Raw genomic sequence first — 53,702 nt, 5'->3', positions numbered from 1 at the left:
TCTTTCCCTTTTTAGTGCAATTCTATCGATTATGCTATTAATGACTTGTCAATTTTGCAGTGAATCAACAACTGCCAGCACCCTGGTTGCTTAGAGGATGCGCTGATTTTCATGTGATGCTACTTTGTAGTACCATCTGTAGTTTTTTTGGTTGTCTAGATAGTTTATGTGGTACCTGTTTTGCTAAGAATCTATTGTGAGATTGCGAAAGGCACTTGAACTAGTTAATTTATTTATCAATGTCTCGTCCATTTTTTTTTAATATACTATTGGAGAACTAGCTGTTGTCGTTGGAAGACGTGGCTGACTTCAGTTTTTGGTTTGACTTTTAATTACATGTTCCATATCTGAAATCTTTAGAGAAAACTCATTTTGCTGCAGTTGAATTGAAGGATACATTTATCGTCTAGCAATGTTATATTGGTGTTGGGCTAAATTCAGATGTATTTCAAATGAAATGAAACTTGATTAAAGAGATACACACTTAAAAGCATCTTTTTACAAAATTTTTGAATGCTTTAATTTTATCCTACAAGAAATTATTTGTTGAATGAATTTGCGAATTCTTGCTTGGCCAATGTAGCACAGATCCTTCGGGTTATTGCTGACACTTGTATTGTTTGTCAATTTGTATCCAGCACGTTTTAATTGACACTTTGAGTTACCATCTCATGTTCATATGAGATTATATTTATGTTGAGTTGTTGTACCAATGAAAATATTGGATCCGAGTATGAAAAGTTTTATTACACCTGTTAAAGTAGTTTGCTTAAATATTATTACGACGAACCCAAAAAAGTTTATGGTAATCTATTATAAGTTGCCAGCATAATAATAACTTGAGACAAAAAATTAAAAAGTCGATTTATGTTGCGAGTTTAGAGATACATTGAACTATGGAAGGACTTAAGATTAGGGAAAAAATCGATCTAAAAACTAGATCAAGTTGTGTGATATATGACAAATATAATCTATTATACCAACTTGGTAGAGTATTGATATTCTACTCGTCTGTTCTTTACAATGGGTAGTTTGTCCTAGAAGTTAGATCCTTTACACATTTGAAATTACAACTTAAGAATCCGTTTTAATGGTCCATTATTGTCTGAGTGAATTGAATAGACAATTTGGTTTTAGAATATGCAGATGTTGGTCAAAATAGTCTTATTGAATACAATATCTATGCCAACTTCTGTAATGACAGACTATGACGTGAATGATAATTTTGAGCAAATGACGTCTTTTTCAATAATTTGTCCTTTGTGTTTTCAGTAATAACAGTCATTTATTTTTGTTAGAAAAATAACCACATTCATTATAAATAAAAACTAAAAAGTGGGAGTTTAAACTCCCAAGTCCAAGCTTGAGAGAAAGCATGGAATTTTACAATCACCTCCAGCTCAAGTGTAAGTAAAAGCTCAAAACATGAAATTGACGGTTTAATTGCTCACATCCAACCTTCAAATTTTGAAGAATCAACATAACCAAAAAAAATTCAGAAATCCAGTCCACAATAAGGTCGATCTTAGCAACTTTCTTTCACACACTCGGTTCTCATGATACATAGTATATTCAAAAGACTTCCAACTTACATAACTTGCCTAAATGCAAAAGAATAATTCCAGATAATAATGTACAGTGAACTGATGTAGTGAAGAACATGAAATAGAACAATATATTCCCACATGAAATGTACAGGTGTTTCTGAAGTCACATCATGCTTCTCAGCAGTGAATCCAGCAGGAAAGGCAAACAAGGCAACTTCATGATTCAAGTGGCAACATTCTGAACTTTCAACTGGTTGGTCGTCTATATTATGGGATTCTGAACTTTCTGGGGCAGGATGTATTTCACTTTCAGTAGATGGATTTTCTGATCCTCCCCTATCATCCTTATCCCTATCATCTTTATGTGATTTGTCAGAGTCATCATCATTTTCTTTGCTAGGACTTCCACCAATATCACCTTTAGGAATACTGTGAACCAAATCCGGGTGTGGTTCCACACCAACTCGCCTAAGGTGCAACTACCATGATAATAGACAAGTTAAAACTTATAAATCCATGAGCACAACAAATTCCAAATACGAAAAATGGGACCCCTGCATATACCTGAAGATGTAAGTTGACTTCATCCGGTCGTGAAAGAAAAGGAAAATCTCCACCTGTTTTCAAATAAGCACGCCTTGCCTCGGGATATCTTTCGCTGAGTTGATCTTTAAGTTGTTGAGGAATTGCACAGTAGTCATTAGTCTTCAAGAAACATGCAAGACAAGTGGATTTATAAAAATCTCACATGATACTATTTGTTGTTTCATAATTGAATGGCAACCAGAAAATTTTATACAACATTAGATATCTTCCTCGCGAAATTACAGGCAAAAACAATATAATTATGGCGAACTTTAGAAATAACAGCCAGCAGAATTTTATATATTAGCTTGAGAGAGGTATTGCAGAACAAAGAGCTTGTACTAGGCTCACCAATGCAATAAGGTAACAAATCAAACTAGAAACTGAATAACTAAGATTGAAATGGTACAGTCCAAAAAAGAAATTCTTTTCAGAACTAAGTGATCTGCATGATACAGAAATAAGCGAATTTAGATTAAGATGACATACATCCATTATAGTGATAAATGAATCTGAAAGGAGAAGCGGTCCCACTGAAGCATCATCTGTTGTCAGTGACATTCTGGAAGCCAAGTCTTCTCTAGAGAGGGTTTCCACCTGAATAAGTCACATATTAGAGAATGAAGTAAAACAATCAGGTTATTTAGGACAAGTAATACATAAATATACAAGTTTATCATATACAGGATACAGAAAATGCACAAGTTTATCAGATGTGAACTCTTTTTGTTGTCTTAAAGCAAGAAAACTTCTAGCATACGCCAGAAAAAAAGGCAATAGTGTCAGGCTATTAACAAGCATCAGATTATGCAAGACAAAGAGTACCTGAGAAACAACAAAGTCAACTGAATCCGCAATAAATGGTTCATGGGGACCATTACGAATTCCTGTTAAGACATACCGCTTCAACAAAAATGAAGGAGTCCAACTAACACTGTAAATGAAACAGTAAAATAGGACTAATTAATAGTTGGAGGACACAATAGATCTAATGAAAAACCATCAGGACAAAAAGTGTTCACTCTCAAGCAAAATGGATTATGCAGATCTGTTTTTGTACAAAAAAGTTCAACTTGATGCATACTGCCTCATTCCAAGGTAAAACCGGCCATATACATCATGGGTTCACGACAACAATTATGGATGTGCCGAGTCAACGGAATATTTGAGTGATTTGTCTTCTGCCACAAAAATAAATCCATCATTTAAATACATGATCGTATTTTCCTTGTGATTAATGTGATTGTACCTAAAATGATTTCTTTACAATGCATACAATCTTATTTGTTTTGGAAATGTAATCATTGAAGCATTCGTTCGTAAGATATTACACTGGGTTAACAGACATCTTATTTTATTATGTTTGATAATTGAAAAGGACACAACACCAGACAATTTTCTCATTTCTAGTCTATATATCTATAAATACTATCTACAACAAAATCTTAGACAAGTACATGGGTGCCCATGGCATTGCAGCAGAGAAACTCCGTGTCTCCAAAAATGAATTTGATAAAACCAATGATCGAACTCTTCTTGGACGATGCTGAGCAAAGAGTTGTGCTAGAAATCCACCAAGTGATGTTCCATAAAGATGTATCTGTGACCGAGATTAAACCAGTTTAGTAAATATGCACATAGACAAATATTTGGACTTAGTGGGCACATCCAGAAGAGAAGTTTGTTGTTAAAGCTATTAAAATCAGGTATCAAATAGAGCACATTTTCTACTCAACAGTCATATGAACAAAACATTCGGATGTATGGCTAGCTAACTTTCATTCTGTAAGAAATTTTTCGAATCATTCATAGAATTAACTGGCAGAAGAGATTAGCCAACCATACAAGAGATATTAGTAATGAAATATGAAATTAAAGGACCGCAACTCGAGTCTTAACCAAATAAAACACATTTACAGTACAAATTAACTTGGTCTAATGCTTCAAGACTGTTACTTGATTAAGGTTAGACTTTCATTTGAGCTATTTGGCCAATTCAAACTCTATAGCATGTTATTAAAAATGTCCAGGAGTCATTACCAACATAAGTTGAAGGTATATAGACACCCCACACAATTTCCAACTTTATAACATGTTAAAACTACTAACAAAATCATAGAAGTGATGTATAAAACTGAAAAATTGTAAGAAGCTCAAGAGAAGTTTGAATAACTCTTTAAACTAGCTGTAAACTATCAATACTGAGCTTTTCCATTATTTGAAATGCTAAACTTCTCCAACAAAGAATACAGGTAAGAAAGTGTTGGAAACAAATGAAGCACAATGGCTCCAAAAGCAAACAATTTATATATTTTGCGTCTCTGTGAGATAATAGTTTGTAAAAGTCCACAGATGAAAAGACTCTATCAACCTACTAAAATAAAAAATCAATAGAGAATGCTAAATACCAGTTTGATAAGTAAAAAGTTGGTAGAACAAAGCACAGTGGAAGTTTGAGGAGATCATACATGGTGTACATCAATAGCATCCAAGAACTTTTCAAATGCCTGAATCCACTCGCTATGATGCCATACACGAGGTATATCTACAGATATGACACGGTAGCCCTGGATAAAATGAACATTTTAGTAACTTCTTCTATAATCGTAATACATGCGAATTATTGAAAGTCTACACAGGTATACAACCAACAAATAAACTGAAATCTACTAAACTCTTCTTAGCCGGCAATATATGACAAATATTTTTCCACATTGTGGTATTTAGTACAAAGGGTGTTATACATAATGTATTACTAATGCACCATCACTGTTTTCAACAAGAGTAGGATATATCAGTTATGAAGATGGGCTGCACAATAACTGTCTTTCATATATGCACTTGTAATAATGTAAAGAGATACCTAGCAGACCATTTAATTAGAATAGCCAAAACAATCTTAATAATTAACTAAACATCAAGTGAGAGAACTATTTTTGTAAAAGAGTAAAGGGAGTAAAGCTTGACTACAAAATCATACATGGATAGTCAAGTTTTTTAATGATCACATCACCACTTCAAAAAATCACATACTAGGTTTTAATTCTTGATCATTTACTCAAATCTAATATTAACCATTCATTTATGTTGTATGGTCAATAATCATCTTTCATGGGACAACACACTCTCACTCAATATACCCATAAAGTATGTTTAATTTGAGAAAACTTTTGTTTTTGTTTTAATTTCTTGTTTCCGCAAATACGTACAAAAAGTATCACCGAAATTTCATTATTTTTGCAGTTTTCAAATATGTATAAGAAAGTAGTTATCAGTTTTTCTTTACAAATTTTTGAAAACACATAACATTAGTCAACAACAAAAACAAGGAGACTTTGCCAAACTCTCTAAGTTTATTTTCAAAATGAATCTTCATCTCTATGATCTTGTGATTTTTAAGAGGGAGCAAAATGAATAAATCTCAACCATTGAATTGAATCATGCGCATAGTCAAAATTAGAAGATAAAGTCATATAACTTATTTAAGCAACAAATAGTCTCTAGATAACCTGTAAGATGGCAGGTTAAATATTACACCAATCTCAAATTCGAAAAACAATAAGGTAGTACTGTAATTTCAGTTGATGGAAATAAAATTGAATTAAATATGATAAAGTGTGTAATAAGATGCAAAGTACCTTCATGGACAATGACATAATCTGTTTGTAGTATACATCTGCAGTTCCAGCAGTTCCAGGAAGACATATAAGTGGAGGTACAGCTTTTGGACCGAAGTCATAATAACGCCACTGCTTCGTTCCAATCTATAAGAGTGATAATAATCAAGGATGAAATTAAGTAAGGCTAATGAAAATCGAAAACCCCTTTTCCCCTTTCCCCAATCCCCAAGCCAATAAAATGAATAAATGATCAATCAATAGCATACGGAAGTTGTAGAAATAGGAAGAATCCATCGGAATCGGAACATACGGGGATTTTGTGAAGAGGAACTTGGGACTTGAAGTGAACGTAATCACCAGGCGCCGAGAACACGCCTTTCATCGCTAAGATACTTCGATTTCAACTATCTTCTCATCGCTGGATCCTTCAATTATCAATTCCACCGATTTAACCCACAGGCACTCACAAAATATGTATTTTTAATTACAATTAAAATTGTAATATACACATGCAATTTGATCTGATTCAGTCCTATGCGATTTGTTGTTTCCAGTTATTATTGCGCCAGACAAAACTATTTTTTTTTTTTACATTCACTTTTGTTTTTTTGTTGCTAGTGGGTAACCCGTAAGTTATACAGAAATTCTCATAATAAATAAATTGTTATATTAATTTATATATATATATATATATATATCAATTTTTATAAATTTTATTGATATTAAATTAATAAACAATTTACACTAAAAAAATTTAATCCTAATCTAATTTAAAAATTATTTTTTTACATGGTCAATATTAGTGATGAAAAATACGACTTCAACGCCTTTAATTTTATTTTTGAATTCTCCAAAAAATATTTTTTTTTTCTAAAAAAACTTATTATAAAACAATACTTTTAATTTTAAATAAATAAAAACAATAATTATTAAAAAATTAAATAATTAAATTAGATAAAATAAGAATTTTTAAAATAATGGACATAACATATATAAATTAAGTAAATTAGTAAATATAAAGATGAGTAAGTAACTTAATAATGAATTTTTATTTTTATTATTCAGCATAGTATGTTATTTATATGAAATACATGACATTTAAAAATTCATATAAATCTTGATGTATCAAATGACAAAATATTTTTCATTTCGGTACTACTCATAAAATACTAAAGAAAAATAATCTTCCTATGACAAAAAAAAATTAAATTACATATAAAAACTATGATTATTTTTTATCTTTGAATTTGCATGTTAGTATTCATTAATCTTTCATGATATTTTTTGGAGAAATCGAAGTAACAAAATCTGATTTTTTGTCAAACATCGGATAACAATAAACAAAAAAATAAATAACGAATTTTTAAAATAGAAAAAATTAAGAGAAAATTGTGTACATATGAGATAATACGAATGATATTTATAAAAGACACACGGAAAATGAGAGATTATTGAGGATAGACGATTAACGGATTTTATTTTTAATTCATTCTTCCTAATTTTTTAATTGGCTATTAACTTTAGACGCATGAGATATTATTTCTATTAACAGAAATTTGATATATTTCTAACACTCTATTTGACTGACATGTGACAAACTTGTCAAATTATCATTTTTGCTTAATTATAATGTATAGATGTACTGGCGTTTAAGTTATTAATTGAGTTGGACATTGCATATTTATTTTATTAAGAGAATAATTTTGATGTATTTGTCAACCAATCTCAAACTACATGATTTTTACAAAAATTAAAATTATTTATTGCTTTGAATCGAGTAGGACTATAAGAAAAATTCTTTATCAAAAGATTGATTTATACATTAAAAAAAAGCCTATGCATAGAGTGTTTTTCTTTTTTTACTTAATGTCTTGTTAATAAGTTACGTCGTTTGTCAAAGGTTTATGGTCTGATCTACTTATATTGTTGGCTATAAAAATCTATTAGATATGACATAGTAGTCTATATATATTTTATTATTTATTAATAATAATAATAATTATTATTATTATTTATTAATAATATTATTTTTTATTTTAAAATCTATCAATTAGACAATCACTCAATAGTCGTTTCATATTTGGTAGTCATTTCATATTCAGTAGCATTATATATTCAGTAATAGTTTCATATTCGGCAACCGGTCAATTAAACAATCACTCACTTGACTCGGTAGTCGTTTCATATTTGTTTGAAATGTAATAATAAATGTATTTGTTTCATAAAAAATATAATTTTTGAAACCAAAAATCATTTTTAGAATTTAAAGGGTGTTTGTTTCAAATTTTTTTAAAATTATTTTATTAGAAAAATCATTTGAACATGAATAAGACTTTTAAATAAATGGTCATGTTAAATCATACTTAAAAAAGTCAAATCAGACCGAAAAAAAATCAATCACAGACCATAAACCATATTTAAATTTAAAAAATTAATCGTATTTCAATCTCAAACTTTTTAAAGCCTGACTTATTCCTACTTCTAAGCCCCTCTTAAGACAATCACAAACCAATTAGACAATTATTGCTTCTGTGAAATTTTATGATGTGATTGGGAGTGGAATAGGCGACATAGATCTATAAAGGTTTATGACTTATCTTAGATCAAACTAGATCATACATTTTCTTAAATATATAAGACCGATACTTTTTAAATATAATGGTTAAATAGACCAAACTATATACTCTATTGAAAAATCGGTTTATATTTACTGGACGGACTTATTAAAATAAATATAAATAATTTTTTATAACTATTATAAATATATTAAATTATATACCATGTATTGAATAATAAATTTGTTAAATCTTTCTATAATTTAAATATTATTGACTAACATTAATTTTTATTAAAATAAATTGTTATAAAATGGAATTTCAATAAAATATTATATATACAAATATATTTTTAAAGACCATATTAAATATTAAAATAAAATAAAATTTTATTAATTTATTTACGAAAATCTACACCATTCAATATAAATTTTGGAGTAGAACATTAAACTCTTATAAAACTTTAAAATTGTTATATTAGATTTTAAAAATAAGTCAAATTGAGAAATTGCAAAATCTAACCAAACAAAGGCTATTCCTACCTCTTAAAAAAATCCATATACTTGTATTATAAATTTATTAGCCAAACAAAGCCTATTCCTACGTCTTATAAAAACCCATATACTTCCATCGAATATTCTCTATGTTCAAATGTTTGTTAGCAATATAAAACTATTCCGTCTTGACTCTTTATAACTTTAAATCTTTCAATCAAATTCATAGATTCATATTTTAAATTTGAATTTTAAATTTTAAAAAATAAAATAAAATCTAACTTTAAAACTCAAATGGGCCAGATATATGTAGTGTAAGAAATTGTATCCTATATCTCTTAATTATATTTATACCCCCCAATTAGAAATAAAATGACGTTTTTGTCCTCGTTTAAATAACAAAAGTTCAAAAAATTTACCATTTCTCATTCCAAGGTTTCTGGAACTCAAGAGTAAATTTTTTTTCTAAATTTTCAGAGAACTTGAATACAAGTTTTCCGATACACAAGATATACTCCGAAAAACTTGAAGTTATCCAGTAGAGATGCCACTACCGGAAAATATTTTTTGAAGTTCTCCGGTACAGAAGACTTTTTCAGAAAACTTTTTTTAACCTCTCCAGTACAGAGGTTTGTTCCGGGAAACTTGATGCTCAACATTTCCGGTAGTTATCGGAGAACTTGAACCTCAAGTTCTCCGAAAGTTATATATATAATATATTAATTATAATTTTATAAGTAATTGTGAATTATTTCTTTTAAATTTTTAATTTTTCAGTGGGCGCACGAGGAAGATACGTCAAAATTATACGAGTTACACGCGACACTGATACTTCTACATCGTCCGCGATGAATCCCTTAGAGAGGATTCGACCGACAACTTCAAGGAGAAGAAGACATATGATAATTGAAGATGATGATGAGGGACATTATGATCATGGATTTATCCCAGATATGACTATGTATCAGCAGAATGTGGCACATGAGTAGGTGGATGTACATGAGCAGGAGGAGGCTGCACCTGCTCATGAGGGAGAGCATATGGAGGAGGGGCATGATGGAGCTGAGGGACCTGGTGAGCTCACACGGTATCCTGGAAGACCTTATGATTTGTCTGGTCCTTACACGATACTGTCATCATGTTTCAACTAGACTATGGTTTGGTGAGGTATATTAAATTAATTATTACTTATAGTGCATTAAAAATATTTAAATTAATTATTATTTTTGTCTATATTTTATTTTAATGTCATATATTTTCTTTGTATACATGAGCGACTGTTGCTGAAAATTATTGCGCATGGAAAGAAAATGCAACAATTTACCCTACCGGTACTTCCGCGATCCATAGAGAACTGGGTGAATTTGTCAAGTTTGAAGCCATTACAATGAGGTAGTTTGAAGATGATCGACAACAACCTAATATCTGCGTCTGTGGAAATATGGTTTTCTGAGACATCGTCATTTCACAAATGTTTTGAAGATTGAGATGACTCAAAGGATTGTTTCTTTGATTGAGAGGTTTGTCTCTTCTTTGACTGAGATGGTTGGGAACCAAGATCTTCACAATATGTTGCATTAACATGCTCAAAGTAAGAAGGGTCTCGATATACATCATATCCATTCGACTTCTTACCATTACTCTTCTTCACTCTTCCTTTAGTTTTGACTTTTTCAGGTGGTGGACACATTGAACTTGTACTTGAAAAAGCAAGTTCACACACTTTACTCTTCAACACTCGTTTCCCTATAACATCAAGTGATCGAAAGCGTTTCCATAAGACATTAATCTTAGTAGATATATCCAACTCTGATCCATCTTCTGTGTCTTGGGTGAGTTCACATTTCATGCTTAATTTTCTCCATTGAATATGCATATAATCCAGAGGAATTGGTTCACCTATCAATTTATATTGTCCAAATTCACAAGCATAAGGTAACCCGTACGTCTTTCTGAAAGAGCACCCACATACATATTTGTTAGTATCCACCCACTCAACTTTGTCGTATTCTTCAGCAATACGTCTTTGAGCTTCTCTTTATATAAATGTATTCAATCTTTGATAAAATAGATTTTTGTGCTCATGCTCTTCATCATAAATTTTTTTTTGAAAGGAGGCCCTGATTTTTTTATATTGCAACCTTATCATGTTCATAGCCTCCCAACATTTACACATATCACTCATGCTGTTTTCCAACATTAACTTCAGTTTCCAGTGAGCTGACTCAATCCTATAATAAAATTTTACAGTCACATTAGAAAATATAATAAAATTCAACAATATATAATAAAATTACATTACATATATGTTAGTCGTTGTGTTCCCCAAATGCATCACTTGATTTGTCCATGCTTCAACAAATCTTTCCTTATGTGGAGTCAACAAGTTTCTTTCACATAATCAACAAACACTTTAGTATCAACACATGATTGCTCAAACATGTACAAGCGCATAATATACCCTTTTTCATCACTACAATACATAATGTCTTTCCACATATTCAATACTGACTCTTGTTTATCCTTTAAGACATATTGCTTGCATTTTGCTCTAACATTTTTGTCGATATGAAATCGACAAAGTAAATTAATAGCATGTGGAAATACAATATCAACTGCATTCATTAACGCAAGATCTATGTCTGTCACAATTACTTAAAAAATTTATTTTGTGTAACAAACAAATCTCTTAGTCTCTCTAATGCCCAACAAAAGTTTTCTTCCCGCTCACATTCCAAATAAGCAAATCCAACCACAAATGTCTTTTCTGTGGATGTGATACCAACAGTTTCAAGTAATGACATTATGTATTTATTAGTTTTGTAGGTACTGTCCATAGTCAACACAATCGGAAACAAATTCAACAACTTTACTGAATCTGGATGCGCCCAAAAAATATATCTCATAACATCGGAGTCTTCATGCTTTCTATTCCAACCACATATTTTGCATCTTCAATTAACTTGAATAAATGTTGCATCTCTGTTCTATTACCTCTCACGTGAAATCGAATCATACTCCTCTGTTTATATATTTATAAGATCTTAGTAACATTACTCTTATCTCAATCTTGCAATGAGAGTAATATGTGTCTTGGTGCAACATTATATTTTGGTAAGTCATGAACATGTTTTTTTCTTCTTCATCTAAGCGTCCAACATATGCATGTCCCTCCAAAGTATCAGATAATTCATGGTTGTGAATTCCACAAATTACTTTAACTATCCATCTTGAACCATCTTTTAATGGTTTTGATCGAAGCTTGAAATGACAATCACATTTTTTTGTTGAACTTCGAGTTAAACTAGCAACACAATTGTATTTTCCTCTTTTGTCACAACCTAATATTAATTTATTTATCCTTTTTTTCTCTCCCGTCTCTATATATGATCTTTGGATAATAACAGTAACTTTATTTTTTATACCGATTTATTTTGCCCAATTCACAACAGCGTCCCTTGTATCAAATATCTGAAATAAAATAAATTATAATTAATCACAATAATATATTTTTACAATATTAATATTAATTATAATTATTCATATCTGATATGTGTCAAAAATATTTGTAGTATCGACGCATATTTTATCTATTAATAGTAGCGGTTTGTCCATATCTGTTAACATTAAAAAAAAAAACTAATAAAATTCAAAAAACTTAAAAAATAAATTTTAAAAAATTGTTTTGCACCGAAAAATTTGTATATGAAGTTTTTCAGAAGCCAATTCTGTACCAGAATTAAGTTTTCTGGTACACAACTTTTCCCTTCTGTACCAGAAAACTTTGTTTTAAGTTTTCCGGAATATACCTTCTGTGCTGAAAAACTTAAAAAAAGTTTTCCGAAAGTTACCGGAAAACTGTGACCTATGTAATTTTTTTTTACAGTTTCGGAAATGAAAAAATGGTAAAAAGAAATTAAAAAATTTGAGGGTATTTTTGAAATTTTTTGAAGGTACATGACAAATTTTGGGGATACTGGATAATTTTTTTTTAGTGTAATCAAATGCAACAAATTTTAATGATGAGTAAAAGTTAATTATATGATGTCACTTGGATTCATACAGGTCTCCCCTACCTTCCGACCTTCCGAACGGTTTCACTTGGATTTTATAGTTTAGCCTCGTATGCAGGTTCGGCATATTTTGGAATTAAACGGCATCTCATTTGGATTGTCTCATTTGGATTTTTTGGAGTTGATATATTATAATTTTATATAGAAATCATATACAAAGTAGAAGAAGCGAGCCATTTCATGATGCAAGCTTATGGTTTTCAAAATATGACTGCCGTAAAAACTTTCATACAACAGAAGGATTTATGTTACCAAAATTCAAACCATTTTTGTTTTACAATATGCAATTAACTAGAAAATGACATTAAATAGTATCCATTCTGGTATTTTTTATAAGAGTCCCAAAAGTTAAACCATCTAACTTTATATTATAAATCAAATATATCAATTTTGTTCACTAAATCATCTCTTATAAAAAAAACCCGGACGAATTATAACAAAATTTGAACAATTGAGATCAACACATGAGAGCACACAACACAGCAGTGTCACCAAGATCAAGCTAATTTATGCTTATAAGAAATATTACCGGGGGAGGATGACCTTCTAGGAAGTAACGAGTGAATGGGGTAGCTAATAAGTGAACAATCTTGAGGTACAAATTTCACCTGATTTCTTAAATTAATTAAATTTCAGGTTTCACAAGTTTGATTCATTAACAGGTGACATTTTACATATTTGGCTTACTACATCTTTCAACAATAAGCCATTTGACCTTATGAAGAACAAAAATCAGTTAAGCCATTACTGAGTTTGGTATGAAGCTTCTTCCGTCCCTGTCTGACAACGATGTAAGAGTTGCAACAAGATCATCTGTCACCAATCAATCTGTACCAGACAAATGAAGTGGTACTAACTGTGAACTACAGAAACATTTTCAAAATTAGCACTGCAGTTAATATATAACCAAATGCTTCTTCAGTGACTTTGAATATGAATGCAACAGTTGTCTACCTGATGTGAAATTTCCAGTAACCATAACCAAACTTCAATTTTCACCACTAAGTATATGTTTGGATTTACGATGCATTTGACAGAATCACATTGCGTTACAGTAATTTCAGCCAAATCGTCAAACTCACCATCAATCTAAAGATACACTTATTCTAGTAATTCATCTATATATAGGCTGCAGCAGTTTCCCTGTCAAGTTTCTCTCACATGCACTTGACAAAAGCTTTGTGCCCACATTGAAGTATACTTTGGAAATCTGCGAGCAGCACTTTATGGCTACTTCAAATTGATATCTGCATATAAATATCTTTTCATGACAAAGGATGAGGATGAAATGAGCGGCTCTAATTCACACAGTATATGATCTAACTGCATTCATGGTTTAGGCCACTCTTGATAGTTCAGATCAAGACTAAACAACCAATGAAATGTGGAAAAAAAAACATGTAGATTTCTAGGATGTATTTGATTCAAGTTAATATTCATTGAAATTCCTGGAATGTTAATCATAACAGTCCACATAATCAAATCCATATTTATCAGTTTGGTTCTGTTCAAATACAACTTCATAACAATGAGCACATGTTAAGTACTTGATCATCATACTAAACTTGATGACATCAAACAACATTAACATATGCAAAACCAAATAGGTGATATGCTACTATGAACTGACATTATAAAACTAAACAGTTATAACATAAACTTATTTACAACAAGTGACATCACTAGCATGATTTATAGGTAACTTGCATATACCTGCACATTGTCATGATTTAGTTATAACAAGTTGCTAGTTTGCTATTGCTTGCCAATGTGCGGGTATAAATCACACTAGTGATTACATTTATTGTAAATAAATTTATGTTATAATGAATGCTTTAATTTTAACTAGCAATCTCATTTAACAACATCAGAATCTAAGAATAACAAAATCATCTTTGAATAACAAAATTACCTTAGCAACAATACCAACATTATATCCACGAAGCAGATATTAATCTGTCACCAACTGACAAGCTAGTTTAAACCAAAGCAAAACAACTCCATAAACATTAAAAGGGTGTTTGGAAGAGTACATCATGACATAAGCACTTAAATTAATAGTATTTGAATACTAGTACAATAAAAAACCATTAAATTCATATTCATAAGTTGATGCTGACTTATTTCAATAAGTTCCAGCAATAATTTCTGAAGACGTGCTTAATTAAATACTCTAAAATATTATTTTAGTCCATTTACGTTACGAAGGTAAGACACCATGATCTCTCAAGATATTTTCATTCTGTTTTAGTCCCTAAAGTTATAAACAGAACATTTTAATCTCTTAAGTTACAAAAAATTAAACAAACATTTTAGTGTCTTAAGTTACAAAAATTAAACATTTTGATCCTTTAACTTACAATGTTAGACACAAAAAGGAGGTGTATAATATTTGTAACTCAAGATACTAAAGTTTTGGAACCTAATAGACTAACATGAAACAACAAAACTTAAAAGACTAAAGTGAAACCTAAATGGACTAAAATTACAATTTAACCTATCTAATGAATAATGAATTAAATTGTTTATTCAATTGGATTCGAAATACAGGGTTAGATTCCTAGGCAATGACTTGAATTCAAAACAAAGAAGAAAAGAGAGCATGAAGCCATGAATAGATAAGTAGTAGTATCAAATCGATCTCTCAAATCAGAATTGAAGAATGTACATGGACTAACCTACAAAGCAAGCATACAATCGAATACGAAAACAAAACAAAATTACAAAAAAAGAGAAAAGAGAAACTAAAATGTCCAATGTAAAATTTAAAGCAAGCAATGACAAGTGCAGCAAGAAAATAAAAAAAAATCACCAAGCAACCTTCTTGTAATTAGACCCAGAAGAATAAAACTCAAGATACCACTTAACAAACTTCCTCAACCCTGTCTCCAAGTCAATGGTAGGTCTATAACCAAGATCCTTATGAGCCAAACTAATATTAGCATGAGTAAACTTAACATCTCCATTTCTTGGCATAGGAAGCACTTTCTTCTTTGCTGTAACCTTCAAAAGCCTCTCCAATATTGCAACAAGATCACTCACAGGCACAGGTGAAGTATTCCCCAAATTGAAAACCCTAAATTGAGCAGAACCCTTTTTCTTTCCACCACTACCAGTACTCTTCTTTGCTGTATCCAATGCACCCAAACACCCCTTAACAATATCATCAATGTAAGTGAAATCCCTAGACACTGTTCCACCGTCTGGTGATTCAAACACCGTTATCGTTTTCCCCTTTAAAATATCCTTCGTGAAGAAGAAATACGCCATGTCAGGTCTACCCCAAGGTCCATAAACCGTGAAGAAACGTAATGCCGTGATTGAAAGACCGTAGATATGGTTATAACTGTGTGCGATTTCTTCTCCGGCTTTCTTTGTCGCCGCGTAAAGACTCGCCGGTTGGTCGGTTCTGTCTTTCTCCGAGAACGGAACTTTTGAATTGAGACCGTAAACGGAGCTCGACGAAGCCCAAACGATGGCGGGTTGAGGGTTTGCCGACTTACAAGCTTCTAGAAGATTCACGAAACCAGCGACGTTGCTGTGAACGTAGGAGCCAGGGTTTTGCATAGCGTACCGAACACCGGCTTGTGCGGCGAGGTGCATGACGTGTGTGAACGGGACCACGTCGAAGAGCTTCTTGAGAAGCGCGGCGTCGTTGATGTCGCCGTCGACGACGAAAACGCCGGCGCGTTCGAGGAGTTTCTGGCGTGCGCGTTTTAGGTTAGGGTCGTAGTAGCGATTGAAGTTGTCTAACCCGAGGACGCCGTCGCCGCGGCGCTTTAAAGCGAGGGAGACGTGAGTTCCGACGAATCCGGCGGCGCCTGTCACGAGGACGGTGTGACCGGAGGCGGAGCTCCGGCGTGCTGATTTTGAGACGAGACGTTCCCATTGAGAGCCACCCCAGGAATCGCCGAGGACACGGCGGGGAGCGGTGGTTGGCGGCGGCGGAGGAGTGAAAGTTAGAAAGAAAAGGAGGAGAATAAATGCGAGGAATAGAGAGGAGAAGAGTGTGAGTCTTGAATGTGAAGAGTGGATTCTGAAACGGTGGTGAATGTGATGAGATTTATCTGGTTTCAATTTTCCTGGTGTTGAAGGTGATGTAGGTTCATTCAACTGCTGCACCATTGTTTCATTCACTCTCTTTTTTGCTTTTCTAAACCCCTTTCTTGTTCCTCTCTTCCGCTATCCACTGCCACTACTAAATTAAACTCCCTATTGTAGAGGACGCGTTTTATTCATTTATATACCAAATTTATGCGGTGGGGTAATTCATTACTTGAGTAAATACTTTTTCAATTTTACTCAAATGCTTTGGTTAAAAAGATATCTATTCATTGTGGCTTTCATTCGTTAGGATATTCAATCAAGGTTGATTTCAGTTGATAAAAAATTTATTACTTTTTTTGTAGATGATAAATACTTTTATAAAGATTCTGACTCTGCTGAGTCTATTTAACTCGTCTAATTCTTTTTTAATAAAAATTAATTATTTTTTATTTATTTATTTATAAAAAGCTTGGTTAAATAATAAATAGTACACACGGTATAAAGTTTTGTTAAAGTAAGTTGAGATCTGAGTCATTCAATACTTTGCTTAAAATGGGCCTAAATTACTATATTTGCCAATGAATGAAGGTATTTATTTACTGTTTCCTACCTTGCATTAACAAGAATTAAAAGAATTGGATTTATGTGTTGTTTTAGGAAATTGCTTGCCTGCAAGGGCTACTTTGGACTAAATCTTTTCCCATTTAAATCCTTTCCTTTTATCATATTGCACAACCGATGCTTTGTTATAACGGTGGGTGAGCATTTATCTCGTTTGAGTAACTAGTGGGTGTGTATCTCGTAACAATAGCTGTATATTAGCGAACGGTTGATGTATACCCGTTTTTCTACCGTGTACCACTACTATAAGTGTACTGCACACCATTTTCCGAATTTATTTATCTAAACCTAACAATTTTGAGAACAAAATAAATGATATTAATTATTGATAATTAAATAATTTACTATCTATGTATATGATTAATTATAAATAATTATATTATTAATATTCATTTAATCACTTTATCAATTTCTATATTTAGAAAAGTTAAATTCTATGTTTTTCATGTGTATTTTCCAAATTTGGCAATATAACACTACTCTCAACTTTTTTCAACTTGCAATTATTGCCACTAGAGGAGAATGGATTCTGTCGTATCCAATTTTGATTAGGTTGAATCTCAATTATTGATAAAAAGAAATGTTGAATTAAAGAGAATATGAATTAAAAATAATAATAAAAAAATAAAAGATTGAATGATAGAGATTAGAAATAAGACCCTGCATAATTTTTTTAATAAGAGATGATCCATTTTCCCACAACAAAAACGTCTTAAGAAAATAAACCAATTAAAAATTTCTTTATAATATCTATAGTGAAGGAAGAAATCTCTCATTTATATTAAATTCGGTCATTGAATAATTTTTTTTATGACGATGCGAGAGATACACTAAAAAAACTTAAAGTCAATGCCTAATAATTGTAAGTAATAATCACACTCATTATCATCATTACAAACAATCAAGTTAAATATTAGATATAATATCAACTCCTAATCAAGTTAGATATTAGATATAATATCAACTCCTAATTGAGACAACTACTCATTATTAAAGATCTGTTACTTAGACATTATAAAAAAATTATTTTAATATTCAATACCTCTAAATACAAATATTTTATTTTTATCTATCTTTTTGAGTGAAATATCTTCACCCATAATTGTTCAATAAAATGGATCTCCAAGAAATTTTGTATTTATCTTCCTCTTCTATTAATAAATATAGAAATATTCTCTTCAAAACTAACCAAAATACCTATTTCAGTTTCAGTATATAAATATGTTTTTAACAAAATAATTTTTAAAAATAACTTACACACAAGCATAACCAAATCAAATGAAGTTTGTAGAGTCTTATAGTTAATCTCTAAAATAAAAAAGAAATGAAGCATAACAAAATAATTATAAACATGCTGGTGGACGCAAATTATATATATATATATATATATATATATATATATATATATATTAATTATGTAGATTGACCGAATATTTTTGTAACATTCGTTCATAAAAAATATCATAGATTGATTAGAGTTATATGTAATATTTATACAATATTTTTGAGTATGACCAATTAACTTATTTTGAAAAATACGGACTATGTCGATTAACTGAAATCAATCTATGTAATTTTTTATAAAATTTGTGATGTAAAAAGTCCCTCTTAAAAAATAACTTCTTTAATTAATAAAAGAAAAAAAAATTTAAAGTAGTAATTTTAAAATTTGACTTCCTTTAAAAATTGTCTTTTACAAAGACCACTTGTAATTAAGTAAAAAATTGGTAATTTAGTATATAGTTTTTAAAATAAAGTATATTGATAATTTTTTAAAAAAACTTGAGCTATTGAAAAAAATAATCCTTTATTCCTCATACAATGTATTTAGATAAATATAAATTTATTTATAAATAATTAATAAATCTTAATATATTCTCTAGTTTAAATCGGGTATTATCTTTTCACCTTAAATTTATTTATATAAAAAAATTAATTGGTTTTACTAAGTGTTCTGAGATGAAATGTAAGTGATGTCTCCCTACGAGGTTTTGTATATAAGGTTAGGTGTTTCAATGTATATAATACAGATAACTTTGGGGTTTTCCTTGATCCCTTCTCCCTTTATATTGTTCATTTCAAGTAATATGAGAGTGAGTTGAAAGGACTTGTCATAGATCCATAATTTTTTTGTTGAGGAAATAAATCGAGGATTTTGATAAGGTTATAACTCGATCAAACTTAAACCCGTTATGTCTAATACCAGAAAAAATTTCCACAATTAATTTATAGTTACATATTATATCCTTAATTTTCATATAGCCAATATATCAGATCTAAAGTATTGAAGGGTGATGGATGTAAAAATCATTTTCCATAATTTTAAACATTTTATATTAAGATGTACTTAGATATAATTTTAATATTTTAGCACATTAGAAGTGTCTTAAAAAATAAAATAAGAAGAAAATAAATTTGAAACTCTCATTGAGATTGCCACTGTGATAGGTATATTGTGTTTATGGGTGATACCCCATAGATAAATGCTTACAGGTCAATTAAAATTTTAATAACATTCGAGTACATTTCTCAAAAATATAAATTAATAATTTTTTTTCATTTTTAGAATTAAAATGACGACTCAATAAATGTCAATTTGGTCAATTGAGTTTTAAATCGTCCTGTTTATTTTTCTTTATTGTTACTAAATACCATTAATAGAATTATTGTTTTAGTCATAAAAATTGAATCAGTGAAGAGAAATGATAAGGTGATCAGTTGAGAGGATGAAGGTACAAGACTTGGAAAGAAGGAAATGTTTCCAGCTTCCTCAAAGCAAGAGGATAGATTGTTGTTTTCAAAGTAAGATTGAGTACTTATATTTATGGACTTTAAATGGTAAATCAGAAAGAAGGTCCCCAATTTTCTTCTCTCAAAATTTAGATCGGTGGTAGTGTTGACTTTTACCTCATCAAAGTTTCATTCGGTTATATTAATACTCCTTTCTAGAAGGTTATAGCGCATTTCAGATTATGCATAGTTTGCATTTTAAATTGTAATTGACTCATCTTCAAAATTTTCAGACTAATCAAAACACGTATCTCTTCCATTTTCCTTTCATTTTCATAGTGTAGCTAAACAAAGGATTTAAGACTAAACGTCAAGTAACCCATAACTAAATGCGTGTTTCCTTTCCAGTTTTATCAGCCAATGTTTTTGCAGATTTTAATCTATGGTTAGCTCAAACTCAATGCTTTATACACAACTGAAATAAATACTTAATTTTATTGAAAACAATTAAAAGAAAAAATATACATATTCAGAAAAATACTTATACATAAATTATAAATGTACTTGCATTGAGCGGTGAACCGACACTCTATATATAATAAATGATTTTTAAGGTGAAGAAGTGTCTCATGTAATTTACTGTGAATCGATGCTTGAAACACATTTTAAATTCTAATAATAATCAGCTCTTCTTAAGTATTAGTGCCCCAACTGAGATAGTGATCCAATTAACGTTTGTTCAACAAAAAATTAAGAAAATGAATTTTAGTGTCCAAACCTTGACTTATACTACATGTTTTCACTTGTTTTTATTGAATTAATATCAATCAGATTACTGTCTCAGTCGTAATGACGAAGAAAACCTTAAACTCCTACACAAAGGTGGCGATTTCTGTCATTTTTTTAAAAACTATTTTCAAGCATCGATCTACCATAGACTATAACAATTCTTCACCCTAATAAATGACTGTATCGTAATCTAAATATTGAATAAGGGCTACATTTGGTATAGTAGTAGATTTACCATAATCACAATGGTTCGCGATTTTGGTAAAGTTATTGTGATACCAACAACATGGACATAGTATTCAATTCTATTTATAAAGATCTGGATTGGACTGTCGTGGGGTAGGGATGGCAAGCAAAGGTGTCTTCTTTTTGAGAACAAGACTAAATTTCTCCAATACCTCAACATTTTCTCCTTGGGGTATTGACCAATGAAACAAGTGCACAAGAGTAGCTATGAAGTACAAAACAGTCCTCTCAGCCATTGCTATTCCAGCACATATCCTTCTTCCGGAACCAAAAGGAAAATAATTGAAGTCATTTCCACTATAATCCCATTTACCATCCAAAAATCTTGTAGGATCAAATTCTAGTGGTTTGTCCCAAATAGTAGGGTCTCTATGAATAGCCCAAACATTCACAAACACACGAGAACCCTTTGGAATTGTGTACCCTCCCACGTTGGTGGTTTCACTTGGACAATGAGGGACTAAAAGTGGAAGTACTGGGTGTAAACGAAGGGTTTCTTTCATGACTGCATGTAAGTAAGGTAGCTTATGAATATGAGACTCTTCTACCAACTTGTCTTTTCCAACTACAGCTTCTAATTCCTCTTGAACTTTCCTCATCACTTCTGGGTTGTTTATTAGTTCTGCCATTGCAAACTCAATTGTGTTGGAGGATGTGTCTGATCCACCCACTACCATATCCTGTAATGTTTGTGCTCATCCATAAATTAGTCAAAAAAAACATTCAATGTCTCTCAATCAAGATTTTGGAATTTTAAAACTTAGTACAAGTTAGTGTAATAACTTTAGTCCTCAATGTTTTAATTGTGTGAATTCCTCCAAGATATCAAAATTGTGCATTTTAGTTTCTAAGGTTCTAAAAAAATGATGCGAAGAATCTTTTAGGCCTAGTGATTTTGATCATTCCATCTGATTAATTATCACACGCGAGTATAACCTTGACACATGTTACTTAGACTAAGCTGTAGTATATTATATATCATGTCACATCATCATCATTTTTAATAATAAGAAATTGAATCACTAAAGGACCAAATTCACAAATTGAACATTTTATCTTATACCCTACGTTTATATTCTTCCCTTATATTTTATAAATTATCTATTTTTTTTCTATCAAATATTTTTTTTGAAATACAAATATATTTTAGAAAATTTTAATTTTATATATCAAAAAACTTTTTTCTCTGAAATACATTTATAATCTAAAAAACTTGAGATATAATTGTGTTTATGAAAGTTTGAAATTTGTATTCTTAAAAATTTTAAAAATAAAATTCTGAAATACAAATGTGTTCTATTGGAATTGAAAAAAGTTTTCTAAAATATAAATATTTCTAAAAAATTCAAATGTTTCAAAAAACTTTTTTTCAATTTTTTTAAATTACAAATTTGTATTACAAAACATAAAATTTATCTCTTTATTTAAAAAGATAAAATTAATTTTTTTATTAAAATATGGGGTAAAAATATAACCGTAGAGAATAGGATAAAATTTTCTTGTGATATATAAAAAATCTAATTGGAGTACTGAAATATAAAAGACTATAATTATACTATCATAATATTATAGGACTGAACAGTCAAAAAATAATATTAGATCAACATGGCATAACAAAAAGTAAAATCACGGGGACTCAATGCATCATGATAAAACTTGTGGACCAAATTTTTCAAAACAAAAAAAAAAAACACGTGGACGAAATTTTTCAGAACATGTAGACCAACATCACATAACAAAAACTGAATTATGGCTTTTAATAAATAAAAAAATGATTACTTAAAATAAAAATAACTTTGGCTCTAAATTCCATCTAACCAAAAAGGATTAACTTGCATGAAACTTATTTATAATTTTAATAAACCCTTTACTTCACTAGGTATATACGTGGGATTTTTTTTTTTATTTGACCAAAATACTTGGGAATATGAGGTAAAAAATAATCTCAATAGATGGTAGCAGGATATATATATATATATATATAAATTTTAATAATAATGTGTCAAAATAAATAGGAGGAAGTTGTTATAATAGGAGACTTTTTATTTGTTTATTATTATTATTAAAATTATTATTATTATTATTATTAAAATTTCTAATATTATTAAAATTATTAATGTATTTTATTTATTAAGATATTTTATTTTATTAATAGTATTTTAAATTTTTAATTATTTATAATTTATTAATAATAATAAATATAATTAATAATAAACAGAATTATTTATTAAATGATAATATATATATATATATATATACCACTGTTAAGATCAAAATTTTGTTGCCTTCACATTATTTTAATAGTAGAATATTTTTGTATTTTTTTGTTTTGTTTTGGAGTGTGGCATTTTGGTTAATTATAAAAAAAATATAAATAAAAAAAATTCACATATATGATATAAAAATGAGCTGGAAACAAAAAAGGTAGCAGCAATGTTACCATGAGGAGGGCCTTAACGTGGGTGTTTGTGAATGGCGTCTTAGAATCACCCTCTTCCTTCAAATTCAACAAAAACTGCAAAAAATCCTTACTTTCATTCTCCTCTTCCTTCTTCACCCTTTCACCAATCATCTTTTCAAATATTCCATCGAAACGAGGCACCAAATTATTCATATCTTTCACCACACCTTGCAAATCGAATCGGGCCAACCCGGGAAAAAAGTCCGACACATTGGGTTTCCCCAAAAGCCCTACCATCTCCGCCACCACCTCCCTGAACTCCGCCCCTAATCTTTCCCTCTCTTCCCCTTCCACCCCCGCACCCCACATCATATTTGTAATCACGTTCAGCACCGTTAAAAACATTTGCTCCCCCACATTTACCGGTGACCCGACCCGACTGTGCAAATACCCGACCGTTTTCCGAACCTCGGCACGGCGACGGTCGTAAACGGAATCAAGAGTGGTGTTGCTAAGCATCTTAAGCACACAAACTTTTCTCAGCATCCGCCACTCCGGTCCGTACGGCGTCCACACTATATCGCTGCCGCCGTAAGTGGCTGCTCTGCCGGCGGCGGGTACGTCACGGTTGGCGAAAACGGTGTCGTATTCTTTTAGCACCTCACGAGCCGTGGTAGGTGACGTCAGCACGATGCCGAGTTTGCTACCGAGACGGAGCTTGAAAATTGGGCCGTGAGTTTGGGCCAGGCCAGCGAAATAAGTGTGAAGTTCTGGATCGAGTGATAGAAGGTTGCCGAAGAAAGGAAGGCCCGATGGGCCTGGTGGTAACTTTTGGGTATTGGATTTAAGATATATTATGTAGAAAAGAGTAAGTGCGGAAATTATGAAGAATGCTACGACTAGTGTTGTGTTGTCACCACCGTACCAATCCTTTAGGTTCGTGTTTTCAAACGAAAAAATTGTGAGTGGAGGAATCATGGTGCTATTGTTAATTTTGTGTTTGAGGTTTTAGATAGAAAAAATAGTTGAAGTTGTTACTAATAAAAGAACGATTGAGTTGGCGAATGACCACTAATGCAATAGAGATATCCGAAAACGACAAATGGGGAATTTTGTAAAAACGGTGGATGAACTTAAACGACAATATAAGGGTATCTCCAACCAACAATATCCTATCTATGCAATTAGTGTCTGAATGACTGGGGAAATCAAGTGTCCACTCATAAACAAATTCAATTTTTTTTTTCTTCTTATAATAAATTTAAAGTGAGAATTTTCTGACAAGTATGACAAATATATTTCACTTAAAAGAGTTTAATATGTTTAAAAGTTTGTAAAGAGTTTTATTTCATTGGATTTTTTAAGAATACAATTAAGTTGTTACAATTGAAAGGTAACATAGTTGAGATGTATAAGTAGTCATATGATGATTTTGTACTACAATTTTTTATTAAAAAAATGCAATGAATTTTTTTTAAGTGTTAACCTGATATTGGGTTTGATGATTATTTTTTAAAAGAATATTATGGTTTACAAATATTAGTAGTTGTTGAAAGAGATCTCAATTGGGTTTGATGATTATTTTTTAAAAGAATATTATGGTTTACAAATATTAGTAGTTGTTGAAAGAGACTCAATGATCAAATATTATTATAGCTTTTGTGGTGGTTAATAGTTATTGTGAATATAAGACTCATTTAAGTCTAAAATTAAAATTACATGATATTTACTTTTGAGATTTGTTTGTCCTCAGTAGAGGAATTTTGCCAAAATTCAAAAGTACATTAATAATTTTGTTTTACAAAAATATATTTATTTAATTATCATTAAAAAACACAAATTCTTTTTTCTCTTATTTATGATACCAATAATTATAGTAATACTTCACTTTCACAGCAATGGATTAATTTTTTTTTATTTAAAAAATTGTCTCAAAATAAATTATTATTTCAATTTTTAATACACTTTTTTTTTCTTTTAATTGTATAATTTAATTAATATTACTTGCGTTATTTCCAATACAAAATATTTTTTACTATATATTTATAATATTGATAATGTATCAATATCTAATAAAAATAATTTGATAAAAATACTATTCTCTCTTTTATTTATATATCTAATAAAGATAATTTGATAAAAACAATCTCTATTTTATTTATATATATATATATATATATTTTATATAAAATGATCAAACAACTTAATTGTTATGAAATAAAAACATCGATAAATTTAAAAATAAATTACAAACACCGTTTAACAAATTTATTGGATGAATTTTGTCATTACATGTTCTTATAATAAAGGACGGGCTTATAATATAGAATAGACGGAGTAATTTATTTTAGACACTTGATTTTTTAAAATTTCTTAATTATATATGTTTTGGCCGTTTTTCCATGATAAGATTCTGGTTCAACAGTCGGCGAAGTTTGATTCTTGTCTTGTGGTCCCTTTTTGTTTGCTTGCATTTATATCTGCCAAATTAAAAGGCTAAATATATTTTTAATTTTTATTTTAACATTTTTATTTTAATCATTTTAAAGAAAAATATCGTTTAATTAAGTATTCAACAAGTATTTTTCAATCTCTGATAAAATTAAGTACGATTAATTGTCATTTAATTTGAATAATTTTTATAAATATATTGAAAGTATTATAAAAAAAAAATTCTACAAAAACTAATATTTTTTAATTTGAGATTTTTTTAAATATAAAATACTTAAAATAAAAAATAAACAAAAATGTAGACCTATAAATTAGATTTAGAATTAATTTTTGTAGATACATTTTTTATAATATAGTAAATATATATACAAAAATTTATTCAAAAATATATGTTGATTTAATAGTTTTATAAGAACTAAAATTTTGTATTTTTTTATAAATATTAAATTGAGAGGTTGAAATTTTACAAAGACTAAAAATATATTTATTTTTTATTTTTAATTTGATGTCACTTATTTTTAATTATTAAATAACCTTTAACTATATTTGTCAATAAAAGTATGTCATGGACATCTTATCAAACACAAGTCTACTTGCCTCCAAACTAATTTTTAGACCAATGAACAGAGGCACAAGACTCAGCAAGGATTCCAACACTATTCTAGCTGACTTTGAACCATATAGAGACTAATCGGTAAACTTATTTACTTTACAACACTAGACCCAATATCTCCTTTTTGGTCAAGCAACTTAGTCAATTCATGAGTTGTCCAACAAAATCAAATTTTGAGGCAGCAACCGAAGTCGTAAAATACATTAAAAGCAGTCCAGCATTAGGATTATTTTTTCCATTAATTCTTCTCTGCAATTGTGATTCTGATTGGACAACTTGTGCTGATAATAGGAAGTTTATTAGTGGATATTGCATCTTCTTTGGGTACTTATTAATTTTATTGTTATTCTTAGCTAGTTACAATTCATAGTATATAAATACTGGATTCTATTTTGTATTCTTTAGCACCAGTCATGACAGGTATATATTGGGTTATCCCATTCTTTCAATATCAATGAGTTACAGTTAAAATTCATCAAGTGTCAAATTGTAATAATGTTACTCTTAATGCATATTTTATGTAAAACATAAGTTAAAATTTTCCATTAAATTTTTGTATTTTCTAATCTCGTTATCAATGGGTTTCTTCTATTAGTTGGTTTGACCAGCCAAATTAGGAGAGAAGATTTAAAACGGGAAATGGTCTAAAAAAATAGAGATGGTGGTAGCAAGGGTGATGATGACAACGGAAAAAAAGTTGTGTTGAAAACAGCCGTGAGATAGTATGATAACGAATCAATATACGAATTGATTGGAACATCAAGCCATGGAGACTGAACCACATGAGGCAGGCAGCATGATTTTGATATTGCAAAAATTAAATGCTCTCACCATCACTATAGATACTTTGGAGTTGGGGCTATGGGTAAAAATCTTCATTTCTCAAAAGAAATAGAGATATAGTTTTTTAGTATAAGTGATATAAAGGTACATGTTCTAAAAATATGTAACATTAATTGAACATTTAAAAACCAAATACATAATAATGGACATGTTTATTTCTTTTAAAAAATAGAGAGAATTTATACTCCTTTATTACAATTTGCCACTATGTTGAGAGTGCGTTTCTAGTTTGTAGGTAAAATAGTAATTTTTAGGTCTTTTGGACCTGAGAAACCTTTCAGTTCATGTTTTACGAATAGAAGTAAACTGCGAAATACTAGAAGGTAATTCATTTATAAGCAGTAGCACAAAAAACCTTCTCAACCTTCAGCCTAACCTGACTCTGCTAACAGATAAAACAAGATAAAAATCTATACATTGTAAATTATAATATCTCTATTTGTGGAACACCATCGAACTTTCTTTATAACATGGCGTGGATAAATAAGTAGCATGTGGACACAAACAAAAAAACCCAATGTTCAAATCTCAAACAGACAAAGTCACTTACTCTGAACTATAAAACAGTTCAATGATGTTTTCAAAAAAAGAAAACAGTTCAACATTACTTGAGAATGAAATGTTACACAAAATTGGCAGCAACAAAATGTTTGTCAGTATGTAGTTTACAAGTTTATTTGCATTTCTTTCACATGAATTTCCTTATAAAGAACTTCTCAGTATAGCTTATTTGTTACCTAAAGGGCCAAGCCTACGTAAGCAATCTGCAAAATTGGTAACAAATCCAGCACATTTCAAAGGGTCCTTGATATGTTCCTTGTAACAAGCTAACGAAGCAAGCCTCTCAGCCATGCAACGCTCAGGCTTTGGGTTTGGAAGCTTATACTCTTTATCATGGAGTTCCTTTGCCTTTTGGGTTACTTCCTGCAACAAGATCTCCTCTTGGTTCTGCAATCTTTCCAAAACCTTCTCACTTTCCTGAAGCACAGATCGAATGCCTTCTAACTCTGAATGGGAAGGGTGTACAGGCACTATTGCAGGTAGAAACAAAGGGGGCTGCACTGGCCACCCTGGAGCAGGTGCAGTCTCAGTTTTTCCAGCTACATTAGATTGGGGATTTTCAGTCTCTCGTGCTACTTTACGTCTGACCCTTCTTGTTTTCTTCTTTATCACTGGTTCGTCAACAAGCTTATCAACAAGGTCATTGCTAATCTGAATTGTAAATTCACCCATAATGCTATAAAGATATCAATATGGTAACTCCTGCAATATTTACCAAACATAAGTGATAATGCTAGAAAAGGATTGGTGCTAGACAGTAGAAAATATTATAATTAACATAGGGGTTTGTTGAATTTATATTTTCAAGATATTCCAATTAAATTTTGTGGCTTTTGTTTACAGGTAACATTTTATGTCAGATTTATGAAAATTAAGCGTTCAAGTGTCTAATTTATACGGCCCAAGGACTCCTGATAAACTAGCGTTAGTAGTGTGAGTCGGACATAACGTTTTGGGAGTTGCTTTCTTGCAATCACATTTCAGGTGAATCGTGTCAAGGAAGTTATAGTTAATAACTATAATTAAGAATTCCTCAGACATGTAGGTTAGAGGTCATGTAATTTGAAAGGTCTATTGTAATATAAAAGCTAAAACTTAACCTTTGTGTAGCAGATGCTTTGCTTGATTATGAGGCCAGAATCATCAAGATAATCTTCCTCTTTCCTGGTTTTACACAGGAACCAGCCATTGGCTGGTTTGGATTCTATATTCATTCAAACCTTCTCTATTTCGTTTGAACCGCTATCTAGATTCTAGAGTGTTTGCTTAACATCAAAGGTGGAGATTATCTTTACACTCTGTAAATTAGTAATTTACTCCTCCATTAAGTTCCTTAATAAAGAGCAGTAAATTGAAAGTGGATGACAATTATCTTAAATTTCACATGCTGAAGGAATCTCTAACGGAAAGTAACAAAATCTAGTCACTGTATTAACAGTTACCCTGGAAAGGGGAAGACATTGTGCATAGTCACACATCATTTCAGGTCCAGTATAGTTTCTCACAGCCGTCACAAAATACTTGAAAGATGTGTTTAGTAACGTAGAAATTGGGTCTTAATGTCTAAACTGAAGCAGAGTACTTAAACCAACATAAAATTGAACAAGCTCTAAAATAAATTTAGTTTGCTTAAAATTTAATTTTGAAGTTATTATTATAGTAAAATGATACAATAGGTCTGAGAAATTCGGAAGCTTCTGTTTACCTTGAGAAAAGGTTTTCTATTTTCTGTTTTCAAGGAATGTTTCCTCAAAATAAACGAGTTCTTAGATTCAATTACAAATTGGTAGCTTGAAACGAACTTCAGAACGAAATTCTTTTGAAGTTGTTTTGACTTTTAAACATCAAATAAAATTTAGTTTGTAAAATTTGAAGTGATAATCCTACACATACAATTATGAAGTGATTCAATCTTAAAGTTGCCGGACAGAACAAAACCTAGAATTAAGACTAAACCCCCACAAATCATGCATTACTCTCAACATCTAATTAAGCATTCGGCAAAACACAATTGAACTACTCGATACATTCTAAAAGGTACTTCTGTAAAAGCAGAAAAATGAATTATCTAAGTAAGAAAAATGTGGCATCACACATCATTGCCAATACTACTCGGTACAAGCTCTACATCTGTTCTATCCAGGTGTATAATCCAAACGTTTTTTCCACTAATCCAAAGGCCAAACGCTAACTTCTCTTTAAATCTAAACTTCTTTCAACCTAATCGTATTGAAAGTCATTATTATTTTTGTCTATAGATCATAAATATCATCATAAACTCATACACATCTGCGAGTTCCCGGGTTCGAACCTATTGAAAGTTGTTACATGCAATTGATATATGCAACATCGAGAAGAACTAGATTTATTCGTTGATCTAGAATTAGAGCATTCATTGCACAAATAGAAATGAGACTAACCCTAGGGATTGGTCTGAATATCAAAATGTTCAACTGAAGTGTTTTGAAAACCTACAAAAGCTAGAGCGATATAAACAAATTGGGAAAAATGTGTCAACGAAAATCGATGTAGAATAATTCCAGGATCAAACGCATCTGAAAATTTGAACATGGAAAATGAATAACGTACCGAATTGCACGATATCAAGTTAGCGCAAGACGCTGATGAGAAACCACGATATTGTGTGGGCTAAAGCAGAGAATGAAGAAGCAATCGACTATATTGCACGCATTTGGCATTGGCAGTACGAACGAAGCGCACCCTCAACTCAACTTACCCTTCCTCTCAGGTACACGACTCGACGTGGGTTAGCCTGGGCCGACTATTTATTGGGCCTAAAAGAATATTTAAAATCATTGGGCCTCCGGATATTTAGGTGCAACAACCCAACACAATGTTCTCCAAGTTGGACCACATGTCATTACTCGTTAGTCATTGCCACATATCGAATATATTTAACTATAAAAAAAAGGAAGATTATAACATGCACCCTCACACCTAAACCTGCTATCATACATGAAAATATAATTTTACCCTTTTAATTATTTATAATAAATTTCAAAATTGATAGTTTCAGAAGTTTTAAATTTTTGAAATAAGGATTACATTTCGAAAATTTAGAAAGTTTCAAAATTCGGAAAGTTTCCAAATATGAAAAAATTTGAAAATTTTCCTATTTCGAATGTTTTGAATTGTTTGAAAGTTTCAAAAATTCTTAAATTTTCTATTTCGAAAGTTTCGAAGATTCTAGAAATTGGCATTTCGAAACTTTGGAAACTTTCAAATATTTTGGAAAGATGGGTGAAAAGGTGATAAGTTAATTAAGTTGAAGGTTTTATAAAAGATAAAATTATATTTTCACGTTGATTGAGGGGATGACAGGTTAAGATGTGGGGGTGTATGGTAGAATCCTTGAAAAAAAAGGTTTGTTTCTAATATGGGATGGGCTTAAAAGGTCCAACGCAATGATATCAAATATAGGAAAAGCCCAATGAAGTAGGAAGAAATAATTTGATATCAAGGTCTAATCTTGTAAAACTCACGTGATGATTTTGATGTTCAATCATCGAAATCATCTCTTGTAGCGCACAAATACATAAATAAGAAATCTAGAAACATTTGTGGACTATCACTATTCTACACATCACAAATCATAGTTAAATCAAATGGCCCTTATAGTACACCTCAAGTAACAACAACTTCACATGACTTTAAATGCCACTTCAATTATCATAAAAATTGACTACAATAAATATGAATTCAACCACTCTATAAATAGGGAGTTCATTCCCTAAGTATCACACACTTTTATTCATTACTCACTGTATTTACTATCTGTTTGCATCACACTCTGTCTTACTTTGACATCATAGTATCTTTGCAAATACCTTCATTTGGAGTTGTAGTTTACGAAAAATAGAAGCTCAGATCAGAGCATCACCACATCCAGTATATAGCTCACATAACTACCATCGGTGATCAACCTCGTAAGTTCATACAAGAACAACTTAGTTAGGGGATTGGAGGAGAGATAATGCGAGGAATTATTTTAAATTTAAGTTGTTTGATTCAATTATCTAGAGGAGAATGGAGAGAAACAAAATATCTCATAGATCTATCTATGTCTCTCTCTAATTTGTAGGATTTAGAAGGGAGAGAAGGAGATCAAAATAGCTTATAAATCATATAAAATTCCACACCTCCTATTGAAAACAATATAAATTTAATTAAAAACTCTTGTTCCCTCTCCCATTTTGATCGAAATATATTTTTATTCTCTTCCATCCACTTCCTTCTATTACATCCACCCCCTTTGTTAATATTATCATCTGAGTGCAACGTTATTTTGTTTATCGTCTTGATATGATGTTGTTTGATTTTTTCATCTTGTTGCCGTATTCATTTAATTTAGATTTGACATACTTTGATCCATTACAAGATTAAATCAATGACTATGATGTCATCAACATTACACATTCAGAGATCTTAGTATTTCAAATACTTGAATTTTATCATATTTATTAGGATATTGTTGTTTTATATTATTAATCCGGGTGTTATGAGTTTATTTGTGAATTTGTCATTTTTATTTTAATAATTTTAAATTTATATTGTATTGATATATTATACTCGTTTAAATACATGAATATATTTTTTTTTAATAATAAAAGCAGAATCACCGTTGATCTAAAGCTTAGCAACAAGTTTTATAATATTAAATATATATTATTTCAAATATAATTAAGATAGCCTTGTTTATATTAAGTATGCTTTTGACTTGTTCCATTGCAAATGCATACACACACCATGATAATTATCACTAAATCAGCAAGACTACAACAACGAGGTATTGATAAAGGTAACCATCAACAAAATTTCTTCAATATTACCGATTTAAACATAAACATAATTTAACTAACTCCATCTTACTTAATTTTATTATTATCAAAATATTCTTAGATATAGGAATTTCTCATACAAAATAAAATGAAAAGAACTAGCCAGCAGTTAGAAAATGTAATTAATTGAGTACATTAAGAAAATTAAATAAAAGTTATCACTATTTTTAATATTATATAAAATTGGTTACTTTTTCTAATAATTATGTCCGATTTGATTAACTTAGACATGGTTTGCCACCTGTTTAATAAGTTGGTGAATACTTTTGATTGACAATATCTGCCAACTTGTACCGCAAGAAAATTCATGGCGAAATATATAATAAACCTAATAATTAATAAATATATTATCATATGCAACATAGCTAACATAGTAACAGCCAATTTATTAGCCATTTTGAGGTAAATGACAAGGATCAAATGTTATGCCAGCTCAAGAGAGTAACCATACACACTTGTAGTGTAGTGCACAACACTTCAGCAGAAGAGAAGACAACCGTTCAATTTTCGAAATCTTAGCGACGTTCGTTGCTGATAACCAAGTGGAACGAAAAATACAATCCTTGTAGCTGTTATTAATTAGGTCACTGGTTTAGTTTGCAAATCGTGTTGTTTTCTTCTTGGAGTGTCTCTTTCTTAATCTATCATGATTAAGAAATTTCCTTGAATCGCAATTCGTTGTTTACCGAGTGCGTAAAGTGGTTTAAGTTTTTTTTTTTTTTTTTGAAATTATATTATAAAGTTAATATGTCAATTGCCAATAAGATGATAAAGTGGATAAACATCAATTAAAGTTTAACCTTGAGTGTCCTTATATCATCATATTTTGTATAATAACAAATTACAACTCTTATTCCATCTTATAAACGTGCTTATCTTATAGTGGATTTATTTATTAAAAATTAATCTACGACAATTTGATCATACCATTTTAAAAAACAAAAACTATGAAAATAAAATTGAAATCATATTTCTAAAGTGGAATGTATACTAGCTTTTTTGGCCATTAAATTAAATATAGAATACATATATATACAATGGCATTACAAACTGTGTTTTTATTCCCACATTTTTTCCCGCATCTTCTCTAATCTGTAGCATCACTTTTTACATTTTATTTCTTCCATTTATCTGCTCTTATTATCTCTCAATATTCTACTCCTTGCATCGTTTTCCTGAGAATATATGTGGGGACAGTTTTCTCGCATAACTTTAGAAATTAAAATGATAATAGAACTGAATTAACAAAAGGTTCAGACCTCAAAGTGAAGGTAAAGGTACCCGAGAAAAATAGTTATTATGGTGCATATGATAACATTATTTATAGTACCATTATTATGTATGTGCTTCATTATTTTCTTTTCTTTTTTTCAATATATGTGCTTCATTCAAATGTCTAAATTTTATTCAGCGATCAGCATAGGCACCCCAGTCCTACTTGTAGGCTCGACCAAAGTTCATGGTTATTACTTATTTCCTCGAAAAAACAAATCTAACACAAATAAATGTATTTAGTCTAAATTTTAAATTATATTTCAACTTTTGTTAACTTTATTTTTTCTTATATTTAAGACTAAATGGATTATTAGAATAATATTAGCAACACAATTTTTAACATATTTTCCTCTTGTTAATAATATATATTTACTTGTTAATAATACATAGATTCACGTCGTGAAAATCTGGTGCTTAACTCTGTAAAATGTTTCCCAACGAATAAAATGATATGTCAACTAACTCACACTTTTAATGATGATTTATCTTTTGATCAGACAATTATACTAAGAAAGTGCCTATGCAATCAACAACGGATTCCTAGACTATTCTCCAAAGAGTGTTTAGTGTATAAAATTAAATTACTATTTAAAATTGCATGAAAAATTAAGAATACATACAGCCTATAAAGGAAAGTGATAAAGATAAATAAAGATTTTTTTTTTGTTTTTTAAAAAAAATAATATTTGCAACGACTACTTACAAACTCCTACTACCTTAGAAACATCCACTAACACTATTTTATACTATTTTATACGATTTCACATTTTACATCATACTACATCACGATTAACAACAAAAATATAGGTAACTATCCGGCCGGGTTTTATGTTGTAGATTCTGAAACTTTCATTCAACATTACCAAAAAGGAACATAGCTCATGTCATTTTTGGTATTCTCTGCTATAGGTGGTGTCCCACTCCCAAAGTGCTTCCACTAATGCTGTTTCATCGAATCATAGGCTATTTAAGAGAGAATTGTCACTGCAAACGCTATCTAGCAAAAGGGTATCTTCTCCAGATGATTTTTCAGCTGGGTTGACCTTGAATTCTCCTCTGAAACACTCTTGAAACTTAAGTACTTAACCTGTTTATTTTGAATCTCTTTGTACCAAAACAACATAATGATGATAAATATATAGAAAAACAAAAACTCTTCACCGAAAAGGGCTTTCATTGGTTAATAGATTTAAACATAATTCATTATAAAAATCCAGCATCCATTTCAGAAAAAATTGGGATGAGTACCTACAAAAATTACAGATAATTGTTGACCTTGTTTGAATCAGAAAAATAGTGCAATCCTAATTTACATTGGGATGTAAAGAGACACCCAGAACAGAAGAAAATATAAATCACCTTCCAATTCATTAACCAAAACCAGGCGGTAAATCAGGGTCTTCATCACTACAATCAGCTGGTGGATTGTGCTCTGCGTCTATTGAAAATCCAGGAGGTGCATTTTTATGATCATCTTCACCAAGTGTATTCTGTGGCAGGTGGGAATCTTCCTTGCACTCTGCAGTGGATCCTTGCCTCTGAATCTGCACCTTCCCTTTATCATGATCCTCGTGATTGTTATTATTCATATGATTCTGTAAGAGAGTGAAACCTGGCGGCTCTTCAGGATCATTTTCCTGCAAATGATCATCATTCTCAGTAGCTGAAGCTGTTCCACACCGACTCTGAACTGGCATTGCATCAGATGTTGATGACAGAACCTCATCTTTCCCTTTGGGGTTTGCCAGTTTATCGTAGACAGATTGCACTGTTTCCATAATTTCACTTTTCATGCCATCACTTGATCTGATTATTTGCCATAAACTATCGGATATGTGGCTCATAACTTTCTCACTGAAAAAAATAAATAAAAGCAAAATAAAAATATAGTTCCTACATAAACTCAACTGATCCAACTACTTCAAAAGAAGGTACATACAGAGTCACAATGTGGTTGAAAAACAATGCTTTTTGAGTAAGAATATCATGAATCACTGTAAAAATGCAATTTATGCAGATGCTAGGTGGGGCAAAACTTACCCAACTTCTTCATATATGACATCAGAAAGCTGTCTAGGTTTCATATTTTCTGCTCCAGCCCGATTGAGTGCCTCTGACTGTTTCACAATTGATGTAATATGTTGCCGCAACTCTTCCTGTCATGAATTGTCACATTCAGAATTACACTCATACAACCTTATGGTTGGTTTTTATTTTTTAAAGAAATTAGAAAACCCCAAACTCATAAACCAAACAGTCCATTACACTGAGCCGTAAAAACTCATTACTGTTACTAACAATAACAAATTAACGACAAATACCAATATTATTATTTTCAAAGTAATCGTGAGTTTGATTGAGAATATTATCATATTCATAACCTGATTAGATATAAATTACATCAGAAGAAGCACAGATTTGAAATACGATATACACCCTAAAGAGAAAAGAAGAGAAGAGAGAGGGGAGTTCGGAATGGGAGTGAAGCATACATTGTCCTTGATCTTACGAATGATCTTCAAACGAAGCCTGTCGAAGTCACCATCATCTTTGAGTCTAGCAATAACCTCGTCTTTGTCAACCATAACCTCTTCTCCACTGCTTCCCATAACTCACATTCCTCCGACGTAGCACAAATAAACTGACATGTGTTTCTACTTTCTTCTCTGCAACCTGTGAAACCACGCTCCCTCTGCTATAAATCTATATATATCAATATGGTAACTCCTGACCAATTTACCAGAAATAAGTGATAATAATAAGAATAATAATAATGATGATGACGACGATGATAATAATAATAATCCTAGAAAAAGACTGGTGCTAAGATTATAAATAAATTAGGGTTTTTATATTTATATTTTCAAGATATTCCACTTAATTTTCACGGCTATTGTTTACGAGTAGCACTTTATGTCATATATATGATAATTAATTGAGTAAATACTTAAAATAGTCTTTGACATTTGTCGCTTTAATCAACTTAGTCCATTGCTTTAGAAGTATTTCAAAATGGTTTATGGCATTACAAAACATTGATCAAATCAGTCAATTCGTCAGTGTTTGTCACTTAATAGATGTAACGAGGCTTATGTGTGATGTTATGTGCCTAGTTGGCACACATGTCACTGCATACATTGCTGCCACGTTTGAACAAAGTCAATCGCAAATTTGAGGTGCCATTTTGATTCTTTCCTGGCTTATACAAAATAACCAACCAATGATCATGTTTGATTCTTTCTTCTTTCAATTATTTATTACTCGGAAGGAACCTATCTACCCTCTTTGCTTTACATATTTATTATCTATAAACTATCACTATGAATTAGTCAGTGTTGTTGATGGCGGATGGCAGAAAGCTGAAAATCCACCATAAAACACGCCACTGCAGAATAGAGCAGACATCCCTTAAAAAATTGTCAATGGCGGTTGTCAAAAAATTTGCTGGGCCATGCCCACCATTTAATGACATTAGAATTAGTAACTAATTCATGAATTAATTTCGCCAATAAAGATGAGTAAATTCAAAGTGCATGACATTTGGCTTAAATTTCAGATGCTAAAAAATCTTTACCGGAGATTATCAAATTCTTGCCACTGTCTCAACAGAGATGAGTTGGAAACTAACAAGATTATGCAGTGGGACCCATCGATTCAGGTCAAGAAAGTTTCTCTTAGCCCTCAGAAAATAATTAAAATTGCCATGAATTAAAATAGAATACTTAAATTAACCTAAAACTGAACTAGCTCTAACATGTATTTAGTTTGCTTAATCTTTTGTTTGAAATTACTTAAAGCACTAACCACAGTGTGCTATATCTTGGTTTATTATTATTGTTTTCCTAATTTTCCTATTATTATAGATACACGATGCAGTTGATACATGCAACCTCGTGAACAAATTGATTTTTAAGCCGAACAGGAATTGTAACATTCAAAGCACAGCAGAATATAAATGAGACAAACCCTATATTCGAATTCCACTGAAGTGAATTGATAAAAAAAAAAAAATCACGTACAACAACTAGACCAATAAACATAGGAAAATTGATTTTAAGGTTTAAACGCATGTAAACATGAAAGATGAAAAACATACCGAATCGCACGATATGAGGACGAATTTGGATTGCTGCGGTGAGGACGAATCACGAAGATTGGCAGCACGAAGCACTTTCAACTCAACTACCTCTCCTCTCACGACTCCACCGATCCACGACGGTTAGCAGGGTTGTGGTAACTTTTTTTTTTTTTTTTTTTATAGTTCGGGTTGGGTCACTATAAGATTAAAGTTAATTTTTGTACTTAGAAAAAAAAAAAAGTTAATTTTTGTATTTAAAATTTCTCTCTCTCTCTCCATCCTTTTCTTTTTATTCCGGAAATATTCATTCTTAATCTTCAGTTTTTCGAAATTTCAAGTTGTATGAATTATTCTGAATGAAAAGTATATTTAAAAAAAAAAACTGATTTCCGATTTTTTTTCAAAAGTATTCATTTTTTAAGAATAAAAAATAAATTTTTTTACCAAAGATTAAAAATTTAAGTTTTTCAGAAAATGTTATCCTTTTTGATAAAACATATATTTTAAGATTCAATTATGAAGAAAAATAGTGTATTAGTGCTATCAAAATTTTAACTAACTGATAATTGAGTTACTTTTTCTTAAGACATTTATATATTGTATATTAAAAATTGATTAAATTAATATTATCGGTAGATTTGTCTATTGAATTTAATTTCATAATTAAAACTCATAATAAATTAAAAGAAAATTAAAGTGTAAAATTAAAAAAATTTAGTAATATTAAATCTATAATTAAGTTATATTGGTTTATTATAGTCATATAATTTAATTATCGATTAATTAATTTGATAATATTAAAATATATTAATTTACAAATATACTAAAGTTTCTGTAAAAATAAAAAAAATGGAGCTGATGACGTGCAAAAGAAAGGGAGTAAAAGAGAGAAGTACGAGAGCAAAAACAAACATATATTATGAATTTGAGTTTTTTAATATTTTAAAAATTTGAAAAATAAAAAATAATGAAATACAATTTTAAAAATTTAAATATACTTTTAATTATTTTATTTTATTTAAAATTAACTTTTAGTTTTCTCTTATTTTAGAATCAGTTTTTGGTCCTCTTATTATTAAATTTTAGGATTTTTTATGTGTACAATTTTTGATGATGTGACGTTTTTATTAACATTTTTTTTTGTAATTAAACTATTTATATATTCAAAATTAATATATTTTATTTTACTTTATTTATATATATTAAAATATTTAAAATAAAAATGATTATTATTTTAAATATTTTAATTTATTTCTTTTTTAGTAACTTTAAATTTTAAAAAATATATATAAAATTTTATTTATTTTATTTTAAATATTTTAATATTATTTTTTATATTTAAATTAAAGACATTTATAATACTAAAATTATATATTTAAATATTAAAAATCAATTTACTTTATTTTATTTATAAAATAATATATCAAAAATTAAAACTAAAATATTAAAATAAATATTTAAAAATTATTTATTTATCCAAAAATAATTTAAAACATTAAATAAAATATTAAAATTTTATTATTTGTTTTATTTTTAATATAAAATAAATAAATTTTAAATATTTTTTAAAAAAACTCAAAATTATTATTGGATAAAATAAATTTTTATTAAAATGTTGCAATTTTAAATATAAAATAATATTAAAAATGTAATATATTTAAAATAAAATTTAATTCTTTTAAATAAATATTTTAACATTTTAAATTATTAAAAAAAGTTAAATAAATTTTAAAAAATTATTCTTAAAATGTACTTAAAAATAAAATAAACTTTATTGATTTATTTTTAATATATAAATAAAATTAATAACAAAAATAAGTTTATGAAAATTTCACATCATAAAAAATAATAGAGATAAAAAAATCTAAAAAATTAGTTAATAAAAGAATAAAAAATCAATTTTAAAAATGATAAATCAAAAATTCATTTGATTTAAAATAAAAAATAATAAGTTTATTTTAAAAATTGTGGAGCTAGGGAACCAAGATAGGTAAATGAAAAGACCAATGTTTAGTGCAAGAACCTAACCCAATATCATCTAAGTTGGACCATCGTGGACTTACAACGAGTTTCGTCGTCTTCTCTAGTCATTGATGGAGACGGTTTCTGAACATTATCTCTTTATCATTTTGTTCCAACAAAAAGAAAAGTATATAAAAATACTAAATATACAGAAACCAAGTTTATACGAAAATTAGTCTTATATCCTTAACATTGTAATAATAGTAATTAAAACGATAAATTATATATAGTTAGAACAACTTAATATTTTTGTTAAAAAGAATTACTTAATATTTATATACTTTGTACAATAAATTTTAAAAAGAGTGATAGTTTAGAAAATAAATTAAAAATTTATTTAAAATAAAAAAAAAATTTAAAGCTCTAAGCTTTATCAAAAGGAGAATGCTATGTTTACCATTTGTTCACGGTCTCGGTCTCGGTCTCGGAAGATTGCCTCCAAGTCCTCTCGTTGACAAGGAAAAATTTAAAATTAAAATGTCAAGATCAAGAAAAAATTAAGGGTGAATTTTAGGTTATGGACGTATTTAAGTCGTGTTTTTGATGTATTCTTTATTCGATTTTAATATTTATTTAAGTTAAAATTTAGATCATAACACATTTCGTAATTCGATTAAATTTAATCAATCGCAGATTAATTAAAATCAAATTAGTTATAAAATAAAACGTTAAATAATAATTTTTAAACTTTTTATAGAAAAATATTAACTTTTTTTAGAAAAACAATTAAACATAATAATAACTATATGGTTATCATTTGTCAATTCAATTAATCAGTAGTAATTTTTAGTATTGTTTTATAAACTTTAAATTAATAAATTGGTGATCTAATTGATAATTTTTTTAAAAAATAAATCAATAATAATAAAATTAATAAATTTGTATTTAAAATAATATGAGACGTTATTCTTTACCTTTTTTATTTTTATTTATTTTTTATAAATCGAGTCTTATACATTTCGAGTTAGGTGGGTTAACTTCAAGCTATAGGAAGCATTTAAATCGAATATACATTACACATTGTTTTAGTGTAGTTGAGAACACAGTATGTGGTGATTTCAACCACACGTTTTCAAACGCACGATTAATCAAATTTACAACACACATTTTTCTTTTAGGAAAATAAATACACGTGTTGCCTTGAAAACATGTCTTTTTATATTTCACACATTTGTCGTATTTTTTTTCTTTTTTTTTAAACAAAATTTTTAGTTGGGATTCGTTAATTGTTTTCAATTGTGATTTCATTTCTTTAAATGATTATGAAGAATGATTATGTTGATTTCATTTCTTCAACTATTGCAAATAGTATTAAGTACAATATGTTAATATGTAAACTACTAAATTTAAAAATACATAAATTAAATTGAAATGATAAAGAGATAGATATACGTAAAAAAAAAAAAGTTTTTTGATTAATTTTGTGTGTCGAATAATTTATAAGTATTGGTATTTATAGGCAAATGCTAGTATTATTGGCCAACATAATATTCTTTTGTTCGGCTAATTACACGGATAATGTGGAATAACTCTTGTTTATGGTAATTCATGGTGCCCAGTAGAGGTGTTGATCAACTTTAAAAGAGGAAACCTCTTCTGATCCAAACATTAAAATATTTCCATTTTGGTTCGATTTAGATGATAACTATAAAAAAATCCAATCCAAATTAACGAAGTTTAAAATTGGATTGATTTTCGATTGATTCAAATTATAATTTGTAATATATTATTTTAATAATATTATTATAAAATTATATTAACGTACTAAGTTTGAAACAAAAAATCATATATAATATACTAAAAATTAATATTACATAATAAGATAGATCGATTATGTTTGAATTATATGAAATAGTAACGAAAATATATAAACTTATACAAATAACAAATAAGTATTATAAAAAATTAATTGAAATTGATCAATAGTAGTTTATAAATGCGTTTTGGTTTTTAAAATTGAATTTGAAATCTAATATGATCGATTTTCTCATAAGAATATCCAAATTCATTCAATAATATTCGATTTTGTGCGATTTTCAATTTTTCTAGATCAATTTGTAGGGGTTTTTTTTTAATGGTTTGGATGAGAACCCTCTAGTGCCCAATGGTCGGCTCGTCTCTCCTATTTTCACGACATGTCTCGTTGACAATATACACACGTGTGTTTTCTCATTTCGTATCTCCATTTAATCATTAGTGATGCTAAAAACGGAGTACACAAACTCAATTTATTTATTTGGTCAAACAATAAGGAAATTATTTATTTAACTTTTCTTTCTTCCTTTTCTCTCTTTTATCATCTCTCATTTTTCTAGATATCTCAAACTCATAGCATCGTTTTAGTAAGGAAATTATTAACATAGTTGAGCTAATACAAAAGGTCCAGAGTGGACGTGAAACACAACAGTAACAACACTAATGTGTGATGTGTCTATGTGACTATGTTTCATTCGCATGTCAAAATGTTATTATGCATCAGCACATGCACCTCAATTGACTGATAGTCTCTAACGCGACAAAAAAATTAGAAAATGAAGAGAATACAACAGAATAAATAAATCACATAAGATTTCACCATTATTTTCAAAGTAAAAATCTGTGTACAATATTCAGGTTTTAGAACCCTCTAATATTACTTTTATATTTCACTTTAGTTTTGTCACTAAAGTACACATAATCAAATTACACCAATTGGAAAGAAAGTACTATGTAGCATTTCCCTGAATTTTGGTTTGCTAAATTTTTTTTTTTGGGTGCCATAGAAAAAACTCAACACAAGAGCATAAAATTTGAGCTCATGGTATTTTGTCACATGTACATATTTGAAGCCATTGATTTCCCTTCACCACCAAATATAAATACTTTATTTATTCATATGCTAATGCTTACTATTTTCCTTCATGTCTATAGTTTGTATTGTACTTGACTCTTTCTCATTGAAACAATTAAATCCAAAATCATGAATACCAAAATCTTGACAATCCAATAGCCAAGAACAATTATCCTCCCAAGAAGGCACAAAACTCATGTCATTTTTTGTATTCTCTTCTATAACTGTAGTGTTGTCCCATTCCCAAAGTGCTTCCACCAATGGTGTTTCATCCAACCACAAACTATTCATTAGAGAATCATCACTACAAATGCTATCCAGCAAAAGGGAATCTTCTCCAGAAGAATTTTCAGCTGGAGAGGAACTTGAATTCTCCTCTGAGTTGACAACAACACCATCAGTTCCCTTCACCTCATGGTTATTTTCAGCATGTGGAAAATTATCTGCAGGGGATGAATTAGTACTATCTTGTGATGTAGTTTGTTTATTGAGAGGTTCATGAGTAATTGGATCAATTCCCATCTTAATGAGCTTTTTCTTAATGTGAGTGTTCCAGTGATTTTTAATCTCATTGTCTGTTCTCCCTGGTAATCTGGAAGCAATCTTGGACCACCTGTGACAATAATCAACCATATATCAAAATCTATTACCTTAGCTTAGGTTGATAGCAACATTTTCATATATATAAGCTTGACATGGTACTCTTTCTTGGTCACAATGATATGTACTAAAATACTAATCAAATGAGAAGTCATCACACATATTGCCAAGTAAACTCGTTTGTCATCTCAATTTAAATTTATGGATAACTGTGTAATATTGGACTCTCAATGAATTGAATATCAGTATAAAGTTAATATATATTGATAACGCATGTCTTATTTTTATGTTAAAATTTATAAATATATGTTTATATATGAGCTAAATATGATTTAGTCTCTATAAAATTGCGGATTTTTCGAGTTTAATCCCTACTAATTTTTTTCCTTCTGTTTTTAGTCTTTTATTTTATAAAAAAAATTTGTTACTTTTTGGTTTTTAGTCCCTCATTTTATAAAAAAATATGTTACTTTTTTAGTGTTTATTTAGTAGCTAAAAGCACCCCTAGTTTATAAAAGGAGAGACTAAACACACCTGGTATCATAAAGGTGATGGCTGCAAATTGATTAAAAAATATTAAGACTAAAATTTTAAAAAGTGATATATCTACTATTCTAAAATAAAATATAAGTAAAAAAATATTAAAAAAATTGATGTATTTCACTTTACTTTAAATTTTCAAATACTATTTTTGTGTATATTTAATTTTGGAGGGAGTTTAGTATAATCTGGGAAGAAAAGAAAAGCAAAAATTGATTTGCTTATGCTTGAAGAAAGGCTAAAGGCATGATTAATTTAAAAATGCAGCACGAAGTTTGGTAAATGATAAATAAAGAACCTGTTTCCAAGACGAGCATGGAGATCAATAACAAGTTGTTCTTCTTGTTCGGTTAAAAGACCTCTCTTTAAATCAGGACGAAGATAATTAGTCCAACGAAGACGACAACTCTTACCACAACGCCTAAGACCAGCAAGTTTAGGAACAGCACGCCAACAACATTGACCATTTGTAAGAATGAAATTTATGAGTTTTTTGTCTTCCTCAGCAGTCCATGGTCCTTTCTTCACCCCAAGTTTGTCACAACAAGGTTGTCTCCCCATACCACTAACTTAACACCAATATAACTCTTTCAAACTAATGCAAAAGCATAAGTCTCACCAACACTTACTTTATATATAGCCATCACATTCTTTTTTTTTTTTTTTACCCTAATTAATTAATTATAAGAAATAAAAATGTGCATAAGTATTAAAATAAATAAAGCTTTTAAGAGACAGAGAGAAACAGGAGAAGGTTGAGGGGGTCCACTATGGGTTGTGAAAGGTCTGTGTGAACTAATATAGGGTATTCTGGTGTTTCCTAGCTGCACAAAATTGGTGATTGTGAAAGATGGGTCACCCAATGCCAAGGATTAATGTAATCAGGATATATTTTATATCTTAAAAGGTAAAAAAAATATAATGCGTAAAATGATTATGCTTTTTAACATTTTCCATTACATATACACTGCCATGATTTCACTCTTACTCAATCATTCCGTCATCACTACGTATGTGTGATATGCTGAGGGCGATGTCTAGTACTCTATTATCTATGCTCTTCATCAAAAATGTAACGGTTCATTTCATTAAGCTCCACCTCTTTTCTTTTTTTAATATACGTATAATTACTCTCGGAAACTTACATAAGTTTCTTATCTTGAGTTCAAATTTAAGATATTATATTCAATATAATAATATCGATGTATTATCCGTTGAATTCTAATTTAATGTATTTACTACATAACTGATCATTGATATGATTTAAAATATATCATATTTAAATGATAAAATTATTATTATAAAATAATTTTACACTACTTTTTTAAATTAACTTACAATACTTTAAAATATTGTAAATTATCAACAACAAAAAATATTAAAAAAAACAAATTAGTTATGAAATAAATTTATATTTAAAAAATTTATTGAAACAACTAAATAAATAATTTCAAATATTTTAAAAATCACGAGTAATCAAATAATTTAATTTTATTTGTTAGATAAGTAAAACAAAGATATAATATATATTATATGTAAATAGCAAAACTACTCTTTTAAAAATTACATTTATTTTAAAAATTAACATTCATAGGTTTTTTGCTCTTATTAAGAAAGGTAGAAATTGAATTTAATGTGTTGATACTCCTAAAATGTATTTTGTACAAAATATATTCACAAATATTTTTTCCTAATCCATACTAAGATTATAAGGAACCTATTTATTGTCTCTGTTTTCTACATGTTTGTCTAACGTCGATTCTATTCTCTCAACTGGTTGCTAACAAGTACGTTTATTTGAATTCATTCTAACAGTTCTCATTTAAGAAGATTTTAGGTACAAGTTTATTGATACAAATAAAATTTCCATATAATAATCCTATAATCTTTTTATAAGGAACCTATTTTGGTACCTCTACCTTTCATGTGTCAGCCTAAGGTTGATTCTCTTATCTCATTCGTTTGCCAATTTTTGTGTTTATTCGAATTCATTCCAGTGACTCTCATTTAAACAGATTTTCAATATAAATTCATCTATATCTATAATATAAATAATTGTCTTACGAGACAATAGTAAACATGATAAGTTTTAGTCAAATAAAACATTTAATGTTTATCTAATAATGAACATTCACATGCTTTTGTCACAAATACTTAGTATTATAAAAAAAAAATTTGTTTTTCATATTAAATAGAAATAATATATACATTCAATATTCAATCAATTAGATTTATGAAAGAAAATAAAAAATCAATCAATTAGTAATTATATTATAACAGATGTCAATAAAAAATATTAGAAATGCTAACTATTTTTAATCAATAATAAAATTTCGAAATATATGTAAATATAGAAATTATTATATACATGTAACTATTCAATTAATTAACAATTCTTATTTAATTAATAATTATATTGTAATATATATCAATATCAATTTGATTATGTTAACTATTATATCAATAAAAAAACTCATACAACCATGTGAATCAAATTCATATAAAAAAACTCATAATAACTATTATCTTCAAATATTAAGTAGTCAATCGATTAAAGTTAAAATTGAAATATTTAGTAGAACAGAATAATTCTAATCTTGACCGAAGTAATTCATTTGAGAGACACATTTAAAAAAAAAATATGTTTACAATAACAATTTATTTCAATTCACCGTACACTTCATAATTTTGGTTCACACAAAAATTTATTGATTTAAAAAATAAAAATTACAATTATTTATACTTAATTATACAACTCATTTTTTTAAATTATAATTTTAGTTTTATTTTATTGTTTAAAATTTTCCTCTTTTTAAAGTACTTTTTAGGATGTAAGAGTTTATTTTTTGAAAATATCATAATCTTTAAAAATACTATTATAATATTTTCTTTTGTGAATGAATAATATATATATATATATATATATATATATATATATATATAATCATTTCTAACTTGAGATTAATAACATTGTTAAATATTATATTGTTAACATGACATAATTATTTATGGACATGAATTTAGATGTAGTTATTTATAGTAAAAATCAAACATGATTAATGATTTAATAGTTGTGATTGTTGATATTATATATAAAAACTCTTTACACTAGTAGTGTATTTGAATTAAATTTTAATAATATAATTTTTTTTTATTTTGATTATAATGTTTAACAATTTTTTTTGTGCATATTGTGGTTGTGGTTTATATGTGAAGCTTTATTTAAGTTATAATTATATTATGATCATTTATTTTATTTTTTTAGTTATCATACTACAATTGTTTTTATACAATTATTTTTATTTTGATAAAAAGAGAAATATATTAAGAATTCAAATTAGGTAATTAACATTCTCAATATCCATACACATAATATTATCTAAAAAAAAGAAGATGAACTCAACATAACTATATCAAAATATGTATAATGAGTAATGTGTACAAAAAGATCAACACATTTATTACTTTTACGATCAATTGACACTACTTCAACTTACCAGTGGTAGGAATGATTAAAGTCGAACACTAATTTTTAGAAGGACCGATTATAAATTTGAAAGGAGCTATTAACCACAATAAATTATGTCAACAACTACTTTTGAGTGAGATTCATTAATAACATGGTGGTCCAAATTGAATATATAGGAACTTGTCAAAGAGAATTGCACAAACTTCAACCATTATAGTGTTTAAAGATGCCAACTTTCTTAAAAATGCATAAATAAATTTTCATATATAATCACTTTATTTTTTTATTGTTTATTTCGACTCTAAAATATTTTATTTAAAAATCTACTTTGTGCACGAGACGGGGTCAATTAAACTAGATTTACTTATAATATGGAACTCATGACAATTCATTAATATTGTTTGATAAAGAATGCGTTCAACGATTAATGACTCCAATTAAGACACTTCATTCTATGACACTTTGCTCAACTTTTTGTTCAGTCAAAACCCTCCACGTATCAGAACCTTCTCAATAAAAGCATTATTGATACTAGCATAAATCCAAAAAGGATCGCCTATTTTAAGAGACTAAATCCTAACATACCCATTTACTTAATTGCATGTGGCTCATCTATTCTTCCTTCACATCTTAGAACAAATAGTGGGCATTTAAAGTATATATTAGGAATCAGTGGAAAAAAATAAAGTGTTTTTGTTGCAATTAATCAATTATCGAAGATATAAGGTTGATTTGGTAGTTGAAGTGAAAGAATTAAAGACTAGAATAATAAAGAATTTGTGGATTTAATCTTCATCATCAACAAAATATTAATAATTAACAATATTAATTTAACTGTCGCAAAAAAAATGATTTATTTATTATAAGAAATGAAATAATCGATTTACATTAGCGAAAAAGACGAATTTATTCTTTTTGTCTGCGTAACCCTTCAATTGAGATCGACACTTAAAATTATGTTATATTATTTATAATATATGGATAAGATTCGACATGTTATTTTCACAACCAACATATGAATAGCGCTGGATATCTAATGTTTGATATCCAAAAAGACATGATAGTATTACATATGGATACCCTTGCAAAATTAGTGCATAAATTTGATGTCTTTTTGATATACCAATGATTTGTTAGTTATTTTTGTCTATCTCTTTTGATAATAAATAAAATTTAGATAAATTAAAGTTGAATTTCGAGGATTCATATGTTAATAATTCATGTCAATTACATGATGAATAACTAAAGGCGGAAGCGTACCTGTGGGAATTGCCATTAATGAAATCCTGGAATGATGATGATAGAGCCAATGGGTTGGGTGATCTTCCTTAGCAAAACACCCTGAAGACTTTGCTCTCTTGATGGGGATAGAGAGAACCAGAGAGTTTACTCTTTTAGGGTTTTGAAACTGAATAGTCTTGTTGTGTTTGCCTTGGGGACCATTACCCCTATATATAACTATTATTAGTTATATCCCAAATTGCAGTATTTCCAATTCAGCCCCTCATTAAATTAGAAACTGCCCGGTATCTACACTATTAATTTTCATAACTATTATGCTCTTTAGCCATAAACTATTATATATTATTTGACCCCCAGTTTATTGGCTAATTATATAATGACCCTAACACACTTTATTAATTAATTACATATGTGACCCATAAATCTTACAATCTCCCACTGGTCACACATGTATCCTTAGGAGTGTGTTAGACTTTATGACGTCAAAAATGTCATTATAATTACCTTGAGTATAATCCAAATTGTCCCGTCCATTAATCATATCAGCACATGGAACCAAAGAGGCTTTCGTCATAATAAGCATAACTAAACCCATCAATGATCACCCGTACTGACACAACTAAATGACATAGACCCATTATGAAAAGTGTAGCATGAAAATTACATGAAGTTGGTCAATGCATGTCAATTTTCAACTGGTCCTACTTTATCGAATGAGATCATACCATAACTTAAATGTACAAAGTAACCAAAAACTGAATACTTTAAACTTTATTTCTGATCAGAAAGTCCAAATACAATGTATTTGTACTTTACAATTAAACATAGAACATGAATTACATAATGGACGAAACTCCCACTAAAATCAAGATTCCTCAAACTGTAGCACACCCATGTGAGCAGTATGCTCATGAAAGACCTTGGGTGGTAGACCTTTAGTGAGTGGATCCGCAATCATGGAGTTTGTCCTTAAGTGTTCTATGGATATCTGTCCACTTTGTACCTTCTCTTTAACAACTAGGAACTTAATGTCAATGTGCTTTGACTTGGTTGAGCTCCTATTATTGTTAGAATACAGGACTGCTGATCTATTGTCACAATACAACTTGAGTGGTCTTTCAATCCCTTCAACTATTTGCAGCCCCGTGACAAAATTTCTCAGCCAAATGCCCTGGTCAGATGCCTCATGAATTGCTACGAATTCTGCTGCCATGGTTGATGAAGCAGTAAGACCTTGCTTGGCACTACGCCAAGAAACTGCTCCACCAGCTAACAGAAAGACATAGCCTGAAGTTGATCTTAAGCTGTCTTGGCATCCCGCAAAATCCGAGTCAGAGTACCCAGTGATCTCTAACTGGTCTGACCTCCTATATGTGAGCATGTAGTTTCTTGTTCTCTTCAAATATCTCATGACCCTCTTGGCTGCTTTCCAATGGTCAAGACCTGGATTGCTTAAATATCTGCCTAAAATCCCTACTATGAACGCTATGTCTGGACGCGTACATACTTGGGCATACATAAGACTCCCTACAGCTGAAGCATAAGGGATCTTTTGCATTTCTTGAATTTCCAAACTTCCCTTAGGGCACTGTTTGAGACTAAACTTGTCTCCCTTAGCAACTGGGGTGTCCCCTGGTTTGCAATCCTGTAACCCAAACCTTTTGAGAACCTTATCGATATAGCTCTTTTGTGACAATCCAAGAATACCTCGAGATCTGTCTCGGTGTATCTGAATTCCTAATACAAAAGAGGCGTCACCAAGATCTTTCATCTCAAAATGCTTTGATAGAAATTTCTTAGTTTCGTGCAACATGCCTATATCGTTAGTGGCAAGCAGTATGTCATCAACATACAAGACCAGGAAAATATGTCTGCTCCCACTGAACTTATGATACACACAATCATCAACTGTATTCATCTCAAAACCAAATGAGAGAATTACTTGATGAAATTTATGGTACCATTGACGAGAAGCTTGTTTTAGCCCATAAATGGATTTTCTTAGTTTGCACACCATATTCTTTGGGTCTCCCAACACAAAGTTTTCTGGCTGCACCATATAGATCGTCTCATCAATGTCGCCATTGAGAAAAGCTGTTTTTACATCCATTTGATGAAGCTCCAAATTAAAGTGAGCAACAAGAGCCATGATTATTCTTAAAGAGTCCTTCGATGAAACCGGAGAGAAAGTCTCTTTATAATCAATCCCTTCCTTTTGAGTATAACCCTTAGCTACAAGACGTGCCTTATATCTCTCCACATTACCATTGGAATCCCGCTTGGTTTTAAAAATCCATTTGCAACCAATGGGTTTCTTTCCTTCAGGTAATGGGATAAGTTCCCAAACTGAATTGTCTTGCATAGACTTGTACTCCTCATTCATTGCTTCGATCCACTTATCTGAACGAGAATCTTGCATGGCTTGATGAAAGTTGACTGGGTCGTCTTCCGTCATGCCAACATTTTCCTCTACCTCATTGATAAATACTACATAATCATCCGAAATAGCATTTTTCCTTTCTCTAGTGGATCTCCGCAATGGAGCTGGCTCTTGAGGCACTTGTTCTTGAGGATCTTGAATTTGATCTGGATTTTGTTCTTCCTGAACAACCAGATCATCTTGAGTTTGTTCAATAATGGGAAAGTCAATTGGTGGAAGAATCAGTTCTGGAATTGTTACCGATTCTTCCTCAAAGACAAAATCTTTAACCTTAATCTTCCCCCCAAACTCAATATCCTCAAAGAACGTTGCCGTTCCCGTCTCAAAAATTGTTCTCAAATTAGGATCATAAAATTTATAGCCCCTTGATTTTTCTGAGTACCCTATAAAATAGCTGCTAATTGTTCGGGGTTCAAATTTCTTTTCATTCGGCCTATAAGGCCTTGCCTCAGCTGGACATCCCCAAACATGAAGGTGCTTCAGACTAGGCTTACGCCCAATCCAAAGCTCATAAGGTGTTTTAGCCGCTGCCTTAGTTGGTACTCTATTAAGAATGTATGCTGCTGTTTTTAATGCCTCTCCCCAGAGTGACTCTGGCAAGGTGGAATGACAAATCATACTCCTTACCATATCCTTAAGAGTCCTGTTTCGTCTTTCAGCTACACCATTCATGCTGGGTGACCCCGGCATAGTGTATTGTGGGACGATTCCACATTCCTCTAGGTATTTGGCAAATGGTCCCGGACGTTGTTCACCTGAACCGTCATATCTGCCGTAGTATTCACCACCACGATCAGATTTGACCTTTTTAATTCTTTTATTAAGTTGATTCTCAACTTCTGCCTTAAAGGATTTGAACACGTCTATTGATTGGGACTTTTCGTGAATTAGGTAAAGGTAGGCATATCTAGAATAATCGTCTATGAATGATATAAAATATTGTTGACCATTCCAAGAAGGAGTTGGAAATGGCCCACAGATGTCCGTATGTATCAATTCTAAGACGTCTGTAGCTCTATATGCGCCTAATTTCTTATCTTTAGTCTGTTTTCCTTTAATGCATGCTACACAAACGTTAAAGTCTGTGAAGTCAATGGAATCTAAAATTCCATCTGACACAAGTCGTTCAACTCTATTTTTAGAGATGTGACCTAGACGCTTGTGCCAAAGCACCCCTGAATTGAAATTGTCAATTTTCCGCTTAGTACCACGTGATTCCACATTCAAGGTTTCATTATAGTTAGCCACAGTTTCCAACAAATAAAGATTATCATAACCAGAAAGTAAACCGGTTCCAACAACATTCGAATTTAAAGACAAAGTAAATTCTTTATTCCCGAATGAACAATAATATCCTGATTTGTCCAAATAAGAAATAGAGATCAAATTCCGTCTAAATGACGGTACAACAAAAGTGTCTTTTAAATCCAAATAATGACCGGAACTTAATAATAATCTAAATTTTCCTATGGCTTCAACTTCTACCTTCTTCCCATCTCCTACATAGATCCATCTTTCAGTATCACTAGGCTTTCGGAAGTTCAGGCAACCCTGCATTGAAACACTGATGTTAGTAGTTGCACCAGAGTCTAACCACCAAGTGTTTCTAGGTACTGAAGCTAAATTAACCTCAGAACAGACCAAAGACAGAATCATACCTTTCTTAACACGCCAAGCGTGATATTTGGCACAATCCTTCTTCACGTGTCCAGAACTCCTGCAGAAGAAGCAGTTGTTATCCTTAGTCTGCTTCTTTTGTTCTGGACCCTTAGCAGCAGCTTTGTTCTTGGGCTCCTCAATTCTTTTCCTTTTGCCCTTGTCTTTAGAGATGCTAGTAAAGTGAGCACTTTCAGTCCTATCTTGCTTCAGCCTGTCCTCTTCTTGCACACATAATGAAATGAGCTCATTAAGAGTCCATTTCTCCTTTTGACAATTATAAGTCACCTTAAACTGACTGAATTGCGAAGGAAGAGACAGCAATACTAAATGAATGAGTAAGTCATCTGACAACTCAAGCTTTAGACCTTTAAGCTTAGAAGCAATGTTGGACATCATCATAATGTGCTCTCTTATATTTCCCTTGCCTTGATACTTCATGGAAATTAAATTCTGAAGCAAAGAACTTGTTTCAGCCTTATCACTTTTTACAAAGCGTTTTTCCATCTCAACAA

The 53,702-nt window shown here is 30.0% G+C and overlaps 7 protein-coding genes across 14 annotated transcripts in view; 1 reads left to right on the top strand and 6 right to left on the bottom strand.

Moving 5' to 3' along the window:
* Nucleotides 1–409, top strand: part of LOC101500205 (small ribosomal subunit protein uS15) — a 2,259-nt gene extending 1,850 nt beyond the window's left edge. Inside the window, exon 5 of the mRNA XM_004515713.4 lies at nt 61–409. Coding sequence (XP_004515770.1) covers nt 61–94 — 34 coding nt within the window. The 3' untranslated portion in view covers nt 95–409. The remainder of the gene's footprint in view (nt 1–60) is intronic.
* A 998-nt stretch (nt 410–1,407) lies between these two features.
* LOC101500517 (uncharacterized) lies at nt 1,408–6,360 on the bottom strand. The gene is made up of 8 exons (XM_004515714.4): nt 6,063–6,360; nt 5,771–5,896; nt 4,601–4,699; nt 3,590–3,732; nt 2,958–3,066; nt 2,622–2,729; nt 2,112–2,252; nt 1,408–2,026 (listed from the first exon to the last, which is right to left on the bottom strand). The coding sequence occupies exons 1-8, from the start codon at nt 6,132–6,134 to the stop codon at nt 1,589–1,591; spliced, it is 1,236 nt and encodes a 411-aa protein (XP_004515771.1). The 5' UTR covers nt 6,135–6,360; the 3' UTR covers nt 1,408–1,588.
* Nucleotides 6,361–15,489: 9,129 nt separating this feature from the next.
* LOC101500840 (UDP-glucuronate 4-epimerase 5) lies at nt 15,490–17,102 on the bottom strand. The gene has a single exon (XM_012711959.3). The coding sequence runs from the start codon at nt 16,997–16,999 to the stop codon at nt 15,683–15,685; it is 1,317 nt and encodes a 438-aa protein (XP_012567413.3). The 5' UTR covers nt 17,000–17,102; the 3' UTR covers nt 15,490–15,682.
* A 3,646-nt stretch (nt 17,103–20,748) lies between these two features.
* LOC101501165 (flavonoid 3'-monooxygenase CYP75B137-like) lies at nt 20,749–24,890 on the bottom strand. The gene is made up of 2 exons (XM_004515716.4): nt 23,748–24,890; nt 20,749–21,987 (listed from the first exon to the last, which is right to left on the bottom strand). Exons 1-2 carry the CDS (start codon nt 24,684–24,686, stop codon nt 21,367–21,369), a joined length of 1,560 nt encoding a protein of 519 aa, XP_004515773.1. The 5' UTR covers nt 24,687–24,890; the 3' UTR covers nt 20,749–21,366.
* Nucleotides 24,891–28,135: 3,245 nt separating this feature from the next.
* Nucleotides 28,136–30,933, bottom strand: LOC101501479 (uncharacterized). Of its 3 annotated transcripts, none has more exons than XM_004515718.4 (3): nt 30,766–30,933; nt 30,597–30,656; nt 28,136–28,878 (listed from the first exon to the last, which is right to left on the bottom strand). In XM_004515718.4, the coding sequence occupies exon 3, from the start codon at nt 28,846–28,848 to the stop codon at nt 28,342–28,344; it is 507 nt and encodes a 168-aa protein (XP_004515775.1). In that variant the 5' UTR covers nt 28,849–28,878; nt 30,597–30,656; nt 30,766–30,933; the 3' UTR covers nt 28,136–28,341. The 3 variants fall into 3 exon arrangements, with proteins under 3 accessions (XP_004515775.1, XP_012567388.1, XP_004515774.1); XM_012711934.3 differs by having other exon boundaries at nt 30,597–30,647; XM_004515717.4 differs by lacking the exon at nt 30,597–30,656 and having other exon boundaries at nt 30,766–30,931.
* Nucleotides 30,934–34,881: 3,948 nt separating this feature from the next.
* On the bottom strand, nt 34,882–38,687 carry LOC101502003 (uncharacterized). 6 transcript variants are annotated; one of them, XM_027330957.2, is made up of 5 exons: nt 38,407–38,687; nt 36,803–37,037; nt 36,351–36,466; nt 35,670–36,164; nt 34,882–35,366 (listed from the first exon to the last, which is right to left on the bottom strand). In XM_027330957.2, exons 2-4 carry the CDS (start codon nt 36,917–36,919, stop codon nt 35,681–35,683), a joined length of 717 nt encoding a protein of 238 aa, XP_027186758.1. In that variant the 5' UTR covers nt 36,920–37,037; nt 38,407–38,687; the 3' UTR covers nt 34,882–35,366; nt 35,670–35,680. The 6 variants fall into 6 exon arrangements, with proteins under 6 accessions (XP_027186758.1, XP_027186755.1, XP_004515778.1 ...); XM_027330954.2 differs by lacking the exon at nt 34,882–35,366 and adding an exon at nt 35,467–35,558; XM_004515721.4 differs by lacking the exon at nt 34,882–35,366 and having other exon boundaries at nt 35,467–36,164; nt 36,803–37,002; nt 38,407–38,686.
* Nucleotides 38,688–42,961: 4,274 nt separating this feature from the next.
* LOC101502959 (MYB-like transcription factor ODO1) lies at nt 42,962–45,046 on the bottom strand. The gene is made up of 2 exons (XM_004515723.4): nt 44,679–45,046; nt 42,962–43,853 (listed from the first exon to the last, which is right to left on the bottom strand). The coding sequence occupies exons 1-2, from the start codon at nt 44,939–44,941 to the stop codon at nt 43,289–43,291; spliced, it is 828 nt and encodes a 275-aa protein (XP_004515780.1). The 5' UTR covers nt 44,942–45,046; the 3' UTR covers nt 42,962–43,288.
* Between the last annotated feature and the right edge of the window lie 8,656 nt (nt 45,047–53,702).

The sequence above is a fragment of the Cicer arietinum genome, chromosome 7 (assembly GCF_000331145.2).
Source record: "Cicer arietinum cultivar CDC Frontier isolate Library 1 chromosome 7, Cicar.CDCFrontier_v2.0, whole genome shotgun sequence".
Classification (NCBI taxonomy): domain Eukaryota; kingdom Viridiplantae; phylum Streptophyta; class Magnoliopsida; order Fabales; family Fabaceae; genus Cicer; species Cicer arietinum.
The sequence above is the reverse complement of the archived record's forward strand: the minus strand, read 5'-3'. Positions and strand labels throughout refer to the sequence as shown.

What these genes read in the sequence shown, in the direction of transcription:
- LOC101500517 (XM_004515714.4), bottom strand. Translation starts at nt 6,134, where the DNA reads ATGAAAGGCGTGTTCTCGGCGCCTGGTGATTACGTTCACTTCAAGTCC. An exon ending in TTCCTCTTCACAAAATCCCC is followed by an intron (nt 5,897 to 6,062) that starts GTATGTTCCGAT and finishes TCACTCTTATAG; the next exon opens with ATTGGAACGAAGCAGTGGCG. An exon ending in AAGTCAACTTACATCTTCAG is followed by an intron (nt 2,027 to 2,111) that starts GTATATGCAGGG and finishes TTATCATGGTAG; the next exon opens with TTGCACCTTAGGCGAGTTGG.
- LOC101500840 (XM_012711959.3), bottom strand. Translation starts at nt 16,999, where the DNA reads ATGGTGCAGCAGTTGAATGAACCTACATCACCTTCAACACCAGGAAAA.
- LOC101501165 (XM_004515716.4), bottom strand. Translation starts at nt 24,686, where the DNA reads ATGATTCCTCCACTCACAATTTTTTCGTTTGAAAACACGAACCTAAAG. An exon ending in ACGTTAAGGCCCTCCTCATG is followed by an intron (nt 21,988 to 23,747) that starts GTAACATTGCTG and finishes CAAACATTACAG; the next exon opens with GATATGGTAGTGGGTGGATC.
- LOC101501479 (XM_004515718.4), bottom strand. Translation starts at nt 28,848, where the DNA reads ATGGGTGAATTTACAATTCAGATTAGCAATGACCTTGTTGATAAGCTT.
- LOC101502003 (XM_027330957.2), bottom strand. Translation starts at nt 36,919, where the DNA reads ATGGGAAGCAGTGGAGAAGAGGTTATGGTTGACAAAGACGAGGTTATT. An exon ending in TTCGTAAGATCAAGGACAAT is followed by an intron (nt 36,467 to 36,802) that starts GTATGCTTCACT and finishes AATTCATGACAG; the next exon opens with GAAGAGTTGCGGCAACATAT. An exon ending in GTCATATATGAAGAAGTTGG is followed by an intron (nt 36,165 to 36,350) that starts GTAAGTTTTGCC and finishes TATTTTTTTCAG; the next exon opens with TGAGAAAGTTATGAGCCACA.
- LOC101502959 (XM_004515723.4), bottom strand. Translation starts at nt 44,941, where the DNA reads ATGGGGAGACAACCTTGTTGTGACAAACTTGGGGTGAAGAAAGGACCA. An exon ending in CATGCTCGTCTTGGAAACAG is followed by an intron (nt 43,854 to 44,678) that starts GTTCTTTATTTA and finishes TTATTGTCACAG; the next exon opens with GTGGTCCAAGATTGCTTCCA.